The sequence below is a fragment of the Xiphias gladius genome, chromosome 13, assembly GCF_016859285.1.
Source record: "Xiphias gladius isolate SHS-SW01 ecotype Sanya breed wild chromosome 13, ASM1685928v1, whole genome shotgun sequence".
NCBI lineage: Eukaryota > Metazoa > Chordata > Actinopteri > Istiophoriformes > Xiphiidae > Xiphias > Xiphias gladius.
Window position 1 is genome coordinate 137,394 of NC_053412.1, and position 62,607 is coordinate 200,000.

A 62,607-nucleotide genomic window follows, 5' to 3' on the forward strand; every position below is an offset into this window, starting at 1 on the left:
TTTCCTCTGTCTGTTGTTCGTCCAATCGGCTGCTTACCGACGGCGAGCCCACACGCCTGCGATTCTCGCCAATGTTTACGTTTCTCAGTCAGTGCTGGAGTGTTCACTGATGTGTAGTGCATGTGTAGCCTGTCAGTGTCTTGTATGTGCACGTGTTTTGTTTTTTGTTTTGTAAGAGGTCCTACCTGCGCGTGTTCGCATGTGGTCGTCCAACCGTGGACTCTGGACACGAGTTTGCGAAAGTCCCTTAAATTTCCAACAACCGGAGAAACGTTGGACGTGTTGGCCGTGTTTTTAACGTGTCCACGGCGTCGGCTTTTAGATAATATCTTGCTCATGCAACTTATCGTCTCGTTCGCGCAAAATAGTATCTTGTTAATTCACGATATTACTTTGTTTGCAAACCTCGTTTGTGCAACTTATCTTTTTTTGCACGAGATAATATCTCGTTCTTGCAGAGTTACGTCTCGCAGATAATCGTTCTCACGTGTTTTATGACCCTGGAAGTAAAAAATACCTTCTTGGAAATTAGACATTGAGTCTATCGGAGTCTAGAAACCCAGGCAATAAAAACTCCCAAGGGCAGCCTGCAACATCGCTCTCGACATTTGCGTGTGTGTAATGACTTGAATTTTGTTGCATTTACTTGAAGAATTTCAAGTTGAACTCAACCATCTGGAACGTAGATCGAATTTTTCCTGTAGGGAAACAGCTGATATTTGTCGTTGTATGTCTGAGTGTTTGCGTAGTCGTTTTTCACTAGGGACCCGTTACAACGCTACACAACAGTTTCAAACAGCGACTCGACAGGCTTCTCATCCCCACAAGTCACACGTCCGGCAGGAAATGTTCAAATCCACTGATGTTTGTCTTTTTGTTTGCGTGCGGGTCCGGGGCTCTCTGGTCCCTGGTGTTTTGTATTGTGTTTTCTATGCTGTACGTCCACCTAGAGTGCGAGGAGAAACAGCTGCGATGTGTACGTGCCGCCTGGCACGCTCACATTTTTCTAAAATAAAATGACAATATTTTCTACAGAATCGTCTGTTCAACACCTTACGTTTGTGTCAAGAGAGAAAATAAACAGTGAAAGATATATTTGATGATAAATGACAACTTCTTATCCCGAAGGCACGTAAACTATTTATTCCTTTTTTGGGTCCATTACGCTGAAAAGCGTTTCGACCCGTATTTCCAGCTCCAAGAGGCCTCGGGATCGGTCTACGTACTGGAAGGTGTCTACGGAGGCTCTGCTGGTTTCCTATTGCGAGAGCAGAGCGAAGGCTCTCGTGGAGGAATGTGACCGAGCTCAACAAATAAAGACCATCAAGCTCATCGTCATGACGACCTGATGACAGCAGAGGGGTGTGTAAATAAAGGTTTGAACGACGAGGGGATTTCAGGTTTTCATCGCCAAGCCGCGAGGCAGAGGGCACTCGCCTCCTCTTCATCATCTTCATCTTCTGTCTTCGTTCTTCCCTTTTGGTTTTTCTTACAAACTGGTTTAGTATTTTCTCAGTTTTCATTCAATTTTAAATAATTCTCTGTTTATTCATTTGTATTTAAGAGTCGGCACAAAACCCTCCTCGATGAAGCTTGTAGTGCCCCGAGCTCCTCTCTCCTCCTCTTCCTCTCCATCTCTACGCAGTCATATCCAGTTAATGCTCGTTACTAACTTTGCTTCTTCTCTCCCCTATAATTAAAAAAAGTTTTCCAATTTCAGTTATTAGAATTATTGTTAGTCGGAGTAGTAGTTTACTTTTTATTTATTGGACGAGTGATTTCTTTTTATTGTTTTTCATTTTCTTCTCTGCATATTTTTACAATGTTTGAACCATTTGTCGGCTCTGGATCGGGTCTGTGAGCCGTTGTGTAATCGCCGCGTGCGATGTAGATCTCATCACCTGACGGTCTCAGCGGCGATGTTGGCGCGAGTGTTGAGAGATCTCGGCCGTCGTCGAACGCAGAGACAAAAGTCAAACAGAGTCAGACGGACTGACGACAAACAGTCCACGCCGGGAGAGAGGAATCGTTTTATGTTTTCATCGCGTGCTGCAGGAATGTGTGGGGGTCCCACGTGAGGACTGGGGGTTTTCGTTGTGTAACAGTGAAGACATGAGGGTGTTGATGTGTTGTCTCCGTGCTGAAACTACACATCTTAGTGTAACAGGTGTCTTTTTTTAGTCCGGTCGCCTGTGACGGACCGTTACGTGCTGCACGTATCCAACATGTGACCAAGATCAGACCGATCAAAATGATGCACAGCAAGAGTCAGTAAAAGCAGACTAAGAGTCCACACCCATGCTAAAAGAAAAAACAAAAAAAAAAAGGCACCAAACCTCACGGTGGCGCCACAGGCAAGGTCCGATTAACCTCCCGAGGGGCCCCTGCTGACCCCCACCACACATGGCAGCCTCAGAAACCCACCAGAGCTGCAGGGCTGAAAGGATTAGTTGATCAGTCAAAGTATAAAAGAAGAAGAGACAAACGGTAAGACAAGTTATACGTCTTAGAAAAAGAAGATCGGACAGAAAAACTGAAATAAAATGTAAAGAACTACAACAACAACAATAATCAGTTAGTGGACAGAAAATTAGTCGGCGGGGGATCCGGTCCTGGCTCGAGGTAAAGTCAGCGGGATTCATCAGACCGTGACCCTACACACGTGGAGCCAGTCTGGCCGACGGATGTGGAGAAGTTTCCCTGGATAAGTGAACACGTCGACCTGATGGTGGCGCTACATGAAAAGTCAGAGGGTCGCCCGCGTTATTGCAGTCGATCCTGATAGAGATAGATGGAGTAGGTTTCTGTTCCAACGGGAAGTTGCAGTGTCACGGCCGCCTGGACCTGAGCCTCTGCCACTGTTAACACTTCCTGTTGGAGTCAGTCACATGGCGACAAAGAGACAGAAAACAACCGCAAAGACTCAGAACCGCTACAGGGAGAGAAAAACGCCCGCTGCGATGTTTGTCGTCGTTTTCACTCCGGGGGTGTCGCTCCTCTGTAGGACGGGGGGGGGCACAATCGGTCCATACGCACAAATCAGAAAAACCACGAGGCAGGTAGAAAACCAGTTCAGTTAGAGGCTAAGTTATGTACGATAACTGAATAGATAAATCAAGTATTAAATTAGAAATAGAATAGAGAGTAGAGGGAGAACCATAACTCAACTGTACCATGTGCTGCTCATAGACTACAATGATACTATGAACAGGCCCGGTTCCCTGCTCTGGAAGCGGAAGGGTCCTGTTTTATATCATCGTACGCTGAAAACCTTTGGGTTTTAGACTGTGAGGCTGACAAAACAACATTTTTCCTTGTTTTCTGACATTTCATGAGCTTAATTAACTGCAGGTTTAATTTACGTGTAACAGTCTGGCTAAAAACTGTCAGATTCACGATCTTGTCGGCTTCCTCTTCGCTCCGGATTTCATCCGCATTGCTCCGGCTTCTGAACAGCTGCTGCCTTCAGGCGACCTTTAACTTTCAGCGTTTCTTCTGTTCAGAGAAGCAAAAATGCATCTCTCTGTTTCCGTGAGTGAAGGATCAGCGGCTCCAGGTGTCAGCAGTGGAAGTCGGCTCTCTGATCAGCAGCACCTCGTGTCACGTTACGTAATGCAGTGCATGTTGACTGCAGCTCTGACAGGACGTCCAGCCTCAGGTTTCCGCCTCCTTTTTGTCCCCGCTGTTGTTCCTCCTCTGGAGGAAGGGGAGTCACCTCGTCCTCTCTGTAAATGTTTATTTCCATAGTGACGACGATGTTTCCACAGTGCGATGTTTGGAAACTCTGTTGCAGGACTTTTGAAACTCCCGGCTGATTTGTGTCAAATGTGTGAAAACCTGAACCAGCTCCTCCTCCAGTTTTCTATTTTTGGGTTTTTCCAGAGGTTGGTTTTGATTTGGAGGAGAAAACTCGCTGCACGTTTTGGACTCCTCTTCTTCCTTTATGTTTTTCATTTATGTTCTCTTCCCTGAGCAGCTGTGTTTGACAGAGTTAATACTGTTTTGATGCATAACTTTAACTTTTTACTACCTCGTCGTCACTTCTTTCTCTGAGTTGAATGAAACTTTACCGAGGGGCCCCTTTACTTTGGGCTCTTTTTAAGTCAAAATACACACTTTAAAACCCCAAGAAAGGGATGCCAGAACACAAAAAGAGAGGTTTTAAATTCACACTGTGAAATTCAGCAGAAAAAAACAAGTTTATGTCGCCAAAAATGAAAAGCAGCATCTCTGACAGGATTGCAACCTGTCTACAGTGTGAAAATGACTGAACTTAGGGCCAGAAATGGAAATGTGAGACCAGTTTTTAGCAGATTAATTGGAGGATAAAGTTATGTTGTTGTAACTGGGAAGACGCTCAGCTTTTTAAACTACTCACCAGGGAACCAACCAATAAAGTCATGCACTCCTCTTCCTCTTTAAAGAGCAAACTGACTGAAACAAGTCCTTTACATTTTTCCCGATTTTAACCAAGTTTTAGTTGCGAAAACCAAATGAAGGTCAATCAAATATTTTTTATGCCCCAAAGTTTTTGTCTAATCTACATCGATGCAACCACAAATCCTCTGGTTCTGTTGGATCAGTTGTTTCTGTTGTTTCAGTTTCATCAGTTGTTTCTATTGTTTCTATTGTTTCTATTGTTTGAGGATGATGATGACGTGTGAACTGATGTGTTGCTGCTGTTACTGAATGTTCAGTTGTGTCTTGTAGGACCACACTGGTGTTTTTCTGCTGTTTGACTCGTTCATAAATGCAAACCATGTGCATCATTTTCCAAATCATCCTGTCAACAAACCGATGCATCATTAGGTTGAGTGCAGTCATGGAAAAACCCAGGAATTGGTCCTTTAGTTCCACATGAAGATGTTTCCTGTGGCTGTATTTTGTCTCTGAAGTCAAACAAGGATTCCCCAGAATTTTATTTTCTTCTCGTTGGAACAATTAAACCGGTTTGTTCATCTCTCCGACTTATAGGAGTTTGGAACCTCAAAAAACACCAAAATAACCAGAACTAGTTTAGGATCTGCAGTAAAATTTAGGGTTTTGTGGGTTTGGTTGGTCCCATGTAATATTTCCAATTTAACATCCACAAAATCCAATTAGTGGAAACTTTTTAGACTTTGTAAATAGTTTCATTATTGCAGTTTTGATCTCTTTCCAGATGCTCATTTTTGGGAACACCAACTAACGCAAAAACCTGAACTTGTCGTGGTTGAAATGCCATTTTAGACACATTTACCCCAAATTCACCCCGACATAGTTTGGGATCTTTAGAAAATGTGGGATCTCTGGTCGAATTTAACGTTCTGTGGGTTTGGATGAAGTTTGGCTGCACAGAACGAGGTTGCACTTACTAATTTGTCATCTGACATCCAAAAAATGTCGAGCAGTGCAAACCTTGAGACTTTCTAATGAGTTTAAAACCGTGTAAAACTCTGTGATTAAGAACTTCATTGAGAAAATAAGAATTTTTATTACAGTTTTGTTAATTTTGAGCTTTGCAGCACCAAAAAACCCCAATAAACCTGAATTTGCTTGTGTTGGAGCCTCATATTAGACACGTCACCAAATTACAATCTAAATAAAGTTTGATCTCCCTGCAGCTCACTGCGGATTGAACCTTTGGATTTAAACTGAAATTTAAAGGTAACAGGAGGCCGTTTTCCTCTGTTTTGCCCCTTTTATGGACCTCGTTTGAGTTTTAATCGAATCTGAGTGGAGCGCCTTTCAGCAACCTTCACAGAGGAAGTTTTAAAAGGCCGGGCTGCCAGCTTCAGACAGGGCGTCGTCTCCAGGCTTTTATTTTGGAGACTGAGGAGACAAGGCAGAGCAGAAAGACAAAATAAAAGCCCAGCGAGTTCTCGTTCCCATCTTCTGTCCTTTCATTCGACTCCAATCATTTGATTCTGATTGGACAGATATCAGCTGACACTGTCCTCTGCGAGGCCTCGATGACCCCGAGAACCAAACCAGTCTAGGATCCAGTCCAGGATCTGGGCCTAGCCAAAAACCTTATTACATAAATTCCATCCACGCTGCAAAAAATAATGTCTGACAGGCCGATGATCAAAACCACTCGCTTCATGTGGGACTGATCTGACCTCAGAGTGGTCTCATCACGGTGTCTGACTTTAATCCAGGATCAACTGAAGGCTGCAACACAAATATAAACAGTCCTACTTCTTGTACGTTTAACTCCGGCCGATTTCAGAAGCAGTTTGGTTTGATTTATGTTTCTTCTTGAGGAAGGACTGAAATCTGGAGAAAATGCATCAAATTTGTGGAACTACATATTGTTTTCATCGTGGAGCTGTTTTACGGGTTAGTGAAGCCATGGACGATCAGTTTTATTGATCTCACGCAAGGAGACTTTCAGGTTTTACTGCAGCAGAATTAGAAGACTAAAGGATTCTGAATCAGCTGAACTCTGATCCACCTCGTCAGAAACCTCGGAGCTCGGACCGAACTGCTGTCAGAACCTCATTCCCCCTCAACACACTCCAAGCTGGACGTCTTGAATCAGATATTGAATCGGGTATTCTCCAGCAGACATTTGAAGATCAGATCACGACGTCAGCGCACGGTTTGGTCCTGCAGAGAGTGAGGGATTCTGGGACGCCGTTATCATTTCCGTCCGTTATGTAACTCCGGCGAGAGAGAGCCTCTGTTTTTGTTTTGGAAGTTTGGCAGAGCATCTCCATCACCTTTCCACTCGAACAAACGCTCTGGCAGTCCGGTGTTTCCTAAGGGTTTTTTTGGTGTGTTTTATTACCCACAATGCTCGGCTGTTGTTTGGGATCCTCACCATGGACGCGGTTACGTAAGATCAGACTTTGGATGTGAGGAGGAAGAAATGAGATCGGCCCCCGAAGCCCCGTTGGGCGATAACATCAGCTGATCCTCCTCAAGCAGCAGAGAGAGACGCCTTCGCAGCTGAGACGCGTCAAATCTGCAGCAAACAAAGGGAATGCACTAAAAACTGAAGCTGTAGCACTTATAGCAAAGACTCCTCTGCAGCTGGAAAAATACAAATCCTGGCCAACGTAAAATTAAAAAAAGATGTCAAGCAAATATTATTTTGATTTAAAGGAATATACTCTAAGACATTTTTTTGTTGCGTCCAGCACAGAGGAACAAAGAAAAGACTTTTCAAGAAAAATAAAACACGATAATATAGATGAACCTGATACGAAAACATTTCATTTCTAGAACTTTTAATTGCAGAATCTCAAGTGGAAGCACAGATGGAGCAAGGAGGTAGAGGCCCCTGTGCTTTAACTGTTTTCTGAAAGGATAAATATCATAGTTTCTGTAAGACTTCACTAATCGATATCTTCATGTAAACGATGGATGGAATGTCTGTGTTTAATGGTCAAGTGTTTCTGATCCGCAGAGAATTGTCACCGTCTCTGCAGTTTTTCAGCCTGTTTCTAAGTGTGAATAAAAGGATTCATGGTCCACACAAGGATTCCCTGCTGAAGTCTGAGCTACAGTGAATCTAAAAATATGTGTTTCATGTCCGTGCGTTGGGATTCGACTGAGTTGTGACTGTGTGACTTTTGGACTATCTTGATCTCCCCCGTTAGCTGTACTCCAGCCCTCTGGATATAATATCACTCAGTTATAGATTTAAAGTGTTGATCGGCAGTTTCAGAGTCAGAAAACCAATCGGCAGTGGACCTGGATTCTTGCTGAGTGAGAGCCGTCAAACTGCAAACCTCTCAGTTAGTAACAACCTGGTCTTCAGCTCATAAATCCACAGTTCTCACGTAGAATGAAACTGACTTCAGAACGAGTCTCTCAGTGGTTGCTCTCTGGTGTTTTTGCCCTCGGCTTCCTTCGGGTCTCTGCTCACCGAGAGCAAATTAAATTATAGTAAAGTCTGTGTGTGTGTGTTTGGAAAGCCACAGGAAAACCATCGGCTCACGAGGAATCACCGGCCGCAATACGAGACCAGTTTTTACTCATTTGAGGGGCTTTGTTTGGTTTGGCATCGGTGCTGCGGGGAAACCAGACCGCTGCAACGAGACGAACGACGGCGCTGCAGTAACAACCTCCGCTCTGTTCTATGTCTGTCTCCGCCGGTCTGAAGTCCCTCCGTGGTGGACTGAAGTTAAAGCGGGAAAACCCTCCCGTCAGCAGACTCGGGGCGGGAAGTCTTTGCAGATAGAATCCGCTGTTCTGCTCTCACCTGCCTCTACTGCACTCTGGGATTTCCTACATTTCCCAGAATGCCCTTGGACTACTTCTCGAATTGGATGTCTTTCACATTAAAAGCACCCATTTGGAGTAAATTGGTGTCATTGTGTGATCAGCTGCTTTAAATCTATAAAACAACCTACAATGTTTTAAACATATTTTAAAATAAACTATTCAAACATATTTTTATTTTTAAATATTTTAATAAAAATATTACAATTACAATTTAAAATTCTCATTTTTTAAAATTATTAATACATGTGGATTTTATCATTTTTGTATTTCTTATTGTTGTTAAACTTAACCCAGCATCCAATTTTCCTAATGTAATTACATTGTTTGGACACAAATTGACAACGTTGTTATGTTATTTAAATTAAAATTAAAATAAATTTTAAAATAAATTCAAATAAAAATGAAAAATAAATATAAATAAAAGATAAATAAATGAATATTTATAGATATAAAATATTTATAAATAATATAAAATAAGTAAAACAAAGACATCTTATAAAGTAAAGGTTTTTCTTTTTTATTTTGTTTTTAAAAAATTCCACATATGATAGTTTACATCTTTTTTCCATTTCCCATGAAAATACCCACATTTGTATGGACTGACTTGTGACGTGAGTGTTTGGAGGTTATTCAATTTGGCTTTAAAGGCAAATTCTTCCAAAAATGTGAAAATATGTTGGTTCGTTTCTCTGGTTTTGGATCTGACGGCCGCTAAATTGTAACTTGGATAATTAGTAATTACAGACGAGCTCATTCTAAACACGAACCCAAAATGTTTTTGTGGTGTTTCAGTTGGAAATGACACGTCCACGAGTCTCTCAGAGAGTCACAGTTAGACTGCGGAGGACCGATGACTAAAGTCTCGGTTCTGTCCTTTCAAATGTCTTGTTCGACCAACAGTCCAAAACCCAAACATATGCAGTTTGCACCTTTCACTTTGTTCCTAGTCGGGAAACTCGTGGTGGGCGGGGATCTGTAAACTGGCTAAGTTCTTGAACCGTTGACTTGCAGGCTAGAATCCAGGAGCTAGGACCGGGCTACTGCCGCCGAGCAGAATGGGGTGACTGATTGGTCGGTACCACCGGGGGAGGATTATGCCAACCGCGGGGTACGATCGGCAACCGGCGAGTCAGGATCATCGGGCAAACAGCAGGCTAGAACCGGGCCGGGATCGGGCACCCGGCGGTTAGGATAGTAGCAACTAGTGCGGTGGGATCGGTCTAAGAACCGAGCGAGAGCTGCTGGTTCGGATAGTTCAGTATCTGGTTGTAACAGACTGAAGATGGAGCTACATTTGGCCAGTAGGACCTGAATGATGCGGACTCCTCACAGCCAGGTTTTCACCTCACACCCAACTTGTGGCACCGTTTGCTTCTCATCCTGAGCAGAAAGCGGCAAAAAATCGCCAAAACTAACCTGCATTGGAATCTTTTGGGTCAAGTTCAGGTCCAGGATGTGGCACAAAGACTAGTTTGAGATTTTAAACGGCTTTTTACAGCTCCGTGCACTCGAGTTGTCATCGCACCAAACGTTGAGCGTTAAACCTGGACACCGAGCCGACGTCGTGACCACGCGTCGTTTCCGAAGGACGGAGCTGAGGAAGGCGAGCCGAGGTGAACGTGTGAGCATGTAGCAGCAGGGGTGAAGGAGAAGCACTGAGCTGATCTGATCTGTTCACAATGGTTTTGGTCAGACAGGTGCTTCTTTGAAAAGGTATCTTACAGCGACTGGAAAGTATCTGGACTTGGCCTCGTGCGGGGGTTTAATGGGAAACACAGCCCTCGGTGAGAACCGGTGCCCCTCTGATCGTTTCCCTCCTCGGCCCGGAGTCAGACTCACTCGACCTTCCTGTCAGAGGTGGTTAGCTTCGCTTGCGTAACCGCTTCGCGAGACGTAAAAAAGAAAACAGACCTGGAAACGGTGGAGCGCGTCTTCTTTTTTTTCTCCTTGCGGTTTTGAGCGATCGATTTCATCTAATGGGAGGCAGGTCGTGTTTCATATGCTGGAAAAAAACAGAATTCGGGGATTAAATGACAGTTTGATGTCACTTCTAACTTGGGCTGGACTGAGCAGGTGACGTCTGGAACAGATGAGACTGTCAGCAGCTTTAATGAGCAGGACAACAGAGTTCACAGGTCACCGCTTGGGTTACCTGATGCTGCCAGAGGAACGTTAGTCCTGGCAAAAGACTTAGTCTTTCAATACAGAGCATATTCAGGTTACGATACTTTGAGAATAAGTCTTTATATTTTTGTTTTGAGAAAAGAAACAGTTACATTAAGTGAAGATATCAGTAATTCCAAGACAAAATAATAATATTACTGGAATAAAGTCGTGATTTTATAGATGATTCCTCACTTCTTCTCCTATAATCATGACGTGTAAAACTCCAACTTTGTCTCTTTCCTGGAATTTTACTTTTCTCGTAAAATCAAAATTCTTCGTAGAAAATTCCAACCTTGTTGTCAAAGTTGTAGCAGAGACACGACCAGACGCTTCAGAGGCTCTCAACCAGCCCAGTTTTTAGAGTTTTCACGATGCCGTGAGCGGACCAGAACCCGGAAGATCGTTTTCCTTCTCTCTTTTTGGCCTGCACTTAGCGGGCGCAGGTGTGGAGCAGCCGCACGGTTTTCCTTCGGACCAGCAAGAACAACGAAGCCCGAATGGGAACATGGCGCTCGACTTGGACGGGGAGTCTCTGCACTGCAGAGCCGTCCATCTTCGGCACAGTACAAACAGTTTGTGAGGCTCGAGACGTTTGGCGTGAATGACACGTGTTTAAGGAGAAAGCTGCGGCTGCGGCCGCGAACCAAGCCGGTGTATTCAACCAAAGCAGCTTCACGTGCGTGGGGAGCACGCTGCGCTCTACTTTTAACCTTCTGAGTCAACGAGTCGCTTTGTTCTGCCGATGACGTCTGCTGCTGCTTTTGTTTTTACGTCAGTGATCATTTCACTGCACACGGGCCTCGTGCTTCCAGAGAAAGAACTGTGCAAAACAAGTCGGACTTTGAAGGTTGAAGAATGAAGTCAGGAGTTTGTTAAAGCAACACGTTTTTGAACAGAGTCTGGTTCAGAATCTGCTCCGCAGCTCTCTTGCTTTTAAGCAAACGATGTTTAGCACGTACAGTGTTCACCGTGGTCAGCATCTCAGCAGTTTCGCTCCTATAAATTCTATTGGCTGAAGGGAGCTCAACGGAAGGACGGTGCGTCAGATGCTTCGGTTTTCTTCTGGTTCAGGTAACTTCGGGTTCCAAGGCCCCATGTCCACCCATTGTTTCAAGTGCCTGGTATCAGATTAAATCCAGATGAGATTCAAGTCTCTTTCAGTTTCTGAAAAACCAGCCCGTAGGTCGTCTCCGCGGCAGCTCACTGCGACCCATAGTTACGGTTTTTTTGTTAGGCGCCCTCCAGTGGCCGTTCAGGATCGGGGCGCTCGTTGGCGTCTCCCTCGGTCAGATCGTAAATTTGTTTGCAGTCTATCTTTGTTTTTTGTTCTGTCCTCCTCCAGTCCAGAAGGAGGTGGCGATGCACCTGAAGCTGCTTAGTAACAAAACCAAAAACACCAGAAGAAGAACTTCACACAAACACATGAACGGACCGTGTTTCCGAACTAACACCGAGACAAACTCCCGGGATCAGGTCAACGCTACAACAGCTCGGCTGAATGGGCTAGGGGAAATGATGAGATGAGAGGACGGAGACTAGTTTCAGTGCAAGTCCGGCCGCCGTGATCAGAGAGGACAGAACACGGACGTATTTCGTTTCACTTCTATTCGATCAACTTGCAGAGAAACTTGCTACGGAGAGAGTTTGTAACAGCCCCCGTTAAGTCAGCTTTATTTGTCCAATGCTCTTTGCTGCATTCAAGAACGTGAACTCCAGACGCATCCATCCCAGCAGAACTGTAAAATTAGCGACAGGGTGAAATCTGTCTGGCATTTTGGGGGATTTCCTTAAATTCTGGAAGAACTGGTCTTGTTTATGTCCCTCACTACCAGCTGAAGAGGAGGATTGTTTTGGTAGAAGCTCTCCCTGGGGAGGCGTTCGCTCTTCTCCGGGCCTCACACGGCTTTCTCTTCATGTAAGCTGGCATGGAAAACGGGCTTCTTCTTCTCCGCTCTGCTTTCCAAACCTGAGACCTTCCAAGTGGAGGAGCTGACATGGTGGCGTTGGCCCGCACAGGCGACATCTGCAAACACTTTGCAAATCGCTGCGCCGGCTGAGCAGCGAGAGGAGGAGGAGGAGGAGAAAAAAAGAACGGTTTCTGATGTGGTTTTTGGATGAGCCTGTTCTCCTAGGCAGCTGATTGCTGTGCCCTCATGTATCATCCATCTTAAGAAGCATTAGGTGAAAGTCCATAAATCTCTGCCTTCCTGGCTGCGGCCTCCTTTTACAAAAGTCGAGTTTCAAGGGGTGAAACCTGCTGAATTTCAGGGAGATTCTGCAACTGCACGTGTGTCGTTTCCATCTTAAAATGTGTGACCAGAAAGGTTTTATAAGAGGTGAACGCACCTGAAGTTTATCTCGACAAACGCCAACAGGGAGTAACTTTCCATCAGCTTGTTTTCAGACCCCTTAATCGCGGCTCACATCTGCAGCCCGAAATGTGCCAGAGCTAGAAAAATGGCAGCATCTGTGGCTGAGATGATGCAGCTGTGCAGGTTGTCATGAGTCGACTTCCACAAATAACAGCGCTTGAATCAACATATTTATTAAACTGACGTGACAAACGTTAACGGTTGCTAGCGGCCGCTACCTTGACTGAAAACGGTAAACGTTTTAAGGGATTTTTGTGGCATCATAGATCTCTGGTCGGGACGGTGTCTAAATTGTGCCAAAGTAATGGAAAGACTTGAGTGTAAACGTTCATTCTTGACCTCAGAAGAAGCAGTTGGACAAGATTTTTTTCCCTGGAGCTGAGCGTAGATCGCCGCTAAAAAATGAAAAATTACTATTAAAGAGATTTTTAAATAACAGCGCGCGATCCACATGTGAGGTAAAGCCTACGAATCCGCCTGCTCATGAACCTGTTGACCAGACTCCCCGTTATACGGCAGCGACCATTTTCAAGACGCCGCCAACTGGTGGGTGATGAAACTCAGCAGACACTGCAAGTGTGTTATTTTCCTCGAGAAGTTATGAACGAAACAATCTTTGATGTTGAGTATTTGTCACGTGCTCTCCTGCACTTTCCCGTCGCGCTCCGTCCTGTTCACGACCTAATGAAAGCAAAAATGAAAACCACCTAAAGAAAATGAGCTGTTTCGTTCCGATCTTGCTCAAAACACTTCAGCTTCCAGCCTCATGAATGGAGCCGACGACTTGCGACACGTGATGTGAAATGGGTTGCTCTGTTTTCTTTCCACACCGATGCGTTGCGTCACTGTAGTTTCCTACAATATAATAGCGATTTATAATTCAGCTAAAATGGGATCTCGACCGATTGAAGGGGAGATTTTTAAAGGCCCAGGTTTGAATGATCAAATCGAGACTCTTTAGCTTGGGAAGGACTGTTTATGTTTTCATAATTCTAGTTTCACCATTTCTGCAACAGTAAGAAGTGGGAACGCGTCATTGACCTCGTGGACCTTTTCGCTCTCTAGCTGCAGATTGACAACAAACAAACAGATGAGAACGAGTCGACGGTGGAACAGAAACCTTCAGAGTCGCTGTGACCTACATAAGCCACTGAACTACATCCAGAGTGGAAAAAGCACTGAAGTCTTCCGCCGTGATGGATTAAGTTAGAGCTGATTTATGACTCCATAAGAGCCGAACATGGAGTTAGAGCTCTGCTCCTCCACGCTGCAGCCTCATCTGGATTTGGAAGGAGTCAAGATTTATTTAGAAAGATTCTTTGTCTTTATACAGTGGATTTTCTCAGAGCTGCAAGGACATAAAAACTTCTTCTCCAATCTATGTAACTGCAGGAAGAAGACAGCGAGGCTGCTTCCTTCAATCCCTCCCTCCTCCGGCCTTACTGTACCTACGCCACATTCACATCACATGTGAAAGAAGATAGCGATAAGAAAGATTTCTATGTGAACAAAGTCAGTGTTAGAAACACATTTTACGTTTGGCATCCAGCATATTGGAAAGTTAAGAAAAATAATTATGAAGTTTCCCAGTGGTAATTATGACCCCAACAAGGTAAAAAAATGTGCAACCATTTTAAAAAGTCCTGCGAACAAGATAACAGCTGAACGAGATAACAACGAACGAGATAACAGCTGAACGAGATAACAACGGAACAATCAAGATGTTACCTTTTGCTAACAAGTTCATAACATGAATGAACAAAGCATCTAATATAACAGCTTGTGACCAAAGTAACATGGGAGATCAAGATCATGTCTTTTGTGGCCAAACATAAAAAACCTCAATTTTTAACATTAAGTAAGTTCACTCACCTTAAAGTGAAAAGCACTGGTAAGTCCAGGTAACATAGGTAACTTAGTCCTCTAGTACAGACAGTTAAGATAGGTACGTACAAGATGAGGTTAAGACAAAGTTCCTTTGGAAGTTGAGCCTTATTTCTACGGTTCAGTTAGAATGAGATCACTAAAAATAAGCCAGAGGATCAGACGGGTTAGAAACAAACCAGCAGTTTATCCAAAAAGATCTGAACCACTTCATCTGGACGTCAAACCGAAAGTGTCTGTTCTTTCTGTAAATAGTGATGGATGTTTACAATGGACAGTTTAGGTTTCGATTTTAGAGTTTAGCCTTTGGTTAACCACGAAAACCGACTCAGCTCCAGCAACAAACCGTTCTGTCATCCTTTCCCCCGTCTCTTCTCCAGTTTCCCAGCAGCTCCTGAACGTTGCACGGTCGAGGACCAAAGACCTCTTTGTGTTATTAAACGCTCCTCTTTCGGTCTGGTCTGCCGTTTCATCTGAGGCCCCTCCACTCCACCGACAGGAGCCTGGCGCTCTTCACGCTCTTTGGCTCAAGTCCTGCAGCCTCCACGCGGGTCTCTGGGAATCCGTTCAAGGTGTTCGGAAAGAAACGCCCAACGGTCGCTCTGGTAATGACCTCATTACCCGGCACCCACCTGAGAGCCGGAGGAGGCGGCCGGAAGGTGAAACTTCCCGACAGTTGAGCCATGGAGCGAAACGAAACCGGTGTTTTCATCGCTGCCCCTTAAAAGAACAGGTGGAGAGAAAACCGAAAGGTCGCAGGTTGGAGCTGCCTGAGCTGGCAGCAGTGCTGGAGATGTGTTCTTAAAAACCTGGTCTTGAGTTCAGGGAAATCTTGGTTCTGGAGTGAGAAGACCGTCCTCAGCTTCATCTCTGCGGGGATAAGGTCCGTCTCCTTCTCGAGAAACTGCTGTTGCTCCACCTGGTTTACCAGGATCCTTTAGGAGCTGACGGTTGTTTTCAGGCGATTCGCTAACACGTGGTCAGTTTATCCGAATCCTCTCTGTTGGGAATTCGCTCCGACGTTTTCAGAGATCAAACAGAACTAACTTTATTTTTCCTGCGACTAGAACCAAAGTACAGCGGAACTAACAGACCTGGGAAACAAGTCCTGCACGAGTCTGGACCCTGGACTGAGAAGGGCCCATTATGGACTTAATGTGCGGTTGGTTGGTTTTACAGTAACAGTTGCAAACCGGAAGCTCGTAGCCGGACGCCGCTAACGAGCGTAGCTACGGAACGGCTAGTATTTACTGTACCTTATTACTGCTAGCTAACAAGCCAGTCCCCCATCCATTCAACAGTCTGAGAGAGTTAGCTCCAAAGCTACGTGCTGCTCAAAACCACCAGTTTCATGTTTGGTAAATAAGATGCAACGTGTGAATCCGACCGAATCCGAGTCGGGGGAAGGCGATTTTGAGATGTTTACAGTCGTGACCGGTCCAGATGAAGCTGGTCAGTCAGCGGTTATTAAAGGCATCAATTTAAAGGTTCCTTCACATTGATAAGCCTGTGAACTGCACAATGAAATCCCTCAATTGTTCTTTCCACAATTCAAATAATGAGAAATCCCTTAAAAACCCCTCTGACATTTGTTGTGCATGATTAAACCCAATTAGGGACTTTGAAGGGCTCAGATCATGTGTTCTGGGCGTGAATTTACTGTCAGGGCTGCGTATCTTAGCTTTTTCAAGGTTTCCGTGCTCGTTTCGAGTGTTTCTTCCTGTCAGCCTCCAGTTGTCTCCCTTCAGGCAAGAGGAGAACCGGTGCGAGGGAGGCTGCGTAGGCGTCGCCGGGCTCCCTCCTCCTCGGGCTTCGGCGCTCATCGCCGTAATGCGATGTGGGGTCTGCGTGGGCTCTGGCGCGCCGAATCAGCGCCGGCGCTTTGGCGAGAGGAGACATTTGATTGGTTTAGGAGCTCCCCGTCGCCCGGGAGCAGCCGGGCCTCTAGCGATTCCAACTCTCAGACAGAAGAATTCAGAGACAGTTTTTGAAGTAGCGGCTTTTTAATCTCCCCGTTGACAGATTTTGTTTGGAAGATTCAGCGGCCACGAAGGAATCGGTGCGGTGGACCGGCTGAGGGGGGAAGGAAGGAAGCTGACGCGTCAACGTCGACGTGCAGTTTTGAGCAGAACGAGCGGCTCCGGCGCCGCAGCGGTAACCCTGGTTACCACGTTAACATCCCACTCGCATTTTTCCAAAACTGTAACTTCCTGCAACGCTCTCTGTTGAAGCTGGTTCAAGCTGAAATGTGACGGATGTTGTGCTTATTGACCGACCTCTGTGTTTCTAGGCCTCACGCGCCGTCAGCAGCACGTGTTCCTCACGTTGTTCCACGTTTTGTTCAAGGTGAATTTGACTTGACCTGCTTTCGTTTGTCCTTAACCAGGTTGCAACCGCGGGGGAACATGCGGTTGTCATCATCATCGTTAGCTGTAATAACAGCAGTAACATTCACGGCGTCAGCGTGTTTGTTTTGCCGTGAAACTTTAGCTTTAATTGGTTAAGCGACTTGTTTTCTGTCGGAGTGGACTCCGTAGGACGGCAGCGGCTCGTCGGCCCAGTTAGCGGCGTGCGGCGGGAGGGTTCCGCCTCTGAGCATGTTCGCCTCGCCGCCGTTTGATGCGGGAGCGTCTAAGTTTTACGGGACCGGGCAAAACCGGGCTTAATGAAGGCAGACGTGAAGGAGGAGGAGGGAGACTTGAGAACCCGAGGTGCCGACTGTGGCCAGCGGCGTGTCGAGGCTCGTTGTTTGCGGCCGTCGGACTCTTTACTGCAACTTTGACACGAGTCCGATTCGCTGTTTCTTCATTTCATGTGTTCGGGATTTTCATTTTACCAGTGAGGCTCTTTCGCTTTGTATGTTCTGATGTTTCCTTCCCTGCGCATTTAAAACACGTGGAGTTAAATTATGTATAATTTCGGTCGCGTGCCGTGTTTGTTTATTTAATGTAGTTTTCCTAGTTTTCCTCCAGGCAGCCGTTGGATTCCGCTCATTTCCAGCCAGGAGACGCGGGAAACCCAATAACTGCGATAATCTGCGTTCTGTTTCTTTTTGCATCAGTGTCGTGTTTATCACTGTGTTGCTTCAGACCGTGGGTTCCCATCCTGGGCCTCGGGGCCCTCACAGAAAAAAGTTTAACAAGACCGGAAAGCAGAGGAGAACATCTCTGCTGCAGAGAATGATGTTTATTTTTGGAAATATAATCACGTTATGCTTCAACGTTTCATCGCACAAAGAGCGATAATTGATCTCGCTTGCGTTTGGAGGTGTGAGGAAGAAAGAAATGTTTAAAGAAATGCATCGTGCGTCCCATATGGGATGACAAGGCAGGTGCAGAAATAAACGGTGAAAGGCTGGAAGTAAATGTGAAAATTATGAGGATAAAATGGAAGAAGATCGGACATAGATCGGCTGAAACGCAGGGAAGGAAAACGGGAAAACAAGGCAGGAATCATCAGGAGAAACATGGCAAAAGTGCAAAGATTAACTGGAAGCAGGACGGAAAAGAACCGGAACAAAGTGAGACTTTAAGTAGCTGAAAGTTTAGAAAAGAAACGCAGGAGCAAGCAAGGAGCAACCTGCAGACATTGTGAAACGTAGAGAGCGTGAGTGAATGAGTCAGAAATGCTGCTTTTCAGCGATGCACTCGACTGACGGCTGCTGCTCCACACGTCACCGAGGAGTCCTGGCTGCAGTACTGCGGCCGGCCACCGGGGCACGATCGCCAGGTGCCCGGGGGCATCGGGATTAAAACTGTTGCAGCTGCAGTTTTAGTCTCTTTCCGCTTCCCCTCCAGGTGACGAGCGTCCGTCCTCGTTTCGGTTTTTACCTTTTGTCTTGTTCCTCCTGAAATCCTGCTCTTTCTTTCGTTTTCTTTTGTTTGGAGCCGGTTGCTGTTTGGCAGCGCTGCACCTTCCCTCCGTCCTGTCGCATGTGACGGCACGTGTCTCTCCCCCACCCCCACCCCAGCACACACACACACACACACACACACACACACACCTTCATTCGGTCTCCAGCTCGGAGAAAACATGTCAGCGGTTTTGGCTCCGCGGCTGTTCCCAGCATGCACGTGTGTAGCAGGCGGATGTGTTGGGAGGCGGGTGGGGTTTGTGTGTGTGTGTGTGTGTGTGTGTAAGATGTTGTGGTGTTTCATTCTTCCCATCATGCTCTGGTCCAGCAGTGGCAGGGGCCACCAAGGACACTCACATTTCACAAGATTTTTTTAGAACATGGAAAAAACCTCAATGACCCAAACACCCTGACACACACACACACACACACACACACTGCTGCCGCTGCCGCTGCTGCTGCTGCTGCTGCTGGGTAATAATGTGTGTGTGTGTGTGTGTGTGTTAATAGATGTCCCATTGACAGACACTCGTTCAGTATTTGCTGGGAATTTTGTTGGAAACCTTTAAAAACCTCCTCCCACACGTTGGACCTGCAGCTGCTGCTTGTTTTGATCCTGGCAACAGAAACTTTTCCTCTCAGATTAAAATGTTTCATTTCAGTAAAATACACTCGTCTGAACACATTAAAAGCCCAGATAAACCGTCTATGCTGTCTTACACCGGTGGATACGTTCCCTCGCTGTCAGCGCGTAGGGTTCCGACACACACGGACGGTTTACCGAACGGGCACTGGCCCAGGGGCCCGGGGGATCAGGGGGCCCGAAGAGACTCAGAACCACCGCAGACGGACGCAGAATGACTGCAGCCTCCGGGGGTGTCAGCAGAAATGTGCACACTCGACCTAAAGCTCCAAAGCGACTGATTGAAAAAACGGTGTAAATGTAAGCAACTACGCCGTGAGGAGAAACTAACGGGACCGTTTCATCGTTTGCTGGGAATCGAAACAGGGTTTTTGTTCTGTTTTTATTTCCCTCCGCAGCTCTGCTGGTCACCAGCTGTATGACTGAATTAGAAAGTGTCAAAGCTCGAGTGGAGAACAACACATTAAGAAAAGGGAGGAGTGAAGGAGGAGGAGGAGGAGGAGGAGGAGGAGGAGAGGTGTACATGATGAAAAAACCAGGGGGGAAGCAGGGAGGGAGTGTAGGACAAAAAAAGAGAGAGAGAAAAATTCATGTTTGAGGTCCAGAGAGAGAAGAAGGGAGGGCCGAGAGAGAGAGAGAGCGAGAGGAGGGAGGGCACAGTCTGGGAAGACACTGCAGGGTTTGGTTGGGTGCACGGGGGTTGGTGATGTCGTCCAGGCCCCGCCCACCTGCCGGGGCTATAGATGCTGGCGTTCCGGTGGTCCACCTCTCCACACCGAGGACGTCCGCCTGCTGAACAAGTCCTAAGACCCGCCGCCACCTGCAGGCACAGACTCTTGGTGAAGTTGTCCAGCTCCTGGTCGCTCCTCGTCCTTTAAACTTCCTCCTCATCCTCCTCATCCTCATCTCCTGGAAGCCGAAGCTCTGAGAGGTCATGGCGGGCGCCGCTCTCCTCCTCCGGGTCCTCCTCCCGCTGCTCGGAGGGACCATTCTCCTCAACGGCATCCCCGCGCAGAGGATCGGAGGCAAGTGCACCACACTGCATGCACATAAGAGTGGAGGTGGTGGAGGGCGGGTGGGGGGGGGCACGCGGTGGCTGAAAGTAAGAAAATGTGAAAAAGTGCAAGTTAAAAGCTGAGAAACCTTTTAGCAGGACTGGATAAAAATGGATAAATGACAAATGAGTCCGTTAAACGTTTGGAATAAAAAATCAGTGTGAAAAAAGGTGGAAATACAAGGGAACACCAACAGGGTAAGTTGGGAGAAAAACAGAGGGAAAAGCAGGATTTACATAGAAGTGGAGTAAACGGGATGATTCTTGGAAAGAAACATGGGGTAAAAAGGCAGGAAAAAGCAAGCGACAATTTGCTATGAATATCACAACGGCAGGGACCAAAACACCATCAACGTACTAAAATAAGTGGCTCAGTCGGGTGGAAATAGAACGGAAATGGGACACAAGGTGTAAATGTGCAAAAAAAGGTTTAAGATCAGCAAAACCTAATTGGTTCAGTTTGATTGCTGCTTGTGCGTTCACGACTTAAACCTGAAGAAATGATTCAGAAATCGAGATTTTGGAAAAGAGAAGCACCCGGCTGAACGTCGGGGGGGAAACTGTTTGTAGCTTCTGTGTTTGAATAAAGCTGGATGCACTCGTACGTACGCGACATCACTGATGGACCTCCGGGTCATTGTGTGTAAAGCAGACGACGGCAGCATTTTGCAGCGTTAGCACCGAGGTTTCTGTCGTGTGTAATCTTCCGTGATCCCCCGTGCGGCTGTTTGTCCGATTCTTTCATCGCCGCTTTCTTTTCCTGCACAATTTTGGTTTTGCCGACTCAGCATTTTTTCCAGCTGTTGGGTGAAACTTTGTGGATTTGGTTTCTCCGTGATCTCTGACGTCTCTCTGCCTGCGTCCCGCACGTCGCCGGCGGCGGGGGCGGGGCTATCGCGCGCTATAGGTTTCTCTGCCCCCTGGAGCGTTTTCAGTTGTGTAAGACGATAAATCCCCTTCTTCAGAGGGAACGAGTGTCAGAGTGGCACGGTGGTCTGATGTGACAGCTCGGAGAGTATGACCTCACCGGGCGAGAGACAGCCAAGAGCAACACACAGAGAGAGAGAGAGACCAGAATGTGTCCGGACAAGCTTCTTTTTCTGCAGAATTCTCCCTCTCTTCTGGTGTTTTGGCTTCTGTGTCTTCACGTGGAAGGTTGTTAGCGACAGAACTACCGAGCGAGCAAAAATGTAGTCGGCGTCGTAAAAGAATCGAGGGCTCTGAGGGACAGGTCGCAGCCTGCAGAACGAGTTCCGTGTATAGTCCTGGTGGTTCGCTGCTTTTCTTCTGGTTTTCTCTCTCCGAGGTTTTTGTTTCCTGCAGCGGTTCTGTCTTTTTTTATTAGCTGTTTAGAAGAACGTGAGAGGACACGCCCGTATCCAGCTGTTGGACTCTTTATTTCTTCTCAGTTTAAGATGCTAAATAAAGACAGTTGAAGGAGCCCCGCTCTTCCGTACCGGGAGGGCAGGACCCAAAACAGCCGTTGCTTCAGCTTCAGCTCAAATCCGGCAGGTAGCTCGGCTCTCGGTTACGGCTCAGCTCCCTGAGGAGGAGGCAAACGGTCCAGGAGTGTCTCCCGGCTCACTCACCGAACTTGTTTAGTGTCAATGAATCCGTCTCCGCGCGCTCTCAGCTCCGGACTCGCATCGGTCATGTGCCCGGATGATCCTCTTTAAGTAAAAGCGGCAGCACCAGGGTGTAGAAATGCCCTGTCACGAGTAAAAGTCCTGCATTCAAAACAGACAAATCATCAAAATGTCACACCAGCTACAAAACGCCGTAGATGTTCAATCTAACTCATCAATATTCTGTTTTTCTGGTTCATTAATCATAACACGCCGTATTTTGTGAGGTGTGTATTCTGTACGTTGCAGCCTCCACACACAGGCAGGTGTTTACACCCAGCAGACCTCTTCTCTTTCAACAACCCTTATTTGGGCGGGAAAAACTGTCCCTTTCTGATTGTCCACCAAAGTCAGTTGGAACACGTGTGTTTGTAAGCGTAGCTGCAGAAAATGGCAGAAATGAGAAATTCCAGAGTAAAGTACCTTCGTTTTGTTCCGCTTCTGCCGTTTCTCTGCTTAACTTGACTTCGTGTCGGCTCAGTGTTTTCTGTCTCCGGCCTCGTCCGTCCACCGTCCCGCCCGCAGACCAGACTTCCTCTCATGTTATCGCACCGCTCCGCTGCAGAAACGGCCGTTACCTGTGCGTGCGCGGGCGCTGACTGCACGTGTCAGATTGCTCATACATGTGTGTGTCTTTGCATGTGCAGACACCTATATACACGGAACACAGAGGTTGGTTTGTGGGTGAATATTCTTGCCCACGCGCGCCAGTCGGGGCTCGTTTCGTCGTCTCGGTGCGCGTTTCTTCACGTGCAGGAGTTTACTCGGGGCTTTCGTTGTGAATGTCGTGCATCCGGGCTCAGAGGGAATGTGTTCGGATGTTTGGATGAACCCTAGCGTAGCGGGAGCTGGGGCTGGTTATCGTCGTAAAAAATGTTCAGTATCAGCGCGGTGAAAAGTTTCCTGTTACGCCGAGAACTGTCTGACCAAAGACTAAACAGACAAGGTGATCAACAAAGCCCGACACTGGACGTCCACTACTAGTATTTGACCCTGTTGGATGCTGGGTGCTGCCACGTATCCGGTCGGAAACTCCAGAACCCAGCTCCGAACAAACAAACGCGTCTGTTTACGTTCAGTGTCTCTTTCTCGTCCTTGAGGTCTGATGCGAAGGTGCGACGCTCTATTTTAAATCCAGCTGTTGAACTGAAAACTGGAACGTAACAGGCATCTGCACGGCGCAGTTTTTACTCTGAACCCGAACTTTAGTTGCTGACCTGCTGGGGGGGGGGCACAGCTCCCCCTGGCCTGCGGAGCCAGGTTGTAGTTTTGTTTTTCTCCCATAAAAAGCAACTGGAGTCCTGTAGAGTCTCTGGATTGGACCCATAGGGGGCGGTAAGTCGGCCCTTGGACTTGTTGTCGGTCCAGCGAGTTCGTTAGCAAGAGAGCGTTTTGCCGTCGGTTTGAGGCCTAAAGTGCAGCAGTCAGCGGCTTCGATTCTCCCCCCGCGTCGTGTTTTCGTTCAGGGTGGATTTCCCTCCAAACGATAAAACCCCCGTGAAACCAGTAAAAGCAGCAGCAGCAGCTCATTAGTCCGGAGATGAAAATGCCTGTGCTGTATCAGGGCGGAGAGTTTAGTTTCCATCACAGCGTTTTACAGCTTGAGGTAATGAGAGAGGGGAGGCCGCAGAAACACGCCCAGACTCCCTCAGCTCTCTGGGCTTTTTTGTTTTTTCCCGTAGAAGGAAACCTGGCGAGCGGAGAGTTACGATCGATAGGGCTGTGAAATCAATGAGAGGCCGGTATAAAAGTATATAAAGTTAAGAGATGAATAAATGTAGAGTTCATCAGTCTAACCGTGAAGAAATCTCCTGTGGTGACGCAACATATTTTTCTGTCGCACAGGAAATGCACCAACATAGACCAGGACCTTGTTTACCTCAGTTTGCAGCACTTTGATTCTTCCTTGTAGTGGTTGTGTTCATGCAACGTACTTCGTCACATCTCTGTGGTACTCGTGCTGCTTTGTGGTACGGTTCATCACTCGTACAAGTTTTGTTTTTAATTTGTAGTCTGTGCTGTGGTTCTCGCAGTATTCCTGAGTACGTACCGTGGTTCTTTACAGTACTTCTGGTTCTTTGTGGTGGGTATTTGTTCCTGTTTTATTGTGCTATGGTTCTTTGCAGCACTCAGGAAAGTCTGCGGTACTTTAGATTGGTTGTTGTAGTACGTAGAACTCCTAGTACTCACCTGGTTACTTTCTGTGGTTCCAGTGGTTCTTTTGGTTCCTTTGATTAGTAGCACTCTTACACACTTTGCAGTTTCGATGCTTCCTCTGTGTGGTTGCTCGCGGTAGTTTTTTTTCCCCTGACTTCATGGTTCTTCGTGGTTCTGTGTGGTGGAAACAGCGGCTTCTTCCAGTACTTTGATGTACATCTTCTAGTCCTCTTCGGTGTTTGTTCGTGCCTCGGCTGGATCTAAAATACGCCGTGCCGGTTGGTTGGTCGTACTGTGTGGCTGACGGTTCTTAGAGTACGTTTCTGTTTTACGCTGGTTTTATCGTGTTTCTTTTGGTTCTCCCGGTTAGACGCAGTCCGTCCTCGGGCGGTTTCTTGTCGTACTGCGACGTACAGTTTGTGATTCGGTCTCTTGATGGTTCCTGGTTTTCTCCGTTCCACAGTGCTCTGTTCTCTGTTATGGTTCTTCTTGGTACTCCCGGTTCTCTGCGGTATCTGCGGCGGACTTCGTGGTTCTTTTGCGTCGTTAGTTTCATTCTTGTTGCTTCGTTTGCGGGTTTTAAGCATCTGTGGCACTTGACTGTATTTAGTGTGGCAGCGCTCGTGTTTGAGGTGAGATGTCTGAGCTGACGTGGAACGAACCTCATTAGATCCACGTCAGACTGTTTGTACACGAGAGCGTTTCTCTGCCAGCCAGTGAATGAAACGACTCCTGAACACTCTGAGAAACTACTGCAGCTGTCAGCCTCAAACAACAGAGAGATGTTATCCAGGCTGCTCGGAGGGAGGACTTTCCTCCGTGTTAAACGGGAGGTTTTTTTGGAGGGGAGGCTGAAGTCTTTCATGTCGAGGTTTATCCCCTCCACTCAATCAGCTGCCGTTGGAAAGACTTCGACAGGCCGGGCGGCGCTGCCAAGACTCAGCTGCATGACTCCACATGTCCGGCACGTCCACCTCTCTGCAGGCTTTTCCCACACTGATCTGCAGGAACAAACACCCCAAAGAAAAAACCTGGACAAGACGGATGTGCTCAACATCCATCACCATGTGCCTCTGGGAAAAATCCAGCCGCCCCCCCCCTGAAAAAACCAAGAGCGGTCCAACGATGGGGGCACACGCCGGTCCTCACAGCCCTGTTGATTGTTCCGATCCGAGCGGGAGGCTTTAATGCCTAATTAGACCCGGTTGTTTCACTGTGCAGTGGCCCGAGGCGGCACAGAAAGCTAATCAGCTAAAAAAACACAGTTCGGCGAGAGAAATGTTCCGCAGACGGAGTTCATCCCTTAAACTGTCAGATTACCGCATATTATCTCCTGCTCAGACAAGTCGCTTCACTGAATCCATCCTACGGAGCCAATGTTGGACCAAATCTGACCAGATGTCTTGATAATATCCGGTGTGACCAGACGTCCTGAGCAAATTTGCAGTTCCGCAAAAACTAGCAAAACTACCTGCTAATGAAGATGTAGGGGTGTGATCGAAGTGACCAGAGAGGCTACCAGCGACTCACAGCTGGACGTCAACGGTCCACCGCTGATTTCGTAGGATTCTGCTCAACTACAGCAGGAAATCTGAATAAAGAGGAAAGACTACAGACCGTCCCGTGTTTCAGCAGTCGTTACTACGTTATTACGAGTCCTCAGTTCTCATGGGTCCGACCACACCCGTCTCCCAACTCGCCTCCGCTCCGATCTCAACTACACACCTGTAACGTTTCCGACTGTGTCTTGAACAGTTGTGACAACATCTGTCCACAGACGGACAGACATATCAACACCTGCCAAAGTCCTCAAAGCCACTTCTGTGGTAGTCCCGGCTACAGTAGGTGTCTCCAGGACCACATTTAGCCACGATGACACACACACACACACACACACACACACACATACTCACAAGGCAAAGACAACACCAGCCACGCCGTCACAGCTGGTAAAAGCAGCGGGTAAAAACCCTTAATTGGTAAATTAGGCATCTAAAATTTCATGAAAATGGGTATTTTCTTTCATTCTACATTTTTAAACTTTTTTTGCCATTTTCAAATGAATTTCTGCACTTTTATAAATGAAATCAGAAAACTAAAGTCCTTAAAGTGCTCAGAAAAAAGAAGGAAATCTCAACAGTACCATGACAACTGAGCAAACTCCACATGCTGAGGAAGACCATTTGATATGATAGAAAGCTTCAGAACAGCTGCTAAATGGACCTTGTGGTTAGATTGTTTTGTTAACTAAAACTAGGAAATCTGAGTAAAAAGGGAAAAAAATTCAATGGGATTTGGCACAAAGTGGAAACCCCTCAACGCAGTGAGATGGATGTTTTTAAAGATTTTTGCTACTTTGTTAGAAACTTTGCTGAATGATCCGATCGGACACACATCCCATAATAACTCAGGTGTTTTTGCAGCCAAATGAGCTTCTGACATGCACACTCCTCGGAAGTGGCTGGATTTATAAGCGAGTACCAAGAGGGTACAGTCACCGGTTGCTTTGATACCAGCAATATTTAGCTTGGTTTCAAGTTTTGAGGGTCCAACGTGTCTTTGGCCAAAAAACGGTCCAAAGACTTCAGCCTTAAAAGAACAAAGTTCATTGTTCTTTCAGAACACGTGTAGACCTCCAAGCCTGCGTCGGAAACATCAGGGGCGAGAGATTTTTCAGGAGCCAGACTGAACGTCTCGGCTGTTGTAAAACCAAAGCTCACAAGCCGCAGAACCTGAAGTATAAAAAATACGTGACCGTATCCTCGGCGGTATTTCAGTCTCCGAACCTCAGCGTGGTGGTGGAGATTTAACAGAGAGTGAACTGCAGATGAACCCTCGCAGCGGCGCCATGTTTATCACCTGGGAAAATGCTGGATAAACAAACCGCTCGATGATGATGTGGAAAATGTCGGACAGTGTCACCGTGGAAAGATGGTCTAAGGAGGGTTAACCCTGCCTAGTCAATCCATCAGCATGTGTTGACTGATTTTTATTTGGGGGACAGCTTGAGACCAGTTTCTTCTTCCTTTTTTTCATTTGGAAAATTGTTCCCATTAAAAGTTGCTGAATTTGAAGTATACTTAAAAAGACTCTCAGCCCAGTTCTGCAGCCTCTTTTTCCTCTGATTTCAAAGTGATTCATAGAAACGTATCCACAGTGGACAGTCACAGATCTGACTGGGTCATGAGGCCGAGAAAGAGTTTGATTTTTCGAGCGTTTTAAAGAAACTTCGTCTCGTGGAGCTGTGTCCTCCTCTGTCTTTGGCTGTCGAGGTTTTTCTGTTTTCAGTTTTTTTTTTTTTCTGTACACCACCAGAGCCTCTGGGTCCCGGAAAATAAAAAAGTTTATAGTTCCTGAGAAAAGCCTGCGGGACCGAAACATTCTGTACTTGTTAAAGTTTTAAAAGTCGACCGTGGCGTTTGGTTTGAACCCCGGAGAAGCGGAGGTCGGGTCGATCTGCTGCTGGTCGCCGAACGTGTTCATTAACTGTTCGACCAGAGGCAACGAGGGGAATCAGGAAAACACACGACAAACAAAGACACGGAGAGTTTGGTTCCTAGATGTTATATCCATCTTAGAAATTAGGAGAGCCTGACAGATAAATCCGACCGTGGTTCTTCCCACAGAGGAGACTGTACCTACCTACCTGTCTGTGAAAACGTTCACAGACATTTTAGAGATGCTGATAATCAACCTGAGGATTTCTCTTGTTTCAGCCTAAAACTGATGCTTGGTCCGTTCGAACGGCGAAGGAATAATGTTTGGATCAAACAAGGAAAATGGACGACGAAGGTCGAATCCGATCCACATATTTACCTGTAAGACGACTAAAAACGTATCCGACGAGGTTCAAAAGTATAAAGTTTACGAGCTCAAATTATTGAGCCGACATCAATGAAAGTCTAAACGGAGACTATGACTCCTGACACTGAAATAAAGTACAACAGGCTAAAGAGGCAGAATAAAGTACAGTGAAGACGGGACGCGAGTTTGATTGGCCGCATTTCACAGACGCTTCCTGAATGATCTGTAATGATTTGACGTCCCTGAGGCTCTGTAGGAGGCCGTTTCACAGTCGAGTAGTGGTGGTATTTATAGCAACAGCACTAACAATACAAGTAGTGTATGAGCGTGAGTCTTTATCTGACCTCAGCTCAGTCTTTCAAGCTTCTCGGAGCCAAAACAAACTTGCGGAGCTGAAGTTTTAAGTCCAACGGGAAGAGAAACGTTACGACACGTCGAGGATCCAGTGACTGAAATCAAACAAAACCAGAGCGGAGAGGCTGAAATATCCTGGTTGACCCTGTGTTTTCTCTGCGGCTGATTGGTCTCGTTTGTGAAAGTGCTTCTCCCGTAATTATCCACTGTTTGTTCTAATGCGAGCGGAGCGCCGTAATTAGCAGGAACAGAGCTCACTGGCACTACGGCAGGAATAACAAAAGGAAGGACAAACTCCGAGGTCACAACAACATGTGGACGATTCAAGGAATTATTCCCAGATTGTCAGAAAAAGAAACTGGAATTACAAGTAATCCAGTCTGATGGGAAACAGTCTCGCTCTCTGGGTCTAAATTTTACATTTTCTGTTTAGAATTCAAAATTTGACTGATGACGTGAGACCTGAGGACTAGATTATGAGTTTAAAAAAAAGTATTGAAGCGTTTGTAAAACAGCATAAAACCTTTAAACACAATAGATCAGCAAGAAAACAACCATGAAATGAACTGAAGACTTGTGGGTGCAGTTTCCTTATTCAGTGACAAAGAATTTGTGGGAGCGACTTCATGAAAACTGGCTGTAAAATTTTTTGCAGTGGAACGAAAAAATGTTTTAAAAGTTTAAATACTCCCAATTCACAGTTGGTAAATCAAGATGTTCACATTTGAAGTCAAAGGTGTGAGATACTAAGACAAACGTTTGACTCACTGGGTCAGAAAAATGAGAATGTGAATTTAAAATGTAACATTTAAGACAGCGCTCAACAATTTGTCTTCAGATTCCCAGATTTGTACTTTTTCAATCTAATTGAGCGTGAATAGCTTGATTTTGAGTCACACTTCTGACTTGTACGGTGTAAGTATTCGTTTATTAATCCACAGTTTGAACTCATTAAGTTGGTATAATAATCCCAAACATTTTGACTGACTAGCTCCTAATCATTTCTCAACATCTCATCATTTTATCCTAAAACACTGTAAATTCTACTTTTTACTCAGTATTTCAGAAGTTTTATGTAGCATCTCATAATTTTGGCTTAAAATGTAAACATTTTACTCAACATCTCCTGATTGTGATATAAGTAACTTTTTTTGATCATTTCTAGCTTTTCTTTTGTCCTTTCCTGGGGGTAAAGGGCTTCCAGAAGTTTTTGTTTTTGCCCAGTTCTTCTTCTCTGTCTTGACTTGTTTGGTTTCACATTCGTTCATTTCGTGAGCAGTTTGTGAAAATAGTTTAAGCTGTTGGACAAAAGAAGCTTTTAAAGTCGCTGCTTATGCTTTTCACAGTAACATTTTACCAACAGGGTCAACGTTGGAATTAAATGCGTCGTTTAGTGAATTACATTGATGGATGTTTATTGTGAAGGTAGAAGGAAGTAACCTGCCCGCGTCGGTCATTAGCTTTCGTGCGATGTGTCCATAAATCTGTTGTTTACTCTCCTTGTCTAAACTCCCTCCTGCCTTCTTCTTCTTCTCCTCCTCAGTTCGTCGTCAGAACATGAAGGTTCGGATCAACGCCACCGGCGACACCATCGTGATGAAGTTCGTGCGTCCGAGTCCTGACGTGAAGTTGGAGGGTTATATTCTGGGATACGGCAGCAGCATGTTCTCCAAACAGTTCATCCAGCTGCCGGAGAACGGACAACCCTACGAGACCGAGATGGGTAAGACGGGACGGCTGGCTACGGAAGCCCCGAGGCAGTTTCAATCGCAAAACAAATATACGTACAATTGTTAAGATCGAGCTCAGCTTTACTGCAAAGTCGGTTTTCAGATACAAGGACGTTGCCTTGGTGTTGTGGTGCATTAAAGTCCAAAATATACAAAGTAAGAGAAAGTAAAAGTACAACAACAGTCAAGCAATCGTGAAGAAAAATAGAAATGTACAGTGAAAAATATATTGAAGTGGAAAGAGCTGCACAGCGTTTGAAAAGAAGACGAGAGCCTCTGTACAGTTCTTATGTTCATTTTATTGGCTATCATACCATATGTCAGTGTTTCACTTTGTTTTGATTACATTCATTTTTCAATTTTAGATTTTTCCCAATAATTGTATGCAGGGTTATGATTTTTTTCAGTATCGGCCGATTATTTGCTCCATTGACGGATTATTTGTTTTACCTATGAATAATGAAATATGCCCCTCATGGAGTCAGAGGGGAGACGTCCTTAAATGTCTCTTTTTGTCCAAACAAAAGTCCAAAAGTCAAAGGCGTTCGGTTTACAGAGACGTACGACTAAGAAAGGCGCTGAATCTTCACATTTAAGAAGCTGGAACCAGCAGATCGGCGTTTCTACTTGGAACAAAGACTGAAGCGACTGAGCGAGAGAGAGAAAGCGCTCAGCATCCTACTGTTCATACAGTTGTTCATGCCGAGGTTGCACGAGGAAAAGTATCTCAGGCGTCTGTCTGTGTACACGGATAATAATAGACACTAAGCTAGGAAGCGAATTTTTAGACCGACTGTTGAACATTAACAGCAGTTTCTGTCTTGTGGGAACGGAGGTTTTTGTTTCTGTGCATGTGACCACCAAACCCCCCCCTATCTAAATCCTGGTACCCGTGGGAAAAAGTGAGTCTCTGCAGAATCGCTTTTGGGGAAAACCAGAACATGAGACTCTTGGAGAAGCGGCAGCAGCAGCAGGTGGTTCGGATCCTTTTTCTGAATCTCGGCCAAGAATCTTTATCCCATCGCGACCAGAAAACACTGAAAGTTATGATGGCGTGATGTGTTTAAGGGAGCGTATCATCAGCGGCGGAGGCAGCGCTAACGGGAAACCTGCTGAAAGTCGTCCTTCAACACCAGTTTCTCTAGAGGCTGGTTTGGTTTGTACCCTCGCAGATTTTTGGGTAAATTACCGCAGCACGTTTTCACAGTTTGACATTTTTGTGTGTGTGTTTTTGGATGTTTTACTTTAAGTCTTTTCAACAGTGAGAGCCTGGTTACTTTAATAATAAGGGTAGAGAGACATCGACTTTGGGCCCAAATTTATGCGTATGCTTGGTCAAAACACCCCAGAATTTATCTGAAGTTTGGTGGACAGATCAACAACAACCCAAACATTTTACAGGTTATTTTATGGTAACATTTCTCTCTTTTCAATGTTTTTCTTGAAGTCTTATCAACTGTGAGAGCTTCATTTCTTTCCTGATGACAGTGGAGGAACATTAGATTTTTAATTTGTTTAAAAACATCAAAATTTGGCTGAAGTTTGGTGTACAGATCACCAACAACCCAAATGTCTACTTAATCTCTTATTTTAATTCAGAATCAAATATGGGTTTTCCGTCATCTTTCTTTTTTGGCAGCATGTGAGGTGCTGCGTTCGGGTACTGCTGGGATAAATCAGACTTCCATGTTGCGTTTACTTTCCACGCTGTGGGTTAGTTTCTGGAGCAAGATTGAGCTCCACTGGGAGACTTTTAATTAAATCACCGCTTCCTGTTTCGTCGCTCGTCTCCACTTGCTGCTGTTTCTGCTCCGAGGTCACCTGTCAGTCATCGGCCGCGGGTGGGGCCGTGGAACCGTAGCTGCTCTTAAACACTTCATGTGGTGTTTACCTTCCTGGTTAAAAGCCTCAGAGGGGGACCATCCATCAGCAGCTGAGGGGGGAGGACGACCACAGTGTTGACGCCTTAAATCTGACGCTGCCGGTGGTTTTTGGGTTTCATGTTTTTTCAGCCCCTTGAGACACAAACGTTGCCGCAGGGGGACTCGAATCTTCACTGTTTCCTCTGCAGGGAAACCACCTCGGACTCAGAGGTTCAGGATCTGAGGCTGACAGAGAACCATACAAAGTCAAACTTTGCCAGCGCTACATTTCTGGCCGAATACCTCGAGGCGATGGCTGTTGTTTAGGGAGCGGCTGGGGCGAAGGGCCTCGCTCAGGGGCACCACAGTAAAAAGACAACTTGGTGAAAGTTTCCTTCTCTCCCTGCATATGACACATGACAAGCCTCAACCGCATATAAAAACAAAACAAAGCAAAAAAACCACCGGCTGTGTTTAATCCCGGCCTCCGAGACAAATGCAGCTAATAGATTTTTAGGAAGCGAGTGGACAACCGTGGCAAGTACCTCAGTAAAACACTGACTCTGCTTGGTCTGACAGGTGATCGATGAGGTCGGGGGGGAGGCATGTTTCCACCTGTCATGTGTAAAGAAACCGAATGACTGTGTGAGGCTTTGAAGAGAAGGAGACGAATGAAACCTCCTCCGCTGAGTTTGTTTTAGGGACAAAGCTGCTTCTCTCTGCACAAAATAAATCGAATTTAGTCCGGTATGGGGTTGAGATCATTTCGCTTCTCCAGGATCTGGACTCTCTCAAAGGTTTCCGAAAATTGATTAAAGCAACGTCCTCATCAGGTAACAGATAAACCTGGTTGACTGTTTCAGACCTGGTACCGGTGGATTGGTGTGACTTACTGAAGAATAGCCGACAAATGCGGGTGATTTTGAAGGAATCTGTTCAGGCAAAAAGTGCTAAACTCTGCCCAATTTGAAGGGATGAAGAAGCTGTTGTTGCTTCTTTAACCGTCATCCATCATTTGCAGCAAGTAGAAAGGCGTCCAGCGAGGGATGATAGATGAGAGTGGGGCCTTTTATTGACTGTAAACATTCACGGAGGTGCAAGTTAAAGGTCAATCTGTCACGACGAGGAGTTTTAAACATCACAAAAAATGGAAACTCGTGGATCGAAAACACTGTACTTGCCGTGACTTGAGTGGATGTTCGGAGGAAAGAGTAGAAGTTGACAGTTCCTATGGGAATATTTCCAAAAATGCTTCACTGTCCCACCGTCACTTCACATCCTATTATCTCCCTGCTTGTGTCAACATCTGTCTTCTTGGAGCAGATGTCGCACGTTTACGGCAGGTTTTTATCGAAAACAAAAATAAATACGGGAAGAGTTCAACCTAAAAGGAAAAGGAGAGAAGGAGAAAGTGGAGCGGAGTCCGAGCAGAGAGACAGTTTGGTTTGGATGGAAGTCAGATTCTTATGAAAGAAGCTGTGAGTGTTTTCACATGTGGATGTTTAAACCGTCGTCCTCGTGTTTCAGCAGAAGACGCCGTCTCTGTAATCGTTCACATGTGTGCGTCTGCGTTCTGTCCGTCTACTTACTTTTTTTTTTTTGGGGGGGGGCAACGGAGGGGCCAACAGTACCCAGCATGACATCACCGTCTTCATCATGTTTCCATAACAAGGTCCAGCATTCCTCACATGTTTCTGCCGCTCTGAGGGCTCACACGCCGAGGCTCTGAACACGAGCCGCGCTCCGCTGCCGCTGAGGGTTGGAGTACTGCAGCGAGTGGCCGCGGTGGCGCGGCTACGAGTTGTAGCTGTAGCGCTTCCAGAAAGACTCTGCCGCAGTATGTTCGGCAGAGTTTGTTTGTTCGCTAGCTTTGATGGAGGAAACCACTCGAGTCGCCGTACTTGGACTCGAGTCAGACTCGGGTCATGAATAACTTGACTTGGGGCTCGACTTGGACTTTAGCCTTTTGTTGTGGGTGTTATAATGTCTTGACTTGGGAACTTGACACGGGGCTTGATTAAGGACTTGTTGTTCTTGACTTGCAGCACCGATTTACTGATCGATGAACACTCAGGGCCTCTCTTCATCAAGACCGAAATTATCATAGGAACCCACTGTAACGTCCTCATCATGTCAGCTGATAGAGTAGCTTAGTGACAGAGATGGAGTTTAAAAAATTTCCAGATCAGGAAAAGGTTTCGATGCAGAAAAAACCCCCACAGAAGAACAAATGTAAGCAGTCAGATATTTACAAAGTTAAATGAGGGGCAGAGCAGAAAGATGTGAAAGTAAAACCACAATTTATTCTAGAGACATTGTATTCAGATAAATAAACTAAGGCAGTGTTTGTTTCTGTGCCTGAGAACATTTGCCTGAGATAATTTCTTTGAAGACCATGAAACCAAATCTAAACTAAGCGTTGACCTGAATCCACATCTCGTTTCAGATGCAGAGCCCAAGTACTTGGTGGCCGTGCAGCCAATCCCTGTCAACGATGTGAAGAAACACTGCACAGGTACGCTGACCGGCTTCTTGGTAGGATTACACTGCCGTACGGGGCCGACAACAGGTCTCACTCTGTCCTCACCCGTGTGCACAGGCAAGGTGAACCTGGAGAAGCCGCTCCACCTGGTGATCGGCTCCATCAGCCCGACGGCGGTGCTGCTGTCCTGGGGAAACTACCTGAAGACGCCCTACGAAGGGAACATCATGAACGAGTGTCTGGAGGACGGGTGAGAGCCGGGCGGGGGGTGGATGAGCTCCTAATGAAGTAATTACAATAGTTGTGTGATCCGTGTGTCATAGCTACTAGAGAACCTATACAAATCCGTTATATACCAAGCTACAAAGAAAAGACCTCGTAATTACTGAGCTGAAAAGTCACAATTCGAAGAAAAGAAATCTGGTAATCTGTACGTCTTGGGTACAAGGAAAGAACTCGTGCACCTCGTCTTTCTGAACATGGACGATTGTTTAAAACACAGCTTCCTCCAGACTTTCATCTTTGAGACGACAGGACGCCTTTGGTTTACCGAGCATGGACGATTTTTACCTCCTCTCACGTGTATTTAAGGGCATTCGGAAAAGCTTGGACCTCTTCCTCTGCACTTAGAGACAATTGAGCCAGTCAAGAAGACAAATGGCTCGACTAGAAATCCAGAAAACTCTGCTGCTGTTGTGTTTGAGTCGTCCGACCGTGCTGAGTGATATTACACTGACTGGGAGGCGCTTTGCCTTCGCCTCTCGCTTTCTCCTGCCGCCAGTAATACATACTTTTCAAACAAGTTGGAGGAGCCGTCGGAAAGCCTGACCCAGGCGTCCTCCGCCGCTCTGGGCGTCCCATTAAAAGCTAATGTCAGCTCCTTCTGTGGATAGTCTGGCTGAAAAACACGACGTGAGATGGTGAAAGTGAAGGATTGGCTGTGCTGCCCGCCAGAATTAATAACACCTAATGGGAGAGGCTGTTTCCACGCTGAGGTCGGAGAAACCACACGGGCTGAGGTCTTGGCGTGGGATCGTTTACGTCCATCAAATGTCGTACTTTGGGGTCTTGTTAGTGTGAGGAACGAGCATTAGCAAGGTGCTAAACTCCCGTCGTGGTCAAAGTCACTGAACTGTACAAAGTCGTCTTCTGTCACCCTCGAATTCCAGATGTCGCCGAAAAAACCTCTTCGGCATCTCGGGGCCATTTAGCAACTGCGTCAGAGGAAACCTTTCATATCTGTCTGACAAGCAGTTCTGACGGATCATCCTGTAGAGCAAGTATCGAACCACTGACCAGGAAATCCATGACATTAGAGAGTAGCTCATCGTATCCTGAGAATAAAAACGTGTGCTGCCTGCTAACACGTGCTGTGACTCTGCCGTCCCGACCGTCCTTGTCTTTCTGTTCTATTCCTATTAAATCTGACAATTAGTTGGATCATTTTGCTCAAGAGCACCCGGACAGTGCTTGTTATTAAGTTGCTATTCCAAAAGTGGAAATCAGTCTGTTGCCTCCCACTGTTTCCCGACCTCTGCCCTCTGCCTGCCTCCAGGTATTACACCATCCGCTACAGGGAGAGGAACAGGAAGTGGATTTACCATACCTGCCCGACCAGCGACACGGTCATCGACAACCTGAAACCCAACACAGCCTACGAGTTCGGCGTCCGATCGAACAAGGACGACCGCAGCGGCACGTGGAGCAAAGCGGTCATCCACAACACCAACATGGGCAGTAAGGAGCGGATTTTTATTCAGCGCTAACTTGAATCCGAGCAGTTTTTACAGCGTACAGGCAGTTTTATTACCAAACGTCCGGGGGGGACGTTAGTGGTGTTAGGGGGAAGGTCTGTAGCAGTTTCTGTGAACCTACAAAACCAGGCTTATCAGTCCAAGGCAGGGGTGGCTGCAGGTTCCCGTTTTTTTCATTTTAGTTTCCTGAGTTTTGGTGCTTGTACCAAACCACAACTTCATTCGAAACCTTACGTTGAGAAAAGAAAACAAAAGAAGTCAGAGTTGCGAAATGTTTGAACACAAGCAGCCGTGCAAACGCCATCCGGACCTGTCTGATCAGGGACCAGATGTTTTATGCCAACTTTTGGTACCTTGGACACAGTTTTTGATACTCGGTGCTACAGAGGTTTCGTCCAGTGCCAGCACACTGTCGGTTTGATGAACATCTCTTGTCAATAGTTTCCACTAAGCGCGGATTTGGTTAAATTCCAGATACATTTGGTTGAATGGTGAACGTTTGGTGAACAGCATTGAAATGTGGTTACTGAGTGTTTCACCCTAACCAGCGACGCGTGGGCGTGAAAAAATGTCAGGCAGGTGACGATTAGCTGAAGGTGCTTTACACCTGCCTCTTGTTTTTTTTCTTTTTTTGAAGTCACTGAGAGGATTGTCTATCACCTGGCGAGTTTGTAATTTCAACATTCCTCCAGTAATGCCATTTCTGAAATGTCTTAATTACTGGAGATGCCGACGGTCCTGTTAAACAGTGGTTGTGTCTGAAGACGGCTTTAGTTTTAACCTAGCCTTGATCTGGGACTGTGACGGCTTCTTTGACTCAGAATTTCAAGAAAACGGTTTCATGAAGACGGTCTCATAATGATGAGATCTTCATCTTGTAATTACAGGGACGAACACTCATTACTTTAGAATGCCAGATGTTTTTTTCTTTGGTAAAAGCAATTTGGCTTTGCAGCTTTTCTACAGTTCTCTCAGAGGGTTTATTTAGTATTTAGTTGATTCTGACTTTGTTTGTCTGGGTTTCAGCTCATTAGCAGCTCTTGCTGGTTTCATTAAAGTTATTAAGAATCCTGTTGTTAACAAACTGACCCCGCTGCTTTTTTCCCTGGACTGACTCTCGTCCACCTTTTCTGGATTTCACAGATAAAAATGCGCAGAAGCCGTACAAGCTGCCTAATCCTCTCGCCAAGCCCAAGGTACGTTGTAACCCGCTGCCCTGCATGTAAAGCTGGTGTCTGTGCACCTGTTTGATCTGTGAACATAAACTGTGAAGATCTGTGAAGAACAACCAGGATCCTCTGAACCTGCATCTGTCAAAGTGCAGCATCTTCATTATTTCTAAGCCACTTAAAAAATAGAAATCAAACTTGTTCTTCAAGCTCAGAAAACGTTGAACCAAAGGGTGAAGTGTTTGGTGAAATATTTTGGCCGTTGGTTACATTAAAAACCAACAAAAAGAAACCAGAGTTACATCGATGTGTTTTGTTCATCTACTGTTGGGATCTTATTTTGAAATCGCGAAGGAAAAGTTTATGTTTAGATAATGAAATATTTATTGTACAATCAGGAGATTAACTTTAAACTTGTACAGAAGTGTTTGGATTGGCTGATACCATCCGACAGTACGGTCGAGCCTCCACTCACTTTTAGACTGACAAGGATTCCCGCGTATTTATTTATTTGTTTTTTAAATATGAATGGATGACATTAGGGTTGATCTCGTTTTAATTTGTCGTTTCTGGTTTTTTGTTTTCGGCTTGAGGAATCATCCATTTAGGACGAATGGAAACACACTCGATGCGAGCACGCAGTCATAAAGCTTGATTCTGTCACACACAACGACAAAAGTGAATCTTCAGTTTGATTAAGTGGTTTCATTTTCATATTTACAACCTCAGACGTCCACAGAAGACAAGCGGACAGGAAAAGTAAATTTCCTTAAGAACAACCCCAACATGACGCTAACTGTTGCCTGGTCAGTGACTTTCTTAAAAGGTCAAACTGAGGCGTTTTCTCCTGCTTTTGTTTCCTGGAAAGCGCCGCCAGTTGTTTCCTCGGCGATCGTTGAGGAAGATGAGCGTCTCGAACCAAACCTGCGGCTTCAGTCTGCGGGACCGCACACGCATTTCTGTCATGTGTAGCTTCCCGTGAGCCCCTCTGCGTGTTACATGTTTTCGGCACATGTATGTGGTACGACGTAAAGGTTAAAGGTGGAGGCGGTGTTGGTCTGCACACTCAGCCGACAGACACTGAGAAACTAAACACGCCTCCTGTTTCAGAGCCAGTTTATCACCTTTAACACGTTTAAATTCGCTCACAGGCTTCACTCGCACTGTTTAGTCTGCTGGTGCCGATATTAAAATCAGACCAATTAATCAAAAGATTTTATTAAATTATACTTTATTTTGCATTTGTGTAAACACAGTCTATGATAGATGATTAAAGTTTATTTACATCATTTAATTGTTTTTATGCCATTTTAAAAATGAGTGAAAAAAACGAACCGGAATGAATCGCTTTCACAGTGCTTCATTTTCAAAGGTTTTTAAAACTGTCACTTTTTGTAATAGTTTATAATACAAACAAAAACAATATACAGAACAGAGCATGTATGTAACCACCAGACACGGCTGGTAATAACTGATAGTAATCATAAATAATAATAATAATAATAATGATGATAAAGGAGAAAGGAGTTTTTCAAGAAATAACTAAACACAGTGGTTCCTAAAGACAAATTTAAAGATTAACCCGAAAAAAGAGGCTTTGTAGAATCCTTTCATTACAATGAAGAAAAATCGTAAAAAACACAAACACAAAAACACAAATTACACATACTTCAACATTCAAATGCAAAAGTCCAATTTGGGTCCGACCCGGCCCGATTAAACCCCGGCTGTCAGGCGTCGGGGGAAGGTCGTTTGGGCCTGACAGGCAAAACTCAGGGGTAGAAAGTCCACCCAGTTGTCACTGCTGCTCACAAAGCGTAATGTCAAGCAAGTCGAGGTTAAATCCAAATTTTAACAGACCTAATCTCATCACCCATGAGCCTCGGTGGCTTTCAGGACGCTGAATCCAAAATCCGAAATTCGTTTGAATGTCTGAATCTATCAAACAGGTTCGCTCCGCTGTCACCTGCTCATTCGGAGCCGTTCAGACTGGTGCTGAAGTTTTTTGCGCCTGAACTCTGAATATTTCTCTGTTTTTTCAGAAACCTCATGGACCTCACGCTCTGTTCCCTCCTCGTCCTGGTAAGACTTCTTCTTCACGGATTACCATACAGTATAAACGGACTTGTTCAGACAGCGTTTGTTGCTGCCAAGTTATTTTTTCTGCCTGACATTATTCAAGGAATCTGTTTAATAGCTGTGCGGGTATGTTCAGTCGGTTCACCGAAATCCACCTCCATCTGTTTTCCTGAGAATAACACACTGCATGTTCAGGCTGGTCATAAACAGTCTCAGTCTGCAGGAGGAAGCTTCAGAAATATCCCAGACCCGAAGTTCAGGCCGCAATATTTGACACAAGTGCAGATCTGAGGCCAGCTGGGGGTTTGTGTGTTCGCTGGTGCCAAGTTGACAAGGCACTTTACTGATTTCGTTCACGTGGACAAGAGCTACGGGATGAAACGAAAAGTCTAAAACAACAAACGTCAGTCACATGGTCCAAGTGGTTCTTAAACTTTAAAGAAAACCCAAAGAGATTCAGTCATTGATTTTATGAAACACAGAAAAGCAGCAAAATCGTACATTAAAGAGGCAGGAACCAGAGAATGCTGACTGTATAAATGCCTCAATCAACTGACAAATTGTTTATTCTAATATGGGAGCAGATCTCTAACAGATAACTAGACCGTCTTTTTTTCAAAGAGTCATATTGGACTGTGATAGCGAGGCTGGTTGCAGAGACCAAAGTCTAATCAAAACACCCCCGGACGAGAGTACGAAACGTATGAAAGCTCTTTCCCAGTTCTCCTTAGTGCACATTGCTCAGTTACCCTCAGTTCATGGATCTTTCTCAATGTCTAAGCTTTGGTGTAACTTTGTCCATTGTAACTATTTGCTCGGTTTCACTCACTCAACTATACTGATTTCCATTTGGAAGGTTTCAGGTCACAAACATAATGGGAAATTGCAGTGTACAAGATTCATTGAGATCTGGATTTTTCTCTCAGTAGATAGTGGTCCTCCTACCAAACAACGTTGATTTAACCTGCAGGGACTAACAGTGTGTAAACTGCCCGTGGGTTTATCTCCTCTGATCTGTGGACTTGTTCGCAGCTCTGCACAACCGGACGCAGCCTCGACTTTCTCCTCCGCTCAAAAACCCAGGTTTCCCCGGAGCGCCACGCACCTCTTTCGGTGATTATCTCTTCCTCTGTCTTTCCTCCACACACACCAGCCCACTCCTGCCTTCACACTCGTGCTGTTATTTTTCCACTCAGGGCTGCAGAGACGTTTTGACCTTGCACATACAGGACCTCAGCGGCCTCTGTGGGGTTCGACTGATTGGAAAACTGCCCTGACGGGCTGATGAGCCTCCAGAATTACTGTAGTTCATGTGAAATGCAGTTTTTCAAAATATGAAATCCACTGCTGCTCCGATACCTTTAGATAGTCATGGTCCTTAACGCACAGCCCAGCAGTCTACTGCAGTCGGTCGACTGCCCACAAATACGTCGCAGATTTTCAGTAAACTGCTGGAAATGTGGTCACAAAACCAGAGCAGAAAAACCCAGCGTCATCTGGGCCTAAACGACGTCCAGTTTCATGTTGAAAATCGGCAGTAAGCCACCAGACATCAGCCTTCACAGACCATATCAGTCAAACCCGAGCCCTGCACCTGCTTCATCTACACTGGGTTTCCACACTTTTTACGATTTCCCCACTTTGAGTCTCGTTTTTATTGTCGTTCCCTTCTTATAAAACCAGACCTGTTATTTCCCACAGCGCCACCTGAGAGCCAGCAGGAAACTTTACCTCTTCCCGGCTCCGCTGAGCCGAAACGGCCTCATGTGTCACTCGGTAACAAGGAAAACCCTTTTTCATTTTTCTAACCGTCCAGCTTCATCCAGCCAGTCTTTACCTGCTTCGGCTGAGCCCGGCGATGCACCTGGGAGGGGGCGGGGTCAAGGAGATGCAGCTGTTGTGATTGGCTGCATGCTAGCATGCTTTGAGCCTAGTTAGAAAGTCGATGCGAGGCCTGGAGGTGTCGTCAGGTGATACGAGTAAGTTCCCTTTGCCCCGCCCACACTGACAGCAGCCGCGGCTAGTTTTTTCATGTCTCAGCCGTGACGCTTCACCTGTGCCTTCGAAGCGTTCGTCGGCCGCCAGTTTTCTTCTTCTGCTCTTCCTCTTTCACCCTAAAATAATCTGTTTTCCTATGCATCACTTCTGTTTTTTTCGTTCTCACCTCAAACTTCCATAGTTTTGTCTCGTCAGAGCCCACAGATCGATGTTGGGTCTGAAGCATCTGAAATATATTTTCAACCAATTTCTCAGTGAACAATTGACAGGATCTCCCACCTTAAAACGTCATTTCACAAGACACTTCCGCCCCCAAATTTTGGGGTAAAAATGTCCCCGGTTTTCCAATTCCCCAGAGGTATCTTTGGAAACTTTAGGTTCTTCACCACAATTTGAAATACGGTTCAGTGGATTTGAGCAACATTTGCCCAAACAACATGAGCCGGTGACTGGTCCAGCAGCGTTAAAGAGGTCAATAGAACATTGTAGGACCTAACGATGGACTAGATAACTTGTTAAGATGGATACTTTAGTTGTGTCTGTGGATGTGAAAAGAACAGATAAAGGACATTTGGAGGTAATGAATCCAAACTTGCGTTTTAAAAAATAAAAAGAAGAAGAAAGTCTTTTATTTGATCTACAATGATTCCACTCATTCAATTGGTCTTCAGTGATGAATTCTAGACACATACACCATATATTATTCAGTCACCTCTTTAGTTTGAGTCTCAATTCCTCCCTCATCCATCTCTCCATTCATTCCTCTTACTGTCTCTCTGTCCCTGTCTTCAGTCCTCACTGTGGTTGCTTCCTGAAGACACTGCCATGATCGATCAGTCTGCATGACAGACCTGCATGTCAGCCAGTTCAGACGCAGACGTTGTTGGACTGTCCCGCCAGGGAAAGACAACACAAGTCGTTCTGCAAAATCCTCAAACTCCTGTCCCCTTTGTCTTCACAAGTACGATCTCTTCTGGACTTTTCTGTATTTATAGGAGGTACAAGATTATGGGACCAGAACCTGATCCTTTGGACATTTGTTTGTCAAACAGAGAATCTTGGCTTTCAACACCTCACTTTGAGGAGTATAAAAAGACGTCTTCCTAAATAAAATGGAGCTGAATTTATCTTTCTATAAAATGAGGAACAATCTGATCCAATTTTACACTAAAATGGAAAAGACTTCCAGCCTTTCAAAGACATGTATCCGGTGCCTTTCATTTCTCCACACCTGTTGGAGATGATGAGATGAATCGAAATGCATGTCGTTTGAATTTGAAGGACAGTCTGTCTACTGTAGATCAACCCAAAACAACAATGTGGCGTCTTGAATCGAACCTAAGACGACCAGATTCCCATGGTTACGGTACCTCTCTCCTCTCTTGCTCCAGACAAAGGAAACACTGTTAAAAACGACACCAACCGACCGGTGGATCCTCGTCCCTCTGCCCTCCCCCGACTGCTGCTCACCAAAGCCCCTTCCGCCAACACCACAGCCTCCCCCCTTACTAAATTACCCTCCTATGGTGACTCGCTTCAGGGGCAGACTACTAAGGCGCCCTCTAATGCACCTGAGAAGCCTCCCAACCCTGCCGGTAACGTCCACCTACCAACTTCCCTTTTTTATTTTTGTTTTTGTGAAATAATGGACACGTTTTAGGAAACTGGATGAAAATCAGTGAGTGGTTACAAACCAGCTGTTGACTGTGATGTAAAATACCTGCTGACACAGAAGACAGTAAATGAATGAGCCCCTTGATACTTAGAGGAACGCTACTGTACGCTTACACTTTATAGGCCAAGCTGCTGTCCATTAACTGCTGTTTTATATTTGAGAATTACAAATTGAGGCTCTCAGATAGCCAAACCTTCCTCACTTCCTTTGGAAAGTTGAGGGCGATACCTTCCAGTGTCCTTTTTTAACCGTTCGGCTGAGTGTGAAACAATGGTGACGTTTGAAACCCTGGTTTAATCACAGTGAAAAGCTTTTAGGTCTGATGAGCTCCTTTTAGTACCTGCACCAACACAACTGTGTTGTTCTACAGACAATTAAAAATGTATAGACGTTGCTGATATCAGTTGACTGTTGTTTTACATTTTGGAGCTAAAACATTGTGGTTTTGAAAATGCCAATCCTTCCCTTGAACGGTTGATGGTTGGTGTTCTCTCCCCTCCAGAGTGGGAGTAACGCTTTGATGATTTAAAAAAAAGTTTGATCCCAAGTGAAATCAACTTGTGTTAGAAATTTAAGAAAAAAACCACTAAGACCAATGAGAGTTTTACATTTGGAAATGAAAAATCACGATTTTAAAAATGTCAAACCTTCCTTTGCAAGTTTGAAGTGGTCATTTCCACCTTCAAACCTCTATTTCTTTTTTTTTTTTTGAATGATTTGTACAATCAAATTTAAAATCTGTTTGTGGTTATCAAATTAAAAAACAAAACCACTTGTTAGCGAGAAGGATCTGTGTCTTTGGGACTTGGGAGGTCCTGCAGGACCTCCACAGATATAACAGTTTCATCTCCAAACAGTTAAATGTCCTTTCAACTTTTTCAAGGCTTAGTCTTAGCACGACGAACGCCCAGGCCGTAATTGTGCAAAGAAACATTATTTCTAACTTTCCTTTTAATTTAACAGGTTGTGGACCCTCTCTTAAGCCGACCGATGTGTGGGTCTTTGTGGTGTTAAACCTTCTTTCTCCCACACAGCATTTGGCAGATCACAGGATGGATCGTCGCTGCTGAGAACAGCTCTGGCCAATGAGAGGGCTAAAACTAACCACTGGGGTAATAATGACCTCATCGCACGCTTCCTGTGTCTTGCGATCAACGGCAGTCTCGCTCTTTCCGTCTCTGTCTGCTGTCAATCTGCAACCATCTTGTTCCCTCGAGCTTCCGGTCGGCTTCCGGTTGAACTTGCGGCTAGGTTTTTGTCCACAGGAATGGCTGCTGGCTCCAGGAGTTGCATCCGACATGGCCTCTGATGTCTGCATGCGGCACACAATCTTGCAGTCATGGTGGCGTCATCACAATTCACCCGCAGTTTAAATGACTGTGGTTTCCCAAGATTGTGGGCGCTCATCATGATCCCATCCCATTCATTTGTTAATTTTACTCCATAAACTGTCTTCATATTGAGAATCATATTAAATGTAATGGTCCATTAGAGTGAGAACGTCCATCACTAACATCACCGCTCACTGCTGCAAGCTCACTTGACTGGCAACTTAGGTAAAGACAAAATCAGATAGTAACACAGGCCTTGCAACTGTTTTTGATCTTTTAGGTCAAGGCAGCAAAAGAACTCTCACCCCGTCACTGCCTCTGCAGCCCTACAACCCCGCAGCCAACACGGTTGCCAGATCCATGAGGCCTGCATCAAGAGCCCCCTACTTTCCCCCCTCTAACGGCTTCAGACAGCCCCACCCTTCCTCTAGACCCAGTAACTCATCCCCAACCGCTGGGATACTCGGGGGTAATCCTCCTTGCACCTGTTCCTCGACTCTTCTCGCTTTCTCGCATTGTTTTCAGTTTGCTCCCTCTGAGACTTTTGCTGCCCGTGGGGAAAAGTTTTATAATGTTTTCATGAGTTAGTCATTTGCTCCCTCAAAACACTAGTTTGAATATACAAGGCTTTAGTTTTCTGGCTTCGTAAAATACAAATAATTTTCTAATCGGTTCAGGTGAAGTTTCCTGAAAAACATGTAATTTGACCCTATTTGTAAGAAAAATAAAGCCAGTGTTCGATTGGTACACTTCCAGTTAATTAAGTCAAATATCACTAGAATCAAGCGTGACCCAGAGAATATTTTAGTCTGGGCTCAGCAGGTCAGCTGAACGTGCAAAGATGTGAATATTTTACACATCAGCTTCAAATTCAAAAGAAATGAAGAATAAAGTTTCCAATGAAATCAGTAATTTAAATTGATCAAATCCGAGTTTTTGTTATTTTTAATTTAAGTAACAAAGGGTGAGAACTGAATCCATGCCCTCAAATTTCTTAATCCAGAATAAATTATCACCTCCGCTGGTCGTCGTAATCGGCTCTCCCACTGTGGACTGTTTGGATTTAATATGGTTTAAATCTTATCTTGACCTGACAGATGATCGACAAATGTTGGGTTTTACCTTTGTTTCCTCGTGTTACCTTTGATATTGGTTGTTGAAGCCGTATCGCTGCCTTTCACAAGAGAGAAGATGACGGCTAAAAATTCATCTGAGGGCACAATTTTTAGTTCAAGGTAAAGAATTAAGTAACTCAAAGGCTTGAATGAACCAAATAAGTATGTTGCATGCGCAGATTAGTAAATTGAGGGAATGACTGATCAAAAACAAATGTTCCCTCCTGACATCTACCAGGCTTCATGGTGCGCAGCTTTGGGAAAACGATGTAAATCGACAGAGAACTGTGAAGTGCAGGTTTCAGCTCTCGGGAGGCTCAGATCAAACATTGACTGGCCTCGTCGGTTCTTGGGGTTAGGGATTCGTCGTGGCTGTGTTCCTCGTACCAGATGTACTCAGGGGAAGCCGCTGACTTTGGAGTGTTGCTCTAATCTGGTGTTTCTTCCCAGCTGATTTGCTGAATCATTCAGTATTCTCTAAATTTCAAATGGAAAAGGAAAAAAAATCCCGACAGATTGAATTAATCTCACCACTGTTGTTCACATCTCAGAAAGCCACTTTAAAAGTTTTACTCTGTGGTTTCTCTCCTTTGTTTGCTTACTTACATGCTGTCAAATTTCACTTTGTTTAACTGTTGGCTGCTAAATGAACCTCACAGCTGAACAATCAAACAAGTCCATTTTAAGCTTCTTTACCTAATGTTTGATATATTAACCGAAAATACACCAGACTAAAACAAAGAAGGAAAATTTTACCGTGGTATCTGATGGAAATTGGGCGGAAAACTGACCAATTTTTTTAATTTTTTTAATTTCTTTTTTACTTTCAGTAGTTTTCTCAATTGACCAGTTCATCTCTAAATTATCAAAATATTAGTGCAAAGAGAATGGGGGAAAGAATGTTGCTCAGCTTCGTAAAAGAAGTGAAGTTCCCATAAGAAGTTCTCGCGGACTTGGATGGTTGTTCTTGTGCTGGGTTCAGTTTTCAGAAACGGTTTCTTTCCCTTCGTAACGCTCAGTTTTCTCCCAACAGTAAGCGGACAGCCACACCGGGGCATTTCCCTGCCTAAACCAGCCTTATGGTCCAGACCTCGACTGGGTAAAAAAAAAAAGACCTTGTTTGTCTTTTTGTGTTTCATCATTAACCCACCAGTCGCTTTCGCAGCATTTTCACCTCCGCTGCAGCTCATGTTGGTGTTTTTGTCTTCATCCATTTTGTTTATTAATAATTTTATGTCCATCCATTCATCCATCCATCCATCCGTCCATCGGTCCATCGGTCTGTCTGTCCTTATTGCCTTTTTGTCCGACATGTTCGCTGTTTCTATTTGAGCTTCTGCAGGTTTTCAGCAAAGCTTCTGGCAGCGACTTCTTCAAATAATCAAGTGGATTTTGTAGTTGGAGCTTGATTGTTTGACTTGGTTACATAAGTCCAGTAACAGCAGCAGATTATGTCACTCTGTATTCATGTGGTTGTGGTGGGGGGATGTTCTAAACGTCTGGGTTCGAGGTTGTGGTTGGGGGTTGTGAGTTGTTCTCACAGAATCTGAAGCGGTTTCAGAGGCCTTCACTGAGACCTGCTGGGGCTCTTTGGATGCTGGGCTACAGAAAGTTTTCTGTTTCACTGTCTTCACCTTATAAACATGTAAAGATTGTTTTGCAAATACAGAAAATGTGAAAGAAGTTTAATTTTGACCTCAGAAACAGTAGCTTCAAATACAATGAATTCCTTGTAATTTGGGGGGATTAACTTCATCACTGAGGAAGACTGTGAGATGAGGTGAAAGAATCCTGAAATCTGACAAACAAAAGGATTTATTGTATTTGTATTGTATGTCCACAGCAGTTACTATTTCTTTTTTTTTCGTGTTTGTTAACCTCTTTCCCCTCAAATGATCCTGAATATTTTTAAGTCTTTTCATTCATTCAGTTCTTAAAAAATCCCCAAATTTCCCCCAAATTATCTTTGGAAACTTTGGGATCTCCACAATATTTTAAAATAAAAGTAAAGTCATTTGAACCATGTTTGCAGAGTTAGGAGGTTAAGAAAGGGGATTACGTATTGTTACATAATACGTAATTATGTATGTTTTTACAGAATCGTATAAATATTAACATGCGGTAAGATTTAAACGGGGCCTGGTATTAATAAGTGTTCTTGTTATCTCAGCTCTTTCTATATTATGATCCGAATTTGATCATTATGATGAAATCTCAGTATTTTATTAGTTAGTGTATTTTACCCGGTTAAACATTGTTACAAGCGATAGGGTGTGTAACTAGAGCTAAGATTTAGCTCCCTGTCCCTGGTTCGGCTTGTAAATTAAGATTAAAACAGCCAGACAAGTAAGTGGTTAAAAAAAGGATCAATATGCAAATTAGGTGTCAGGCCAAGGGAAGTGATGTGGGAGACTTGAGGGATCTCTACAACTTCCAAGGCAAGGGGGTCATGTGACTACTTCTCGTTAGCCATACTTACTCTACCAATGGTACTTGACCCGGTCTTCGATGTCGTAGTGGACTCTCAAGACTCTCCCAGGGTGATGCTACTGTATGGTCTCTACTAGCGCCGAAAGATGATTAGGTGACAGTCTTTGAAAAACCCAGAAGGTCATTAACAACCATTACCTGTGCTATGAAGGTATTCCCAGAATCCTCGACTGCTCTTCTAACCATCTGGATGAAAAAATGTTCTCGGTATGGTGCAGCAGTTTTCTGTTTCTTAATCCAAAGATGGGAGCCACCCAAGTCTCAACTTGGGATCAAGCTAAAAATAGTAATTTTTGTGCCGTGGACAGAATATTTTTTCATTCAGATGATTAGAAGAGTGTTTGAGGACTCTGAAGGAAGAAATTCCTTCAGAACAGCAGCAAGTGTTGTTAAATGATCTTTCGGGTTTTTCAAATCTGGTCATGTAATTATCTTTCTGTGAAGCAAATGGTTACGACTGCGACTTGAATGTAATGCTTATACATGAGAGCCACAAACCAGAACTAGGATTCTCCCCGTTCGCACTTTGGAGAGGAACGACCTGTCTACGGTTCATATTTTGACGGGCATCTTGAGACAGCAGGAAGAGTCAGAGTTAGGTGACCTTTCAACTTTAAAGATCCGATTAAAAAGTGAGTCAGACCACCTTTGGATGAGGTCTGGATGATCAGATCGCATTCTGATCGCAATTGACACCCTTTTTTTCCGATCCAGAAAGAGATCCAGACACAGATCACATGTTAATACCAGGTGGAGATGGGGTCTAAACCCAGAATTACTCAGATTCAAGATTCAAAGCATTCTTGGTGATGTCTTACATTCTGCATGATTTCATGGTGTGCATGGTTGTCCTGTGCAGTGGGCATGAGCTGGTTTTTGGTGTCATCCATTTTGTATTTTTGGTCTTCTGTATGTTGGCTTCTAGAAAAAGTTGATCCAAGACATTTTGACAGGAACTTCCATGACTTTGTGTTAGAAATGCAAAACAGGGGAATGCTCGAGGAGTCTGAGGCATCAGTGATTCAGTGTTCAGACAAAGAGATGAGTTTTAATCTCAGTGCCTTTCCTGCTGCAGTGAACAACTCATTGCTGGAGGACAAGAAGTCTGAATTCCCTGACGTGTTTGGTCATTCGGGTCCCACCGTTGAAGAGCGGTTTTATGGTTGGTAACGGCATGAATCTCACCTGTCTGCACCCAGAACTTGCCTGTGCCGTGTGCTGACTGGCGCTTCAGTGGCTCTACACTGCCAAGGATGCATGGTTTGGACGTTTTCGAGGTCCAGACACAAATCAATGAAAGGAATAGAAAATACAATACCGGTTGTCAGCTTGAAAACTTTGGGAAAAAGGCTTCAGCAGAGCCTGTGGAAAATAGTTTCTCTTTTCGGAAAGTATGTGCTCTTGTGATCGTTAGCTTAATTTTTAAGAACCTCACTTTGCCGAGCTTTGTGCTTTTTGCCGCCACAGAAATATAGAGAAACTGTTTCTAATTACCCCGGTGAACCTGCCGTCTGGAGTGGACCATTTGGTGTTATTTCGGTCCTTTTTAAATTTTCCTGTCCAGGGCCCACGTGCTTCAGCCTCTGCTTCTTGCTTGATTGCGAGCATTGCAAGCGCCATGAGCTTCAGACATGTTGCTGCAGAGATGGCGTGTTTAGAGAATCCCTCACGCATCTGGGACAGCATGGCATGCATCGAGCCGTTTTCATCAGAATGTGGAAACTGCTGTTTGCTTTTTATTTCAGGATTGTTTGTGTGTGCAAAGAGTAAATCATACCAATATTTATTTCATTTCGTCTATACTTTAATCACGAGGCATTGCTGAACACTGAGTATAATGACAGCAGTTTCCACTATGAATTTCCACTATAAAACACTCCTTTCAATCATTCTCTAAAGATTGTACATCTCATGGTTCCCTGTTGTTGAAAGGAGCTCTTAGTTTATGTTAAAGATTAATAGAAGCTTTTTAAATTTCAAAGACCAGTAAAATGTGACCAAAGCACAGCACTACAGGCAGCCTGGCGTCTTTTCTGCCATCATAGAGATTTACACGTGACTGACTGAAAGGAATACGTCTATATCGTTTCATGTTCCGTGCAAAAATGTTTCAGGACTCCACCATCTTTCATGTTCCTGGCTTTGCATTTTTTTCATTTAGTTTTGTAACTGGTCCAATTCCTTGATTGTGAAGAATTTTGGCTTCTCCCTAAATGAAAGAAAGGGGGAGGGTAATTGGCTGCAGGTTCTAGACTTAAGCCTCAAAAACACATACTGTAGGATCTCGTGGAATGACACAGGATTGTTCATGTTTTCAGGTTCATTTGGTGTTTGGAAATGGGTATCGAGTTCCACCTCGGGAGAAGAGAATAGATTTTCCAGGAGATTAGAGAGCAGCTAGCTAGATAACAAAGCCAGCGTTGATGTGAAAGCTTCACTCTTTGCCTTATTTAGACAGAAAGTGTCCACAGGCGAAACACGCCCGAATCCGATTTACAGTAAAGACATGTCTGTCATGTAATGTACACCTTCTTCAGAAAGTTATGAAAATACTTTATATTGATGGTGGTGAAAGGAGTGTTCCACTGTTTTCCATTAAATACACCCTGTGATATATAAAAGCATCTTTGAGTTCTCTGGTAGATGTATTCGTCTTTTTTGCATTTGAACAAAGTCACAAGTTGTTGGTTTTCAGATATTGTAGGAGGTTTACAGATTGGGAAACATCCGTTGGTAGAATATTAGAAAGTCCTGTGTTTTACAGGTAAAGACAATGAATGATGTATGATGTTGTTCCAGGATCTCCTGCTCGCCCGTCGATACCGATCAACAAGAAACCAAATTTGGTGGGAAAACCCGGAGAAACAGGTAAGAACCTGAAAAGAGTCGACAAATGATGAATAATATCTGCTCTCTTGGGTGGATACTTCCAACCAAACCACGTTTAAGTATCACAATTCTATTTACTCTTGATTATCAAATTTCCCACTGTTTTTTTGTTTTGTTTGTTCTACGTTTTCCATCAGACAAGGTGAACAACGTTAAGCAGAAGGACAAGTTGTCCATTCTGAAACCCAAAGTCCCACCGGCTACCGCCAAGCCAACCAAACAGGAGTGGAAACAGACCACAACTGCTACACCGTCAACAACTGGTATGGGAATTTCCAGTTCATTTGAATTAAAAGGCAATCAGGGGCCTGTTTGACCAAATATGCAACATGTGATAATTTGTACTTGCTCAGTCTGAAATGTTTCGCAAATCAATACAATCGCCATACTTGTGAATCAGGCTTGAAATTGTGAGAGCCAACAAATTTATCTGCAATATTTGAGTAACAATCTGTTGGGTACTTGTAGAGTTGTCTTGCTCAGGATCGAAATCTCAATAGTAACAGCCTCCTCCTTTAGTGTCTGGATTTCACTGAGGCTTTTGAGAATTGAAGGATTTATACTTTTAATATTACGGAGCCCTGAAATCCCACAATATACCATCAAGGTTGTTATCGTGTGTGCAAAAGATAAAAAAGAAAATATAAATAATTCGGGACAGACTGCTTCTCCTCCCTGTAATGAAAAAACCATTAAAAACCCAGAAGTATCTCAGACCAGGTCTTTGGTTATCATAAGTGAAGTGGCTATCTCTAAAGCATTATTTGTGTCTTAAACAATGCTTTCATTTGGGGGGTGGGGAGTGTGCTTTTATATCCTGAGAGGTTTATTCATGACCTCTAACATTATTTTTCTTTTTGATTTTGTTTCTTCTTGCAGTGAGTCGACAGGAAACGTGGGAGGACTCAGACTTGTTTAAATCAGAGCCGGCCTCTGACGTTGACGCCATGGGCAAGAAGCGTTACGTGGGTACGTGGAAACGGACTCTGGCACTATTTTACACAAGGAAATTAGGATTTGACTCCAGCTTCAAACTGGAGTCTAAAAGTTCTAAACGGATCCAGCAAAATGCTTAAGACCAAACTATATCGTAGTGTAACCATAGAATAGACAGGGAATTAAACCCCAGACCCGGTGCTGGTGTCTTGCTCTACCATAATGAAGAGGATACATACTAATTAAGCAGCATCCCTGCAGGGATCCATAAAGTTTTCTGATTCTGATTCTGATAATCAACCCCTCCTCCCTCCACAGCGCCTCATGTCGTCTACCAAACAGGCAAGAAACCGGACGAGCCTTGCTCCATCACCTCCTCCCTCAACTACTTCCCCGAAGACGAACCCGGCGAGACGAACGTGACGGCTCCGCCGAAGAGCCCGCCCTCCAACCTCACCGTAGTAACGGTGGAGGGATGCCCGTCCTTCATCATCCTGGACTGGGAGAAAACTGACAACGACACCACCGGTATGAAGAGACAAGACGAGAGATACAGTATTAGACTTTGATCCCGAGAACTTCTTGCGTTTCTTTGAATGTTTTGTGATGAATATCGGTTTCGTATCGGTGTATCCAGTGCAGAGATAAGTTCAGGACCTGTTTATCCAACTTAGTAAAAAAAAAAAAATCCACCTTCCAGAAAGTTGGCTGATTGTATCCTGTTTACTGAACAGGTTTCGAAATGCAAATGTAAAAGGAGACAAGGCCAATGCAGACCAGTTTTTAAGAGTACTGTCCCATGATTCTGTTGATCACGGTTATTCTGTTGTCCTCGCCTCAGAGTATGAAGTCATCTCCACCACCAAAGGACCTGATGGCGAGCAGGTTTCCATCCTGACCACCAACCAGACTCACACCGCTGTGGAGAACCTCAAACCTGAGAGCAGGTATGTTTGACAACAAGCTTTAGTCAGCAAGTCATCCTAGTCAAGTCAAAGTTGATGCCAAGACCAGATAGCCCAAAGTCTGACTTTGGATCAGGTCTCAAGGGGTCAAGAGTAGGTGAGGAGCAAAACCAAACCACATCTTTCCAAAAGCAAAGACTTCTCACAGATCAGAGATTCAGATCGGTGGTAGGAGTTGCTTTATTTGTAAGAAAATGACTCAGGCACTTCATTACTAAACAGAAAAATAGTGCAAAAAGAGCCAGTGGCCCAGAGCCCCCGAGGCCCAGACCCTGTGGAGCCAAAAGGCCCCAGGTTCACTTCATGTCAGTTGGTTTTGCTAGGTTTGCCCATAAAAACTGCCATTTCAACTGTGTGTTATGCATTGTTACTTAATCTTGTCGTCTGTCTTATAGAAGGGCCCTGTGTCAAAATAAAGTTTTAGTACCTTATTTTAGTTCATATTATTCCAGCACCAGAAGGCAGGTTGGATTGAACCTTGTGTGCACTGTAATTGGTTGGAACATAGAGATGGCAGAGTAGGAAGGGGGTCAATAAGGGCCCCAGAACCTTTTTTTTCTGCCCCTAAGCAGCAGCAGCACGGACTGAATAACTGTGTTAACATATCGTCCTTTAAGCAACCAACCTGCTAGTGCAGCCAGTCCCTGTGTCAAGCCTCCAGTGCCATCTGTTTAATGCGAATGAGTTAATTCATCTCAGAGATCCAGCTTCTGGTTACATATCGAGTTTTTGTGATTTTTTTTTTGTGACGCTAAAATGTGTCTAGAAAAAAGTTGAGGTCGGTTATTTCTTTTCTATTTAAATCCACATGCAGGCAAAAGAAAGAGGATTTCAAGCAAGTGAGGCCAAAAATGAGTCATTACATCAAAGCAGGTCTATGAAAATGAAACATTGGAGGCCTGCTCGCCTCCACACACAGGACGTCTGCTTAAATATTTCAGCACTCGTCCTGTGAGCGTTCAGATCTGACAAAACGCCTCCTCTTTCCAACTCGGACGGCGCTGCAGTCGCTCTTCATTCAGCTGTCCAAACACGCCGAGGCAGCCGAGCAATTACAGAGTCGAGCCGAGCGTCGCGGCCAGACGTTCACAGAGTAAAAATAAGCAGAGTTTGTCCGTTACGCTTACTGAGGTTTTAATGAGCCTGGAGATAGGAAAAGTATTTTGTGTGAAGGAAGGGGGTTGGAAACGAAACCTGGCACGTGTGGACGACTCCAAGCACCAACGTCGCCGTCCAAAGGCACATAGCTGCAAGCTGAGGTGCTTTTCTTAGTCGAGGTGAAAGTAGGACGTGACGTTCGTAACTGTCCGAGGTCTTGAGACCTGCTGAAAGCCACTGTCGTGCAACTTTGACACAAAGCAGCTGCTAGACGGCAAAAAATGAGCGTAGGTCATAGTGGAGGTCTGAGGGAGGAAGCACTGAGATCCTTCACTTGAGCAAAATAGCACACGGTAACAATACGCCTGCACTGAACATCTTGAGTAAAAGCTTATAATCAGGAAAACGTACTTCAAGTATCTAAAGTGAAAGTACTGAATGTGGTCAAATGTCCCTGTGACTGTTTCACTGTTATAGATCATATCACTGGATTATTGTTTCTGATGCACGACTGAGGTGAGTTGGGGATCATTTTTATTTTCATAAAGGGCTGCAACTAAATTGTCGTCATGGATTAGCCTGCTGGTTATCAGCGTTGGAAAGTAACTAAGTACCTTTACTCAAGTAATTAAGTGCAATTTTAAGGTACTTGTACTTTACCTGAGTATTTCCATTCTCTGCTACGTCTTCAACATATGATCAAATGCTAAAACATTGCTGACGATTAAACTAGTGGTTTCAGGTCCCTAGTTGAGGCTCCTTGTCACATTTTAGATGTGAGTTGTTAGAAACTTCTCAGATGGTTTTATTTAAACGACAAAAATCAAGGTTTGAGAGGAAAGGCCCAAAACTAAAAACAGATGAGTGTATCAGAACTGACGACCCCTCAGGTTCACCTGGTGGCCCTCTGGAGGGGCCCGACCCCCGGGTTGGGAACCGGTGGACTGAACTAAGAGCAGGTCCAGCAGTAAAACGCTGCCGAAGCCTCCGTGACTCAGGATCAATGATCCATTAGAATCAGAGACCAGTCACAGGAGACAGGTCCCTGCACAGTGAAGTACCTTTACTGTGGTACTGTGACTACAGGACGTACTTTTACTGTGATATTGTAACTACAGGAAGTACTTTTACTGTGATCTGGAACTACATGAAGTACTTTTACTGTGATACCGTGACTACAGGAAGTACTTTTACTGTGATATTGGAACTACAGGAAGTACTGTTACTGTGATACTGGAATAACAGGAGATACTTTTACTGTGATACTGTTACTACAGGAAGTACTTTTACTGTGATATTGGAACTACAGGAAGTACTGTTACTGTGATACTGGAATAACAGGAGATACTTTTACTGTGATACTGTGACTACTGGAAGTACTTTTACTGTGATACAGGAACTACAGGAAGTACTTTTACTGTGATACTGTGACTACAGGAAGTACTTTTACTGTGATACTGTGACTACAGGAAGTACTTTTACTGTGATACTGGAAGTACAGGAAGTACTTTTACTGTGATACCTTGACTACAGGAAGTACTTTTACTGTGATACTGTGACTACAGGAAGTACTTTTAGTGTGATACTGGAAATGCGTGAAGTACTTTTACTGTGATACTGGAACTAGATGATACTTCTGTACATTTACTGATGTAGGGTTTTGAACGCAGGACTTTGACTTGTAATGGAGTATTTTTACATTTCTGTACGGGTACTAAAGTGAAGGACCTGAGTACAGCGCTGCTGGTTATTTTCTCAGTTAATCGACTCATTGTTTGCTTTGTAGAAATTCAGAAAACAGTGAGAAATGTGACACTTTCACGTCGCTTGTTTTGTCAACTAAATAAGACAAAATAATTTAAATAATTACAATAAAAAGCAGCAAGTCGTCGCAAAATCATATTGTTGAGGGGTCGGTATCGTAGCCGTCTCTTCATTACTCCACCATCTGCTGTCACCAGAAGCTTCTGTTTTAGCTGAGATTGTTCAGGAACAAATCGGGCAGATCTCCCTCCAAACTTGACTGATATTAAACTCAACGTGACGGCTTTGAAGGGGCGGGGAAGTTTCTCTGCGACGACCTTGTTGCTCAATGTTCCCTGGTTGTTTATGCCCCGTTTTCTCTTTCTCTTTCTCCGCGTTTCTTTATAGTTATGAGTTCAAGGTGAAGCCGAAGAACGAGCTGGGTGCAGGTCCTTCCAGTGAACCGGTGTCCTTCAACACGGAGTCAGGTACAGGGCCACTCGCCACTCTTTCCTTCCAGACATCTGTTGGTTTCAGTTGATTTCAGTGGTAATACAAGTGATTTAAAATGTCCTGTCAAGAAGTATAAATGAAATGTCCAAATACATCAACCACTTCTTTAAACACATTACACCATTAATGAAGTTATGACTTTGAGAAAGCACATGATATTCAGATAAATCATTGGGGATCTTAAGCAAACAGACCTAAAAGAAAATTACGAGCAACAGCAGCTTGTTTTGATTCTGCTTCTTTTAATTTAACTTGTAGTTCATGCTTTTACAGCTTTTATTTTGAAAAATGCTGTAAAAAAAGCCCCAGAAGTTGAAATTTCAGAAGCTGCAAACAGGAAAGCTACTAAATACAAATAAAACTCCGCAATAAATTAGGTAGGAAAATGGAACTTTTATCCCAGTTTTGAATACAATGCCGTTCATTGCAGTCGCCATTAAAGCAAAGCTCAAGACGTTAAAATACCGTCTCTTTTTTTCCTCCGCTAGCGGACCCACGGGTGAGCGAGAACGTTTCAGGTAAGGTTAAGTCCTACACGGGATCGTGGTTAATCGATAGAGAGCAGAACATTTCAATAAATGGAAACCCTTCCGTCTCTGTAGGCAAAGACGCCATTTGGACTCAGTTCCCCTTTAAGACGGACTCGTACTCCGACTGCCATGGTAAACAGTACGTGAAGAGGACCTGGTACCGCAAGTTTGTCGGCATCCAGCTGTGCAACTCGCTCAGGTACAAGATCTACCTGAGCGATTCGCTCAACGGTGAGTAGGGACGCTGGTTTTAAGGATTTATTCGTGGAGCGAGTTTTAACCTGGCTCTGATCTTCCTTTGATCACTTTCCTGTTCAGGTAAATTCTACAACATCGGAGATCAGACCGGCTTCGGGGAGGATCACTGTCAGTTCGTGGATTCCTTCCTGGATGGAAGAACAGGCAAGCAGCTGAGAGCCGACCAGCTACCGTCCAGACCTGGTGAGAACCGGATTTCATGCATTCCTGGCAGATGTTTACAGAGGATTTGCTCAGCTGTCAGTCATTCTGGCAGCAGATGGTGAAGGTCGATCCCCACGAGCTGCAGGTTCAGGCGGTCGACCGACACCTGTGTGGAGGGAGAAAGGGACAGGTGCACACAGGTGTTAAATCCACAGAAGGTTAGTTATTGTAGAGGCAGAGACATACGGCTCACAGAGGAGATGAGGCTACTTTGAAACGCTTAGCTCCATAATTTACAACAAAACTTGCTTCCCGGATTCATAACTCAGTCAGACCTGAACTGGCAGAGATGAAACACATGTTGAGATGATTCCGTTTGGCTTCCACGTCCCGAGGACGTCATTAGAAACCCACTTAGAAAGCAGAAGAAAAAGAGGCTGCAGAACTTCGTTCAGAATCTTCCCGTTTTTAAGTTTCCTTCGGTATCGCAGTGATCCGGTGACAGTTGTCTGAACGTCCACGGCTGCGCTGCAACAGGAGCTGGTCACCGCTGATTCGGCAGCTTTTAACGGGACGGTTTGACTGAATGGAAACAGATAGAGGCTAAAAAATGGGGCACATCAACTCCAAGAGGCAGTTGCTTCAATTTTGTCTGAGCTGGAAGCCACAGTGTCAGACTTTGAAAGCCCCTGCACTAGAGGGAAAGTCAGAGGATTAGTGACATAAAAACGTCGTAGTTCTAAAACGAGTCAAATAAAAAGCATTTTTCTCATCACGTCTTTTTCTGGTGCAGGTTTCTACAGAGCCATGCGTCAGGAGCCCGTCCACTTCGGCCAGATTGGCGGACACTCCCACGTCAACTACGTCTCATGGTACGAGTGTGGAACACCCATCCCCGGCAAATGGTAAACGGGCTCGACCCCAGAGTCGTCGTCAGAGAAGCCTGGAAGAGGATTCGTCGCCCAGGCTGGGATGGCGACAACAGAATTGGTCCTTAAAATCTCCCGGACCTCCAAACTCCCTCAACTTCATGTTCCACCACCTTATCCAGTGCTGTAAAAACATGTACAGGACATACTCGTCAGGGAATTTGTAACGAGAGAGCATTTAAAAAAAATATGTAATAGCAAACATGCCTTGTCTTAACAATTTATCAAGCATCAAGGCTAAACTGATAGAAGAGCAGGAAGATATGTGGAGGTTTGGTTACTCTCTGCAGTGTTGGGGGGCAGCAAACTCACGCTAGATATATTTTATTTTGTGTTAAAATAATGGGAAGCTGGCTCCCTGGAGTACTATTTTCATAACTTGTGAGATGTTATTTATCAAAAGGTCTTGGATTGCATTTCTTCTGGAGGGCCACAGGCGAGAAGTCACAGGATTTTTTGGTGTGTGATGCTTCTGCGGTTCCTCTGGTGTAGATGTTTCCGAACATTTTCTTTGTTTTCAGTTGAGCTTGTTCCTGTTGATTTGCATTAAAGGGCAGAAGGTTTTTAAAAGTGCAGCCGCGGAGCAAGACGTGCTGACCAGACGCCGTCCTGCGTCACAGCCATTCGTAGCGGTCTTGTACCGGTGGCTCTGAAGTGCCTGGAACGAGCACACGAAGATGGACTGCTCACTGTAGAGAATATATCGAATGTGTGATAAACTTGCTGGATATTGCTATTTTTCTGCCTCACGAACGTGGCTCCAAGTACATTAACCTCCTACTATTATTTTGTCATTAGCCATTAATCTGCCGACTGTTTCCGTGATTAATTGGTTCATCCTTTGCTTTATAAAACATCTGAAAATAGTGAAAAATGTCCTTGAGCCCAAGGTGATGTCCTCTGATGCCTCTTTTTTGTTCGACCAACAGTCCAAAACCCAGAAACATTCGGTTAACTGTCGTGTAAATCTCGTATTTGAGAAGCTCAAACCAAGGAATATTTGGCATTTTTGCTTGAAAACCGACCTGAAAAGTTAATTGGTCGATTATCAAAAACCATTATCAATGGTTGCTGGTGAATTTTCAGTCGGTCGACTAATGTATTCATTTGCCAGTGGTTGCAGCTCTAGTCTTAGTCCTGTGCAGTGTGTTCGATGTGGAAATTCACGTCGGCGTGAGCATGAAGTACACGGTGCATCACGCAGGCCTGATTTTCGGTGCTTTACACTAAAACCCGTCAGTTAGACGTCAGCACACCAGCTGTGTTGATCAGACTCGCTGCCTGCAGCCTCTAACTGGGGAATCCAGCCGGCGCGAGGCCTCTACACTTGCAATTTGCACAACAGAAATGTATTTATATGTATATGGAGAGAATGTATTTTTTCAATACATTTTTGCAGATGCATTTCCCTCACCTTTTTTGTTTAACTGTGCTATAATGTGCTCTTCTTCTTGTTGCCTCATGCTAAAGCACAGCAGGAAGCAAACTATACAACAAAATGGCTGGTGAATCAAAAAATGTGTGTATTCAAACAATCCCTTTCTTTATTTTACCGACCAAAACTGATTTACAGAGGAGAAGAACCTTTAAACTTTAGTCTTTGCCTCGGTGGGTATTTCAAGCAGCATTGAAGAAAGGCTGGTAAGGTTAGCATAGATATATCGATGGCCAGCTGTTTCCACATCTGTGTGTCTAACCAACTCTGATCTGGGAAAACCAACATCTCAGTTGCTCAGCAATCATAAAAATCAAACAAAGATTCCCAAAAGTGAAAGTGTAGGCAATATCAGCAACTTTCTGATGGAAGAAAAAATCAAGCACGTTCAAAATAATAAAAACCAGGAATAATTCCAACACAGAGAGTTTTTTTTCCACGCACAAATGTTATGAAACGCTAAATAACTGAAATTTCCAGCCTGGGAACATAATCCCGTAGCCAGATGCTAGTAAAGCCAAACCACAATCTGATTGGACAAGCACAAGCAAAGGACTTTCAAACTATGGTCATGACCTTAGTGGGTATTTCAAGCACGACCGAAGTAGGACTAGCTAGGTTAGCGAGGCTAAAGCGGAGGCTAGTTGTTTCCGTGGCTACCAGGGTCACTGTCCCCGATCCAGGTCCTGGGAAGGAACCTTCTGAAGCTCGGACACCGGTTTCGTTCGCTCAGGCGTTCGTAAAATTTGTTCGCGTTCTTAAAATGTCTGGCTAGCTAACCAGATACTCGCGACAGATAGATGAACTAACCGGCCAGACGGAGGAGAATAATGTCGAGGTGATCTCAGAAACTTTTAGGGAAAAGTTACCTCGGCCAGGTGTTCAGTGATGAGATACAATGAATAATCAAAATTGATGGTGAGATTTTTCTTCCTATTTCCAACATTTGTCCCATAATAATTTTTTTTTTGACCGATATCTAAATACAAAAATAAATAAATAAATAAACACACACACACACACACACACACACACACACACACACACACACACACACACACACACACACCGTCCTTCTTCAGATTTTACAAGCTGCTGCCAAATGACTGAAATGTCCATGACAGTCCTGGGTTGGTGCTAAAAGGTAATGTAGCACCAGTATTCGTATTTTCTAATAGTCTAGAGCTTGTGCTTGTGCCTGCCATTGATTTCCCGCCCTGCCGCCGACCCTCACTGCACACCTTCCACACTAGTAACGCTTTCTTACGGAGGGTCGTGGAGGCAGACTACGCTACGCCATCTGAAGCGTTGCTGGGCATTTCCTGATTCTTTTACGCGATGAAGCACAATCCTGGTCGGACGCCGTCTCCTGAGCGTAAAACCGTGTACTGTGCCTTTAACTTTTGCTGGAGCCCTGACTGTATTCATGCATAGACCCCATTATTATCAAACAGGGATCATTTAAAACACAGGAAAATGCTTTGAATGTATGTTAACATGAGGATGTGCTGTTGATGTTTTTCTCCATATGTTTGTTTCCATATTGATTTTCAACAATAAAGAAGTTTTGATTCCTTTTTTAAAACACGTTGTCTGTTGTTGTTTCCTGTTAGTTGGCTAATGGCAGCTTCTTATTCAGACCAAAACCACATTTTGATTGGACGGGACAAGTTAAAGTCCCGTAACAGTGCCTGTGTAATTGGTTTTTCTCCAGTGTATCAGGAGACTGGCACCAGAATCATCTGTTTTCTTCCACGCTACAGATAAGTATCCATTCATCTGGATAATGGCGCCTCTCCAACACCCTGCTTACTTAGATGTCAAAAAAATATGGATAGTGCAAGATGAAAGAAGTTGGCGTGATGGGTTTTGTTCTTATTTCCTTACTCATGTTTTGGGGATTAGCGTGCTCTATGTTTTGAAACTACAGCCCCCAAAATGCTTGGGGGCATGTAAACAGGAAGTGTAATGTTGCCATTGTCAGTCAGTGAGTTATCTGTGAGCTGCAACATGAGCCCTATTTTATTTCGGCCTGTACGTGTTTCCATTCAGTCAAACCGTCCCGTTAAAAGCTGCCGAATCAGCGGTGATCAGCTCCTGTTCTCAGCGCAGCCGTGGACGTTCAGACAACTGTCACTGGATCACTGCGATACCGAAGGAAACTTAAAAACGGGAAGATTCTGAATGAAGTTCTGCAGCCTCTTTTTCTTCTGCTTTCTAAGTGGGTTTCTGGAGCTTTGTTCTGGAGGGACATCAGAGATCATGATGTCCTCTGACAGTCTGAGTCACACCGAATATATGAGTGTGTTTACTGTGTCCGTGTGCTCAGATTTGACTGAGTTATGACTCCGGGATCTGGGAGGAGCATTTTTTCTCTCATTGCGGCCGTCTGTGTTTTAATGTCGTTGAAGCGCGCTTCCCCTTTCTCAGCGTCTCCCTTCTGCTTCAACAGCAGAACTTCACGGGACTTTAGAAAAAACATGTTCATGGCGACTGCACGCGGCGCCTCTCACGGGCTTTTGGTGGAAACGCTGGTGAGGGGCCGAATGAGGTTCTTTCTGAACACATCCGCTCAACGTGATTCGGTGAGCTCAAACATTCAACAAAGCTAAAGACGAGTTCACTGGAAACTTTGCTGTTTAAACGCCACAACCCAACAGGTCGAGCTTCAGCCTGGTTCTGATCCGCCAGCTGCGTCCCACATGTTAACTCAATCCCTCGGCTCATGTAGTTTTATGACTGTTTACCCACCTCCCCCCGGACTACTGCAGGATTGGCTGTAGGATGATGTATTTGTACTCGCTCATACGCGCCGCACCCTCCTGCGTTCGGACCAGTTTACCTGAACTCGGCAGGCTGCGGAGGGACCTCGGGACTGGATTATAAGTGTCTGATAAGCGCTGTCGTGGACCACGGGGTTCTTTCACTCCTCTCTCGAACCGTCCGTCTTACCGCTGTCCTCAGATGAGCGTCCCTCGTCCCTCAGGTGCAGGTGTTGCCCCGAACCTTCATTCCGAAGTGTCTGGGACCGTGTCCCACCGAGGTGAATATTTAACAACAAATAAAAGATAAGAAAACATGCGAGAGGAAATTCAGGCGTTTCAGCAGGACAGAAATAAGTGCAGATAGTAGAGAAATGCATCAGATATAAGAGTAGAAATAAAAAGAGAAACTATATCAGAGCAATGAAACTCAAAATTAGAAAATACGAGCAGGTGAAAATTACAGGTTGTAGTTCTGAACAGAGCTGACATGAACTTCCAGGTCGACCAGGCTGCAGACGACTGTCGACTGAAAATCAATCTGCATCTGTTGTGATGATCAGTTCATCGTTCTTCTGTTTCCAGCTTCTCAGA

The 62,607-nt window shown here is 44.8% G+C and overlaps 1 protein-coding gene across 3 annotated transcripts; it reads left to right on the forward strand.

Annotated features, from left to right (window-relative positions):
* The first annotated feature begins 19,924 nt into the window (after positions 1 to 19,924).
* On the forward strand, positions 19,925 to 60,212 carry LOC120797921 (target of Nesh-SH3-like). 3 transcript variants are annotated; one of them, XM_040141717.1, is made up of 22 exons: positions 19,925 to 20,157; positions 29,670 to 29,849; positions 34,165 to 34,233; positions 34,318 to 34,450; positions 35,756 to 35,937; positions 37,098 to 37,150; positions 39,166 to 39,205; positions 40,235 to 40,315; positions 40,904 to 40,978; positions 42,592 to 42,795; positions 43,910 to 43,987; positions 46,355 to 46,420; positions 50,611 to 50,679; positions 50,838 to 50,963; positions 51,580 to 51,669; positions 51,955 to 52,164; positions 52,478 to 52,583; positions 55,851 to 55,930; positions 56,444 to 56,473; positions 56,558 to 56,716; positions 56,804 to 56,926; positions 57,681 to 60,212. In XM_040141717.1, the coding sequence occupies exons 1-22, from the start codon at positions 20,067 to 20,069 to the stop codon at positions 57,794 to 57,796; spliced, it is 2,361 nt and encodes a 786-aa protein (XP_039997651.1). In that variant the 5' UTR covers positions 19,925 to 20,066; the 3' UTR covers positions 57,797 to 60,212. The 3 variants fall into 3 exon arrangements, with proteins under 3 accessions (XP_039997651.1, XP_039997649.1, XP_039997650.1); XM_040141715.1 differs by lacking the exons at positions 19,925 to 20,157; positions 40,904 to 40,978; positions 42,592 to 42,795 and adding exons at positions 28,290 to 28,321; positions 48,887 to 48,973; XM_040141716.1 differs by lacking the exons at positions 19,925 to 20,157; positions 40,904 to 40,978; positions 42,592 to 42,795 and adding an exon at positions 28,290 to 28,321.
* Positions 60,213 to 62,607: the final 2,395 nt, after the last annotated feature.

Bases quoted from the DNA above. Each gene is read 5' to 3' on its own strand.
- LOC120797921 (XM_040141717.1), top strand. From the start codon at position 20,067: ATGGCGGGCGCCGCTCTCCTCCTCCGGGTCCTCCTCCCGCTGCTCGGA. The intron at 46,421-50,610 runs GTAAAAAAAAAA...ATGTTGTTCCAG, and splicing joins ATGGTCCAGACCTCGACTGG to GATCTCCTGCTCGCCCGTCG. The intron at 55,931-56,443 runs GTACAGGGCCAC...TTCCTCCGCTAG, and splicing joins GTCCTTCAACACGGAGTCAG to CGGACCCACGGGTGAGCGAG.